Here is a 61,983-nt window from a genome sequence, read left to right as displayed (position 1 = left end):
AGGTTCAGTTGTTACCAGGTAGCATGGAACTATTCATATTGCTTTTTGCCGATGCTATTGCTTTATTATCAACAACTCCCATAGGACTTCAGAATCAACTGAATATTCTTAAATCATGCTGGCAGGTGATGAAGTTAAAAAATAATGTGCAGAAGACAAAAATAATGTTGTTCAGAAAAGGCGGGTTTTTAGGCAGGCATGAGAAGTGGTTTTTTGAAGATGAAGAAATAGAAGTAGTAAATTAATACTGTTCTTCAGGGTAAACATTCACATCAAAGATAAGTCCCAAAAGGGGGGCCGAAAATCTTGTGAAAGGCAAAAGAGCAACCATGAGCCCTGTGAAAGCTTTTCAGAAGTATGAATAAATGTCATATGCAGTATTTTTCAAAGCATTTGATGTAAAGGTACAACCTGTTCTGTTGTATGCATCTGGAATTTGGGGTATGAATAGACTAGAGAATGTAGAAAGAATTATTTTATTAGCATGTAAGTGATTCTTGGGAGTGCCAGTAAAAAACGCCAAAGTGGTTTATGGTGATCTTGATAGATATACGTTATTTGTAAACTCGTTCTTAAATGTTATACAGTATTGATTTAGAATACTACAGATGGATCAAAATAGACTGCCATACATGGTTTATCAGATGTTCCTTTGATTAGATTTAAATGGAAAACAGTGTTGGGCTTCCCAAGTTAGAGAAATATTATGTACAACAGATTTTTATTTTGTGTGGTTGCAACAAGGGGGAGTGGTTGCACGTGTTTTTTTTGTTTTGTTTTTTTTTGCTGTTGTTGGGTTGATGTTGTTTATTGCGTGGGGAGGGGGGTGGGAGGTGTTAATGTAGGTGTGTGTGCGCGCCTGCCTGCGTGTGTGTGCATAAATGTGAGGAAGGTACAACGAGAGAGAGAGAGAGAGAGAGAGAGAGAGAGAGAGAGAGAGAGAGAGAGAGAGAGAGAGAGAGATTTATTCATTCAGAAAGTTTAGTTGTTTACACGTTTACACCATAAAAAAAAAACGTTAACAATATTGTTGAATTTCTCTTACTGGGATAATGATTAAGTCGTTCTGGTTCAAACATGTGTGTGTGTGTGTGTGTGTGTGTGTGTGTGTGTGTGTGTGTGTGTGTGTGTGTGTGTGTGTGTGTGTGAAAGTCATTCTGAATCCGATTAGTTGCACCGGCTCCCGTCTGAGGCCCCTCAGAACATTTTGCTCTCTGACCTCAAGGTGCCTGATAACCCTGTTTCCCGGGGTGGACTTTCATCCTGTGGCTGCAAGGTGGGTCCTTCTGAAAAGCCGGGGCTATAAAAGGGTGGGTGGCAACACGGGTAGATCATACCCAGCTTCAACCCTTTCCTCCTGTGACCAGCACCATGAGGGGACTCCCCGCCTTGGTCACTGTTCTGGCCCTCCTGGCACCCGCCAGGGGAGGTAAGTGCTGCTCTCTTTGCTCTCACTGGTATCCTTGAAAAAAGGTGTAGTGGTTTGTACTTGAGTTCGATCGAGGAATGCCTTTTAATCGCCTGGTTCGGTGGTTCAGTGGTTCGTTGGAATAGACTTTCTGATATTGGATATATACAAAGGGTGAACGTAACTCAGTATTTAAAACCCCTCGAAATATCTAGGTACGAGGTTCAGAATTTCATTCTGGGTTGTGAAATTGCATCTGTGGTTCAAAGTTCTCTATTTTTATAAGTTTATTTTGGTTTATATTTGCATTATTCCTTGATCTATTTCTTTCTTTTCTTTGCATGTTTATGCATTTAGTTCCTTCTTATTCATTTACTTTTGCCTTTTTGCTATGTGGTGCTTCTCATCTTGGGAGAGCTTTATTCCGCTCGATTCTGTCCTCCTACAAATTGAAGCGTTAGTGTTCGTTTAATGTCATGCTATTTTATTTTGGTTTGTTGCATTTCACTTGTAAATGACATTTTGATACTGTTCCGTTAAAGCCGTCTCGGAATCGTTAGGAAGAAAAAACAAAACAAAACAAAACAAAACAAAAAAACAAACAAACAAACAAAACAAAAAACAACAACAAAAAACCAACAACAAAAAACACCAAAAAACAGACAGTCGCATCAGAAGTCAAGATCTAATGTCTTGTACTGTTGTACTATTCTGCAAGCCATTGTTCTCTTGGTTTGTTTATTAAAGAAAAAGATACTAGTGCAATAAAAAATATCACGTATATCCAAATATCAGCGAGTGTATGTTCATAAATTCGAAAAGCTGAGAGTGGGACGGAAAGGCCTTTAATTTCAGAAGAATAAAAATCGAACTGTAGATCGAGAAATCGGAGCAATCAATGCTTTGCGACGCATAGGTATGAAAAGATTCAATTGCTGTTTTAAATGAAGTATTGAATAAACATTTGTCTGTTGCTTTTTCATTTTTCATGTGGCATTAATCTTGTGGATTCTTTTTCTTTCACTGATCCGTTTTTGCATTGTTTTCTTTCTCCGTCTTTACATCCGTCTCTCTCTCTCTCTCTCTCTCTCTCTCTCTCTGTCTTTCTCTCTCTCTCTGTCTCTGTCTCTCTCTCTCTCTCTCTCTCTCTCTCTGTCTGTCTGTCTATCTGTGTGTGTGTGTGTGTGTGTGTGTGTGTGTGTGTGTGTGTGTGTGTGAGAGAGAGAGAGAGAGAGAGAGAGAGAGAGAGAGAGAGAGAGAGTGTATTTGTGTATCTATCTATCTATCTGTCTGTCTGTCTCCTTTTCGTTTTGCTTTTCTTTCATTTCTTTTCTTTTCGAACCGAGAACTGGATGGGGGAAAACACCTACGTAATTATATCATCTTACTGCCGTCTTGAAAAAGTCTTATTCGTTCTGTTCGTTTGTTCGTTCGTCAGTTAGCTGTGTGATCTGTGTTGCAGCAGGTGATGATGCTTTTTTCTGTCTCCCCCAGGTCCAATCAGCTCTTCACGGGATGATGATGGTTCACAATGCGCAAAGAAATGTGTTGGTGAGTTTGGTGTTGTTATGTCTACATACGTAAGTCTGGGTTTGTACAGAAAGACATTTTATTAAAACTCGTTCTTGATGTTACCCTTGACAACGGGAACGCTAACGGCAACAACGGAGCGATTCAGATTAGAGGAAAATGCCTCATAGTTTCTCTGTGTTTGTTCCAATTGATAAATGTTTTGAAAGCACAAATTCTCTTCGTAGATGTTGTTTTGATGCAAACACACAACACTACAGGTGTGTGTGTGTGTGTGTGTGTGTGTGTGTGTGTGTGTGTGTGTGTGTGTGTGTGTGTGTGTGTGTGTGAAACACAGCACATTGAAATGTCCAAACTATGCCTACGTTCTACAAACTCCCTTTCCTGTTGCTCTGTGCACACAGCTTCCAACAAGTTCCAGTATGCCCGAGACACGACCTACGAATTCGATTACCTGGCAGAAACCGCCACCTCTATGGAGGATGCCAGTGAGGACACTGCACGCCTGTCTGTTGCCGCCACCGCCCTTGTACACGTCATCGGGGACTGTGACATGGTCCTTCAGGTCAGATGACGTCACTGCATACACATTAAACAAAAGTTGTTTTGTAGAATTGTAGAATTTTAGGTCTAGTTAGAACGTTCCAGTCATGTTTAGATCATAGACCAGTTTGACTGTGATTCTAATGTGGTCACTGAAGGTGTGTTGAATGTGAATGTGAATACTGCCCAACTGGCAGAGAGAGAACAGAAGAGAACAAAGTACTAATACGACATTCTGCAGCATAGTTAGATATAACTTGCCCTGCTCTCTCTCTCTCTCTCTCTCTCTCTCTCTCTCTCTCTCTCTCTCTCATTCTCTACCCCACACCCACCCCCTATCTGTGCTGTAATCAACATCAGGAGTTTACATGCTTTTTCAGAAACCATCACTATCAATCGACACATAATTCCTGTTCCTTTTGCCCGTCACCTTTCTCACCTACCACTGCTACCACATACATCAAAGTTCTTTCTTTCATTTCAGTTGCGTGACGTCACCGTCAAGGAATCTGACCCCAGCTCACAGAGCATGCGCAATGCACCTGAATCAGCACGTGCAGCCGCTCTTCTGGAAAGACAACCTCTCCGCTTCTCCTTCCAAGATGGCGTCGTGGACGAGTTGTGTCCCTCTGAGGAGGAGGAGTTGTGGGCCCTGAACGTGAAACGTGGTGTTCTGTCTGCCTTCCAGAACGGCATGACTCGTCTGGACTCTGACCAGACTGTGACTGAGGTGTGTGTGTGTGTGTGTGTGTGTGTGTGTGTGCGTGCGTGTGTGTGCACAAACTAAATGAAATGTTCATAACGTTGTTGATAATGATAAAAAAATAAGATGTTGACAACAGCATGATTGTGTTTTAATCCTGTTTTACAGTATTGTTCAAGTTATGAAGATGGTGATGATGAAGATGATGAAAATACCGTCACATTTCTTGTTGCTATGTGTTGTGGTAAAACAACTACACAACATAAGTCCATAAAAAATATATATTCTGGGTCAATGTACTGCAGAAACGACCTTTTGAAAAATCTACATTGAGTTCGCTATTGCTCTAGTTATGAAAATGATGTTGAATACCTGTCACACCTGCTGTTACCATGGTGACACGAAGCGCGTGCTGTGCAGGTGGACGTGGCAGGCACGTGCCCTTCCCAGTACCAGGTGACGAACAAGGGCTGGTACTCCACCACAGTGACGAGAAGCAAGGACCTGCTGGCCTGCACCGGTCGTCATGACTACCAGACTGCCCTGCAAGCCTCCCCTTACCACGTGCAGTCCGTGAGTAGTAGCACCACGCTCGACAGAATTTTCTCCCACTCCACTAGACATTGAGTGGTGGTCTGAACGCTTGTCATTCGGATGAGACAATAAAGTGAGGTCTCGTTTGTATCATGCACTTTGCGCACGTAAACGAACCCCCGGCAACAAGAGAGTTGTCCTTGGTAATACCCTCTTGAAAACTCTGTTTTGGCATGAAGACAAATTTCCCATGCAGACTGAAAAAAGGAAGGAAAAAAGGAGAGCAGCCCAAATTTCACACAGATATTCGTGTTATGATAAAATTTGATACAATACAATACAGCACAGCACAGCACAATCCAGTGCAGTGCTGGTTCACTGTAGCCATTCCATGTCTTATCCTCTCTGAGGCTTTGTGTGTGTGTGTGTGTGTGTGTGTGTGTGTGTGTGTGTGTGTGTGTGCACGTACCCTAGTCAATATTCTTTCTTTCTAATCTAAAGAAACCACACCATAAATAACGGATCACAAACTTTTCAAAATATAAAAAAAAATGTTCCCACATGGTCGTTTTTGTGACTGTGAAGACAACTATAGATATGATTCCAGAGACTTAACACTTGTCGCTGTGTTGCTTTCAGTCTGTGCAGTCTCTGCCTCTGATGAAGAGCACTCACCAGTGCGAGCAGACGGTGGACCAGTATGGCATCCTGAGCAGCGCCACCTGTACTGAAAGCCACCAGTTCCGTCCCTTCTCAAGGGAGGCAAGTGGGGCCGTCACCAAGGTGTCCCAGAGTCTCAAGTACAAGAGTCAGAGTCGCTCCTCCGCCAGAATCCAGCGTAAGATCTTTTTCGGATAATTCCTCTCTCTCTCTCTCTCTCTCTCTCTCTCTCTCTCTCTCTCTCTCTCTCTCTCTCTCTCTCTCTCTCTCTCTCTCTCTCTCTCTCTCTCTCTCTCTCTAATATATATAATAATTTATTGCCTTTTCCTCCTGATAGCATTGGATCATAGATCAGTCACATCGTCTTTTGTTTCTTTCATTGAAGGACACCAGAAGAATTGTTTCATTAATTTTCAGAAAGGGTTACAAAACCAATGTTTTTCAGAAGAAAATTGGGAGCGCTGTCTTCTTTCGTCTGGTTTTGTGTTGTCTCTAACGTCAGTATGATGTCAGCCATGACAAATTAACAGACAGAGTCGCCATGTTGTCTGTACAGCTGTGTCCCAGAGAGTCAGCCTGATGTTCCAACACGCCAACAAAGAGGAGATCACTCGCAAAGCCCAGCAGGAAGCAGAGGAAGTACTACGTCAGCTGTGTCGTGACACCCAGACGGATATCCGGCCTGACACGCCCCGCCTCTTCTCCTCCCTTGTCTCTGCCATGCGCAGAGTGGACACTTCCGGTCTGAAGGCTTTGTACGCCAAGCTGGAGCAGAACACACTGTGTGTCAACAACATCCGCACCAGGTGAGATGGGTTTGCTTGGTCCTGGACTCCAGTTTGATGGTGAAATGATCAATCATGGTTCATTTATCATTTCTAATTTAAAACAAAACAGAAACGAGAATGCATCTCATTTCATTCTTTAATTTGGATCAAGTGTTTCAGGAACTGTTATGTATACGAAACGTGAAATTTTGTACCTGTCCACAATGTAGTCAGTAACACATTGACAGAATGGTGTTAATGAAAAAAGCAAACACAAATTGATTCACTTGAAAAACAGAGAAGAATGAACTGATTCACATGAATTATATACACCCAATAATGAACTGACAGTTGGAGTATTGTCCATTAGCAGTGAATTGATTGTTTTGAAACATATACAGTCTTCATTGACAGAACAGTCGTCAAGAACAATGAACTGATCCACTAACTGACCTATAGAGTACTGTCCATAAACAATGGATTGATTCACTTGAAACATATCCAGTCAACAATGCATCTACGGCATAGTGATAAAAAAACGATGACCTAATCCGCTTGAAACATACACAGTCAACAATACATTGACAGAACAGTGATCAAGAACAATGAACTGATCCACTAACAGACCTAAACTGCTGTGCTGACAGGAAGTTCTTCGTGGATGCTCTGCCCATGGTGGGCACTGAAGCCACCGTCACCATGATGACGCAGATGTTGATGAGCGATGACGTCACCGGCCTTGAAGCCGACATGTGGCTGACATCACTGGCCCTGATCCAGGAGCCCAGCGCGGCCATGCTGGAGCAGGTGAAGTCTCTGCTCAAGTCCCAGACCCTCGGGGAGAAAGCCCTGCTGCCTGTGTCCACCATGATCAACAACTTCTGTCAGCACCAGCCCCAGTGCACCCTGGAGTCTTCAGTACAGAGCATCATGACGTCCTTTGAGGACCTTGTCGGCAGCTCCTGCTACGTCAACAAGAAAAACCTGGACCAGGTCTGTTTGCAAACACCTGTGACTATGTCCTGTGCATTACTGTATTTTTCCTGGCTGTTTGAAAATGCAGAATCTTTCATGGTTATTTCTAGGGAAGTGCCAGACTTTCATGATAGTGATTAGACGCCACATGAAGGTTTTAGTAATGTCGTAATACAAAAACACGATTACAAGTTCAAATGATCAAATGTTTAACATTACATTTTTGTGTCTGGTCTGAAAATTGTGAACATTTCCATGGACATAATGTACCTGTTAATATTTGAAAGAAACCTGATTATAAAATCCACGTGACTGTGGCAGGTGCTGATGGGACTGCGAGCTATTGGCAACGCGGGTCACGTGAGCAGCAGCGTGTCTGTGGTGAACAAGTGCGTGAAGAGGACCAGGAACCCCATGGAGGTCCGTGTGGCGGCTGCCCAGGCCTTCAGACGTATGCCCTGTGACGCTGACGTGAGTTGCTGACGTGTGTGTGTGTGTGTGTGTGTGTGTGTGTGTGTGTGTGTGTGTGTGTGTGGTGTGTGCGTGCGTGTTGTGTGTGTGTGTGTGTGTGTGTGTGTGTGTGTGAATATACATCTGTGTGGATATGACAGGGACCGAGTCGTGTGTGTGTGTGTGTTTGTTGTATCAGCATGTTTGTTGTGTGAGTGTGCCATCCTACACGATCAACATGTTTGTTTTGTGAGTGTGCCATCCTACACGATCAACATGTTTGTTGTGTGAGTGTACCATCCTACATGATGAACGTGTTGGTATACATCTGTGTACCATCCTACATGGTCAACATGACCGAGTGCCGTGTGACTCCAACACTGTGCCCTGTGTTACAGCGAACTGCCGTCACCTTCCTCATGGAGGACACCCAGGAGGACTCTGAGTTACGTATTGCCGCTTACCTGGCTGTGATGACGTGTCCTGATGACGACACTCTGCAGCGCGTGCAGCTTCTCCTGGAATCTGAAACAGATGAGCAGGTGATTAGAAACAAATCAGTGAATCATGCATGAAGTCGACGATCAGACTGTCTCCTTGATCAATCAATTCATAAAACAAACGACATGAAACAGCAACCAAGCAAACAGACAAATGACTGACTGGCTGGCTGTCTTATGGACTGACTGGCCGACTAACTGACCGGAAAATTATCTTATGACTGACGGCTTCCTGGAGAAAATAAATACTCTCTTTCACCTAGATCATTAGATGCTGACCTTGCTCGTGTATGCTTTGAAAAAAAAAAAAACAAAAAGGGAAACAAAAAACAACAACCCTATAAAGCCTGCTAAATACCTGTCCGTGTAAATTTACCTCACGATGACCTCAGGCAATTAGCTTTCCTCACCTGTGACTATCATACTGTGTCCAGGTGGGATCCTTTGTGTGGAGTCACCTGACCAACCTGCAGGAGACGTCCAGTCCCCACAAACAGGCCATCAGACAACTGCTGAAGAACGTCCAGCTGCCCGCCAAGTTCAACCTGGGACGTCTCCAGTTCTCCCACAACTACGAGGGCTCTGCTTTCCTCAAACGGCTCAACAGCGGAGCTGCTGCTGAGGGCAACCTGGTGTGGTCCTCCTCCTCCTCCCTGCCCCGCTCTGCGTCTGCCAACCTCACTGTGGATCTGTTCGGCCGTTCCCTCAACCTGCTGGACGTTGGCCTGAGACTGGAAGGTCTGGAATACCTGTTGGAGACCCTGTTGGGACCTTATGGCTACTTCGCACAGGAGGGCCAAGATAAGAAGGTGAGGAATATTTCTTTTTAAAGTGACAAGGTGAAATTTACAAATAAGTTTCGTGTGATCATTGGCAAAACCTTTTAGCGTATTAATACGTTGAAAAACAATGGAGTGTTTAATCAATACCAATAAATGACAGCACATGCAGCATGATATTATCTGAAGAATTGTTTCAATTTGTAGCCGAATCAAATATGGTTCGATGGGAGAAATAGTGTGGGGATATCTGAATGTTGCTGGACGTCATCCACGAAGCTTTAATGTTTTCTTAGAAATGGTACACAAGGGACATACTCACATTTGATGGTTCACCTCACTGCCATGTGTCCTGTGTCCTGACAGAGTAACAAGCAACTGGACGAACTGAAGGGGTCTCTGTACCTGAGGATGTTCGGCAATGAGATGTCCTTCCAGCGGTTCCAGGGCCTGGACTCCTTCACCTCCTCCTCCTCCTTCAACATGCTGGACTTCCTGATCAAGCTGAGCAAGAACCACGACATCTCCATGACTCACAGCACGGTAAGGAACAGCAGTAGTCTGCTGGTGTCGCTGTGTGTGTGTGTGTGTGTGTGTGTGTGTGTGTGTGTGTGTGTGTGTGTGTGTGTGTGTGTGACTGTAGTTTGTGCAATGTATGTTAGTGTGACTGTGGTGTGTGTGCAAGGCGTGTGTTGTTGTGACTGTGGTGTCTGCAATGTGTATTTTGTTAGAAGAGGTATGTGGAAGAAATCCATTCTGAAAGGTATGCACTCAAGGCCTGACTAGCGTGTTGGTTTATGCTGCTGGTCGGGCATCTGCCTAGCATAAGTCTTGTACGTACATAGATTTGTCTGAACGCATTGACGCCTCCTCGAAAAACTTAAATTGGATCAGAATTTGATGTATATGATAAAGGGAAGGGACAGTTATTCATTCAAGCAATATCTTGAATAATCAGTTCTGACAGGTGCAGTTTTCATTGAGAAGCAGCAACGAACTGTTCCGAAGAACAAGAAGTGTAAGGGAACAGTGATGACCGTGGCTGTGTGGATTGTTTCAGGAGTTCCTGGACACCGAGATGACAGTGCCCACGTCCTGTGGTCTGCCTCTGTCACTGACAGTGAAGGGAACGGCCACTGTGGACCTCAAGGCCTCTGGCAAGGTGGACCTGCGTAAGGTGTCCTCCACACCCCGCAGTCTGCAGATTGACGGAGAAATCAGACCCAGGTTCGAGTCTTGCCCTTTACCCATTTTGTGTTATATGACGCAGCCTCGGGAGCTAGTTGCCCTTTGAGGACCATACCCAAAGCTAACTGTCCTAAACCCTCTTGGCTGAAAGAATGGGGTTGTAATTTGGGCAAGACACTCCACTATAATCAAAATCTAGCCCGTATGGTTTGACAGCAGTTGACTTCTCTCTTGTTCTGATCGTCGAGGTCGGACATAACTGACTATCATTCACTTCATGTTCAAAGGCGTTGATTATAAAACATGCTTTTTCTGCATTGTTTGCTACATTTTTACAAACGAAACTACCTTTCATGTATAGTGGGTTACAAGGTTCAAAAGAACTTTTCTGCATTGTGATTCAAATCGTCTGAAATTCTTTGCATTTGTATAAAGACACACCAACTTAATTGTATCATTGTTTAAATGAGTAATATGATGCACCTTTATTGGGACATTATATCCAGATAATTTTTTTGTTTTTTTGTTTTTATCAGATATGATATCATTGTGTTGCAGTTAAATTACTTCAAAGAAACTAAGCCTTCATGTTGCTGTGGTGTGGCATTTACTGAAATCTTAGAATAAAACCCTTCATGAGAGCACTGCACAGGATGTCAGAACTATTTCATTTGCACATCATGGCCATGGACAATACTGCACTGATAGCATCACACACACTCGCTTTCTGTCTGACAACACTCTAGGCTGTTGGAATAGTGAGTGTCGTTGATGGCTAAATGTACTTGAGAAAACCTCACAGACAACAACTCTTCACCAAATCCTGTATCCTGTTTCAGCGGTGCCATCCAGATCTCTGGCCAGATGTCAGTGGATGCCCAGGTGTCACGCGCTGCTCTACACGTGACTGGCACGCTCCACTCCAGCACTGCCCTCAAGGCACGAGTTGACCTTGACCGTGGCCGTGTCTTGAGCATGGAACTGGATGCCCCTGAGGACAAAATGGAGATCTTCGATATCAGGTCAGTGATACTGTAGATTTCAGGATGAAGATAATATCCTCCAAATTCATAATGATACCTGTTTGACTGGAACCTGTTCCTGCAATAAATGGTAAACTAAAGAGTATGAACACACTGATTCCGCTAAAAAGCATTACACACATCCTATGGCTGACTGTAAATCCAACACTTCCAACTGTGGTTTCAGCTCTGAGTTCAGCATCGTGCACAACACGGTGGAGAAGAAGCAGAAGATGATCACCGAGAACCGAAAGACCGTCAAGGTGTGCACAGGAGAGCTGGCGTCACGCATCACTGGTCTGGAGCTGTGCGGAGAACTGCAGTACCCCAACGCGTCCACCCGTGTCTCTGGCCCCTACTACCCGTTCACTGGGCCCACCTCTCTCAGCGTGGCTCTGTACAAGCGGGACACTCACACCAGCTACAAGCTTCTGGCCAAGAGGGTGGAGGTCAGTGACTGTACCTGCCACACTCATATAGTGCCTTTGGAATTCTGTTATTGTGTTTTGAGGGCCAGTGAACTGTTTGTAGAAAATATTGGAGTCTTTTGTCGGCATGTCAAATGGGTAGACGAAGCATACTTCATCTTTTGCTCGAGTGGGTCCTCAGGTAGGAATGATAATGTATCCTGGATTTACACAACCATCCGCACCCTCTACATGGAAAAAAATCTAGAAAATGTTGCTCAGGCTGACATAATCTTGTTCTCTTTCTGAAACAGTTCTTTTTATAAGATATTTAAATTCGTTCTTGTACGTTTTTTCCTAATCTGATTGCTTTCTAAACAGTATAGTCAAACTGTTTCTGTCCTATAACGTTTCAAAAACTATAGATTAAAAAAAAGACTCACTTTTGATAACAATTGTCCAACGTTTCTAACTATATGTCCAAGTTCAGGGACTATTTTACCACCTACAGGTTTTATAAAGTAACTCCATTTCTAATTTCCATAGACTCAGCAGTCAACTTTCACTTTATCAATTGTCCCTGTGGTGTGTGTCTGCAGAACAAAAAGAAGACCATGGCTCAGCTGTCCTTCAACACTCCTGGGTCCAAAGTGGATCGCTCTCTGGCCTTTGACCTCGTCCTGAACCACGAAGACAAACAGCTGGAGGTCAGCGCTGCCTCGCCCTGGAAGAAAGCTGAATTCAAAGGTACGTACGACAGTCAGTCATGTCCAATTCTGACCTTTAGAATAGCAGAGGTGGCAACTGCTGTCACAACTATCAGGGCTAGAATTTGATTATTGTGGAGAGGTTACATCGCCATTACCTCGAACAAGAGGGCTTCAAGACAGCTGGCGTTGACGTGATCCCCAAAGGCCAACTAGCCTCCAAGGCTGCAACAGAAACAGCCAATGCAATCATGTTCTCCTAGTTTGAGAGTCATAGTCCTTCACAAAAATCTAAGCTGTAAATGAATTCTCAGTGCAGTAGAGAAAACATTGATCATACAGCTATCACTCTGCTGTTGGCCGAATTGTAAGCTTATTCAAATGAATACAGGAGAGGGCTGCCCCCTGTCTTTCATATGGCTTTGCTGTTATTATTTGCTCCAACAGATTATTGGAGCAAAATAAACTAGCTAAAATACGAAAAAGAAAAAAAAAAAACAACCAAAAAAACATTAAACGAAAAGCATGAGCTATGACACACCACTGAATTCAAAATGTCTTCGACACAAAATTTTAGATTTTCAATAGTCTAATATTCACATCATTTTGCTGTTTTAACTAACGTTATCATGGAGAAAAGTATTTCAGACCATCATTTTCTCTTGGAAATGTAGAGAAGGGGTAGAAATTATGCTCTTCTAGTCTCATGGATAATATAATGAATCACACAGCAGTAAGTAATATATTTATTATAAATTCCCAAACAAAGTTTTTTTGTTGTTTTTTTTTTTCCAGGAGCCATCACGAACACCAAAAAACTCATGGGTGTCAGCGGAAGTTTCATCACAGATGACGTCAACGTCTACTCCCTCAGAACGGAAGTGAAGATCGACGAGTCCAAGAACGGTGTCACATACACCCCTATGGTGGAACTCCGTCATCCCAACAGAGACAACGTGGCTCTGACTGGCATGGTTTCCATGGAAACAAAGTCTGCAGTGGTGGACCTCACCTTGAGTGGTGTGACTGCCCAGCCCTTGACTCTCAAGTGTGAGTTGTGTTCTTCTTCATGCCTGAGACTTCGTTGAATCTTCTCTAATTTTCTTTTATCATATTTAACACACTGCGATACAAGGTCATCTTCTGGAAGAAATATCATAACGCAAACCCTTCTGTATATTGCTACTTTGGATGTATACATAATTTATCAATACTGTAGTGGTATTAGTAAGATTACCATGCACAGGACTGTCAATGTTCTATGTTGTCACCCTCTTTTCTTATGATTATGATAATCATTTAACAGTTATTAGATACAGAACGTTTTAGTCATCAATGACGAAGTAAAAATATTTGCATTATAGACATGGAAGGCACATCTGTCTCATAACACATGCAACGAAAGATGAGCGCCTTCAAGTTAAAGGCAGCTCTGAGTCAGCTCTACCAAGGTAGACAATCTATTGTGAAAACGTCACCGTATTTGTAAAGCACTTAGAGCTTGGTTACTGACAGATATATAAGTATTCGTGTCAACCAATCATTCAGTCTTACGTTTCTGCAAAAGGCACGTGCTGTACTAACCCATACTACAACAATGTGTCCTACAGCTGCTCTCACCAACACGAAGAAGGAAGTCAGCCTGACAGGCTCTGTGGCCAAGGGAGACAAACAACAGTATTCCCTGCGTGTGGGCAGCCAGATGTCCATCAGCAAATCCAAGATGCAGGTAACCATTGCAACAGCACATATACAAACAACAGCGTAAACCACAAAGAAAACAATAACGGCAGAGGCAACAACAACACAATCAGTAACAAAGAAATGCAATCAAACATCAACAGTATAACAAATAACGACAAAAGAACAAAACAGATGCAGCAATCTTAGCAGCAGTGGTACTAATACATTCATCAGTTTTTATAAGGGATGGCTTTTTGTTTCTTTCTTTCTTTTTGATTCTCACCTCTTTATGACATGGTATATTGAATTACAAAACACACCTACCACCACAAGTAATACAATCAAAAACTAGTGTAAGACTGACAGTAGAAACAACAATAATGTTATTTCTGATAACGATCATGAATATGGTGGTAGTTGTGATGATGATGATGAAGGCGATGATGATGATGATGATGACCATGATGATGGTGATGATGACGTATGTCTGTACGTGTGTGACACAGGTGACCCCCTTCCTGTCAGTCAAGTCCCCCAAACGGGAGCTGGTGTCGTTCAGTGGCTCTGCCCTGTACACCCAGGACAAGATCCTCAAGACTGACTTCATCTTCAACCTGATCAACTTCAAACCAGTCTCTGCTCAGTGTGAGTAAAACAGCACATAGAGGGAAACTGGGGTGGGAGGCAGGATTATAATAATTCAAGAGAAAGTTCGACAACAGTTGTAGCAATGTGAGCACTACATACCATGGAAGAAGTTGTTCATAACTGAACATATCGTCACTTGTATTGATGGATGTAACATTATAAGCAAATGTCGATTGAAGTAAGAAAGTTGTTCAAATGGACCTGAATATACAATAAGATATGTTTGTTGCCATCACTGCTGCATAATCAGAAAGCATGTTCAGAATGAGACAAACACCTTTTGCAGGAGAACAATACGTTAACATGTGACTAAGAGTGACTTACTTCTTCATCGTTCATTCAGTCACTGCCACAAAGTCATAACCTTTGAGAGATAAACCAGTCACCTTTTGAAAGCGAGCTACATATCAATGAAAGAGACTGTCATGACCTTGATGTCCACTCCATGTGTTACAGTCACTGCCACAAAGTCAGAACGTAAGGCGGCTGTCCGTTACGTCAGCAAAGTCAACATCAAGTCGGCTGTGGTGAGCAGCAGCATGTCTGCCACTGTCAACGTCAAGAACGGACGTCTGGCGAACGGTCGGGTCACCGTGGTGTACAACGTGCCCCGTGTCGTCAAAGACAAGATCGTGATCATGGCCAAACTGTCTGACAGATCCACCAAGGCTTACAACAAGTACACTCTCAGATCGTGAGTACACGTCCATCCCTTACATTGACGTTTGTCGGTCTTTTTTTTTTTTTTTTTTTTTTTTTTAAATACTGTTGAACATGGCTGTCCACGCTGACTGCCAGTAACATGTAAAATTAATGGCACAACTGTCTTCTAATATGCCAACATTTACGACAGGGTCATCATCAGGCTCAGACATGGAAAAGACTTTTCCAAATCCGAAATCAAAAGCGAACAGGGTTGTCGTGATTAAGCAACTCTCGCTGCAGTTACAATCACTAGGAAAAGAAAAGAAATAATCACAAACTGTTTGGTAATCAGGCTGATGACAAGCATAGTGAATGTGAGTGTCAATATCAGTTATAAACCCGGAAATCATTTATGATTCAGCCAATCATAGTTTGGGAGAAATATGCATATCCAGTATGTCCCTAATAAAAAGTCCAGCCAAGTGATCACTTAATAGATCAAAAGTTATTTGTCAGTCTGTCAGCCAAGGATCAAATTAAGATTTACTTTTTTCTTAGCTTGTTGCTCATAATCGTGTACTTGACGAGAAACAAAACCGTTCTTATCAATAGTTCCCAGAAAACTTTAACATGTGTGACTTTACAGCATTCCATACAACTGTTCACTGTTCACTTAGGAGCATGGATTCCAAGAGTTTCCCTGACTACAACACTGCCATCAAACTGAACCTGGACCACAAGAAGAAGCTGTCCTCAGGAGAACTGGAAGTGAAGTACGGCAGAAACCTCAAAGACAAGACCAAGCGTGTCAGTGTTTCCGCCACTCTGGCCAGGAAGATCAAGAACCTCAAGAACATGGACCTCAACTTCAAGATGTCAGCAGAAGCTCCTCAGCAGGTAAACTCGTGGACTGAGGGTCTTTTGATGTGTTCTTGTTCATTTGGAGTTTTCTATATGTTTATTTTTCAAGAAAATGAAAAAAGTAAAAAGAAAAGAACAGTGACGAAAAAGGAGAAAAATAACTGAAAAACGTTAAGAGGATGAAACAAGAAAATCATGCTTTAAACTGAAAAATCGGTTGTTGTGATAAACATCATCAACATAGTTTTCAATTCCATCTTCACTCTGTGTGTGTCACAGCCACTCCATGTGGATGTGCTCCCACATGTGTTCTCCGTTGGTTTCAGAACATCGACGTCAAGATCAGAGGCATGCACGAACACAATCCGAGCAGCCTGGAGTCCAATGTCATCCTGACCTATGCCAAGGGCAAAGACCTGAGTGCGGCCTTGACCCTGAAGGACAAGAGCAACAAACTGACGAAGATGAACGGTGAACTGACTCTGAGGGCCTCAGGATCTGGCTTCACTGTGAAATCCGGCCTGACTCAGGCTTCTAAGAAACAGGTGAGTCATTTCATCGTCTGAGATATATGCTGAACATCCAGACGGTTTCCGTGGTATTTTTGTTTATTCCACTTTCATGTTCTTTTGGTGCTTTAAGTGTTCAGTAGGTCAATTAAAAAACAAAACAAAAAAAAACAATGGGGTTTTGTAACGTCAGGAATTCGAAGATACAAATGTTCAGACCAGACATAATATACATCGATCTTTTCGTTTCCTGTCCATATCTTGTTGAATCTCTTATTATGATAATAGTAATGTACTGGTTTGGCACCACGAAAACGCAGTATATTTGAATAATTGAATTAGAATTAAAAGTTGTCACAGAAGTAGAATCGAACCTTTGGCAATTCTTCAAAACAATCTCCTTACATATGAAGAATCTGGTTTGTTCACAGTATCACTTTCTTTTTGGTTCTGTTTCATGTCTTCGCGCACTGTTGTGTGCAGTTTGAGCGATTGAATATCAATTGTATTCCATGTGAGGCGCTTAGAAACCATTGTATAGGGAGGTTGCTCAAAAGAAGCACTATACAGTATTATTTTTCATTACTATAATCAAGCTTTCTTCTTCTTCTTCTTCTTCTTCTTCTTCTTATTATTATTATTATTATTATTATTATCATATTATTATCATCATCATCATACTCATCACCATCATCATCATCATCATCACATCATCTTTAACCCCTTATCTGTTTATTCCCAGTGGGAGCACAGCCTGAACATCAAGACTGGAGGCAGCATGCACAGCATCAACACAGTGTACAAGAACCGCGGCGGCAGCTCCCATGAAGTGACCAGCACTGTGGGTGTGGATGGAATCAAGCCAGTCGTTCTGTCCGGGGAGGCCAACCTGGAGAGGGATGACCTGCAGCTGGCTGGCTCTGTCAAGCAGGGCAAAGTAAGCATGGGGAATGTTTTATCTGCTTTCTGTGTGTGTGTGTGTGTGTGTGTGTGTGTGTGTTGTGTGTGTGTGTGAAAATCCGTACAATTGTGAGCGGGACTTACAATCTGGTCACTGTGTGCACGTCTGTATCCTAACATGAACTGTGCCGTCTTTCCCCAGAACACCTATGGTGTGAGCGGCACTCAAAAACTGGCCAAGTCTAAGAACGGCAAGTGGAGTCTGGAGGTCACGGTGCCCTCCAGGCGTGTCCTGCTCAAGGCCAACGCTGGCAAGGTCAAGGGCAACTACGAGGGCTCCCTTGAAACTGCTTGGGATGCTGACAACGACAAGAACGCTAAGGTCAGTTGGGTCAAGGTCAATAGTTCACGCTAAAGTCAGTAAGATTCTGGTTGGTAGTTTACTCATAGATAGGTCTATCCATGGTTTATAGTTCACACACAAAAAATTGATAAAATAGTTGATGATAACAAGTCTCTGCCTTTCTCAATCCATTAACAAAGGTATGATATTAATTACGTGCATGTATGTATCTGTTTATATAATATTCCACCTGGTTCTTTGTTCTCTAATTGTAGTTAATTCCAACACCTTTTTGTCTATCTCTGTGCTGTATTCTCTATCTACCAAGAAGGCATAATCAAAAGTTTCGTATTCTGTGTGTGACATTTGTCTATCAGGCTGTCCATCTCATCCACAGCACCAAACTGATAGTCGTTCTGCTTGTCATTTTTCTCACATCTTCTTGTCCTTGTTCTTGTTTGTTCTCGAGCTTGTCCTTCTCCTTCTTCTTCTTCTCATTCTGCTTCCTCGTTTTGTCAACAATCCACCCATCTCCCATCATCTCCAAATTTGTGTGTTTCTCTGTTTGTGATGACCAGGTGGTGATTGAAGGCATGGCGGGCAGCAAGAGCAGCAAGGACTACTCCTCCCACAAGGCCCGTGTCAGCCTGAGCAGCCCTCTGCAGGGATACAGCAACCTGGCCGTCAGTCTGGGACTGGACAGCAGCAGCTCTCAGCATCAGCTCAGCACCAAACTGGTCATGGGAGACAAGAAAAACGTCATCACCACCAACCTCGTTGTGGCCCAGCCTTTCACCCCACGTGACATTGACGTGAACTTCAAGGCCGAGACCCCCTTCCGGGGTTATGGCTCCATGGGACTGACCTTCACCCACAAGCTGGACACTGGTCTTCGCACGAAGGTAAAGAACTTATACATGTTCAGACAGTGATGTTTGATACAGTGTAAGAGCTTCCTAGAATAATCCGGTGGTGGTATGAAGCATAATTCATGTGTGTACATGCTTGTGATTTTTTGAAGGGGTCTATCTTTTTACTCGTATAATTTACCACAGTCCAGTTTCATTTCCTTTGGAAAGTGTCTTTGCTTGATTTCTGTCATTTGTATTCAATACTGGAAAATCATTGAAGCATAACTTCTATTCAGATGGGTATCATGCTAACAGAAACTGTAAGCTTTTAGGGAAAGAGCCTGTGAACTAGCTTTAAGCGTGTTCTGATGAGTGTGTGCCTTGTGTGCTGCTTCCAGCTCGCCCTGTCCCTGCAGAAGGACCAGTGTGAGATCAGCCTGACCGCCAAGAACCGTGGCACAGACGGGTCACGTGACCTGCAGGCTCAGCTGGACGTCAAGTCCAGCCTGCGCAAGATCAGCCTGAAGTCTCTGAGTGTCAGTGCCATGCACAAAGATGACGGACGTCAGTTCTCCAACCAGGTGGACATGAAGGTGAACAAGCAGGCCTACTCTTACCTCATGAACATGAACGTGGACACAGGCAGCAACACTGGGGACATCGCCATCACCTGGCCCAAAGAACAGGTAGGCAGCACCTGTCTTTTTCAACGAGTGCCTGACGAGTATATGTCAGTTGTGTCTGACTTTGACCAACATGACAGCAATTGATACAAATGCTGTCCCAGCTGTCTGGGATTAAATTGTATTGTTGTGAAAAGTGTCTTGCATGAATTACATCCCCACTCTCTTGGCTAAGAGAGATTTAGGACAGACGCCGTTTGGGTTGGTCCTGAAAGGCCAGCTAGCCTCCAAGGCTGCAGCACTAAAGACCAGTGCAATTCTGCCACCATGTGTGTGTGTGTGTGTGTGTGTGTGTGTGTGTGAAAAACACACCTTTTTTATAACCCCACTGCACAGCATAATAGTTCCAAAGAACAGTACAACATTGCATAACATAACACAAAACAATAACACAGCACAACACAACATAGAGAAGATCATGCAATGCTCGTGACTTTGTTTAAAAGCATGTGATTTCAGCAGCAGCCCACATGTATCAAAGTTTACTACATGTCAGTTTGATTCTCTTACAGCTGAAGACCACCTGGTCCCATCGCCACACCTCCTCCGGCCTTACCTCCACCCTCACCACCACCTGGGGGGCCAGCAAGCGCGTGCAGATTGACGTCACAGGTGCACGTGCAGTTGGCTCTCTGAGCGGCTCTGTGGCTCTTCAGACCCCATGGAGAAACGCTCGTGACTGGCGTGCTGAGATGAACACACAGTACGGAACTGGCAGGATCGTGTCTTCTTCCTCTGTGAAGGTAAGGTACACCTTGCAGTGGAGTGGGTACTGTGTTTTGGGTAGGGTGGGGTGAGGGATGGTATGTGGGTTATGTGTCTGTGTGTGGTATGTGTGTATGTGTGTTAAGTGTGTATCTATGTGTGTATATGTGTATGCCCCTGTGTGGTATTGCTGTGACACAGTACCCAGCAGACTCTACACCAATTCTTTTTCCTGTCGTTTGTTCAGAATGAGAACCGTGAGGCCTTCGCACACAACGTGATCCTGACTGCTGACGCCAGTAAAACTGACATGGATTTCAGCATGACGTCACCATGGACTCAGCCAATCAGCAGCAAGGTCAATGCCAAGTACGAAAGCTTCCCCATGTCTGCCAATGCTGAGGTGAGATATGTGCTGTTGTATAATGTTCCCTCTTTGTGTAGATCAGTCAGCAGGTTTCTGGCCCTACTGTTCAAGAAAACGTTTCAGTTTATTCCTCCGAAACAGTACCACGATAATAGTTCTGTTTCAGTATGTTTTATCTAGAACTTTCATTACGAGTTTTGAATAGCCTAACAATGAATTTTGTCTTTTCATTTACAATACTAGCTTTATTGATGCATATGACTAAATTTCAACATGATATGTCTTTTTTTAACATTTCAGTTTTCATGGGAACCACGCAAGAAGGTGACTGCTGAGGGATCTGTTACCATCAACAACTGGGATGACCTCGACATCACCATGAGGGTCACAACCCCAGTGCGAAGCATGCGCAGTCTGGCAGCTCAGGTGAGCAGCAAGGTGGAGGGCAGCGAAGTGGTGAGCCAGCTCAACATCGATCTGGGCATGCGCAAGAACGTCATCCTGAGCACGCACGTGCAGCGTGACGCCAGTGCCATGCGCGTGAAACTGACCACACCCTGGGATGAGCTGCGTGTTGTGGACACTGGTGTGGAGATGAGCGTCCAGTCTGCAGCTGGCAAGGTGAAGGCTGACTTCAAGGCCGTGCCCTTCACTGGCCAGTATGAAGCTAGCGCCACCTGGAATGCTGAAGATGACTTGAATGCGCGACTTCGTCTGGATACACCCAGAGATGACTTCCCTTACCTCCAGGTGAGATACACATGAACGTACTGTTGAAGTCACCTGATCTTTCTCTATAGAATGGTTGATAAAGGAAGGTAGATGTGTTTGAGTCAGCGTTTTCAGTATTCTGTATGGAGGAGAATTTTTATAAGTATCCCTGTGCTGAACAAACGTTCAATTAAAGGTGAGGCAAAGTGGGAAGACTGTCACCATGACAATCCTCTGTAATATTGATTTTCTCATCTTTACCGATCAGTGTTATCATTTTGCACTCATTATTTTTTTCTGTCTGTCATTTGGGTTTAGTTATTCGTTTCTTCTAGGAATTGTCCTGACTTGGATTGTTCACATACTGTTTCAAGAAACCAAGGGTTGTTATCAATTATATAATAAGAAGCCCACAGACTATCACCATTTCTATATTGAACCGTCCACATAAAATTATTATCAGCTATATGATATCCATTCCACATCCTGTCTTCATCCTCTCATTGATCAATCCACAGGTTGTGGCATCCAGCAAGGCCAAACGCCGTGTTCGTCAGTCCCGGGTGGAGCTGGAATACTCCCCAGGCCAGACGTACTCCCTGGACAGCACGTACTCCTTTGACACTCCTCTGGTGCTGGACGTCAACGTGGCCACTCCTCTCAGTGGCTACGAGTCCCTGAGTGCTTCCTTCAGGCACAACATGCGTGACGCCGCCATGGATGCTTCTGCTCAGGTTGGTGACAGTCAGTCATACATTTCTGTGGTAAGGTGTTTTGTGTTGAAGTAGAACCAGTGCCTGATAGAAAGACCAAATAAATACGCCAGTAAGGAAAATTAAACAAATATAACTACAAACACAAATGTCACAAAATGAATCAGCATATTTTCTTCCCTACCTGCTTTCTTTTATCCACCTCAACTGCACATTGCTAGACTCTGGATGATCAAAGATCCTTATGTTTCCATGACATTGAAGTCAGACATAACACTCAAAACGCTTGAAACGAACTATTATATAGTGTCAAGAATGGGTAGGAAATTCAACTTTCTTGCCCTCTTTCTTTCTTGTTCAGATTATGCACTCAGTTTCAATGAGTTAAGCTAAACATTACTAACTAAAACTAAAAGCTACAGTTACAAAAAAAAAAAACAACCCCCCCCAAAAAACAAAAAAACAAACAACAACAACAAAAAACAAAAGCAAAACAAAAACACACAACTAAATTGAGCCTAGAATGTGGAGAAGACTGAAATATCCCCATTCTCTTTCTTTCCTGTTCAGGTGATGTACACCAATGACAAAGCAATCAAGGCAACAGCCATGATGGACTGGTCACGTGGTTTGGACAGCAGCGTCACTGTGACCACCCCCTTCAGCGGCTGGGAGAAGAGCTCTGCCATCCTACGTCACGAGGGAGAATGGAACGACTTCAACAGCCTTGCTGACGTCAGTGTGGCTGGACAAGGACTGACCAGCAGCCTGAAATTCTTCAACAAGATGAAGACTGATGGTCAGCTGTCCATCAGCACACCTTGGGCAGGATGGGAAAAGGTGAGCAGTGCTTGCACCCTGTCCATGGATTGGCAATAATCTGCGTGAATCATACTGGTCTGGGAATGGATGGAAAGTCTGCTAAATCAGAGGGAAATGTAAAGCTATTTCAGCATGTGCCATATAAGTAGGTTTATTCAGTCACTACTTTCCACAAAATAGTGTGATGATGATTGCTTTGCTTCATTAATCATTCGATAAAAAAAAACAAAAAAAAAACTATTTAGTCTGTGTGAATAATACCAGTCTGAGAATGAGTACAGTCTGCTGAATCAGAAGTATGAGAATGGGTGGAAAGTCTGCTAAACCCGAGGGGAACTTAAAGCAATTTCACCATGTGCCATTAAAGTAGTTTGCTTTGGTCACTACTTTCCACCAAATACTGTGATAATTAAATCTTTGCTTCATTAAGCATACCATAAATAAAACTGTATGTAAACATGGTCTATTTGTTGTGTACGCAGATCGAAGCCGCCGTTTCCCGTAAAGGAGACCTGACCAACCTGCGTGGAACAGCCACCTTGGTCTACAGTGGCCAGAAGATGGAAGCTAACGTGGTGAACAAGTGGAACTCCCGCAAGGCACGTCTGGTGGCTTCCCTGTCCACTCCCTACACCCAAGACATGAAGCTCAACTTTGAACAGTCAGCTGACCTGCAGACTGAGGCCTCACTCAGCTATGGCCGTGAGTACAGTGTGGACACTTCCAGCAGTGCTGTCTTCAACAGCAGAGAAGTCAGTGCCTCCACTAACATCAAGTACCGTGTGGGAGGTCCTCGTCACCTGGTCACCGCCTCTTTTGCCAAGGTGGGCTCCCTTCAGGACCTGGCCCTCACTGCCACCACTAGTCTGAACAAACAGGAGATCAGCTTGACGGCGGAACTGAACACTGTGCGGGACATCAAGGCTGTTGTGGCTCTGCGAACACCCTTCAACCAGTTTGAGAGTCTGGGCGCCGCCTTCCAACATGCTGGGGATTTGAACCAGATGACAACAGAAGCAGACGTACAGTACATGACCAACAAACACATCACTGGAAAGATGGAGCTGGCCATCCAGAGCCTGGACCAAATCAGCGTCCGTGGCACCTTCACCTCCCCCCTCAGTGGACTGGAACGTAGCGTGGTGTCCCTTTCTCACACTGCAAGCCCCAAGATGTGCACTGGTTCCTTTAACCTGGAGACGACCATTGCCGACTTTGGCTCACTGGATGCCTCCTATCAGAGGACTGGACACGTGAACAACATGAAGGCTGAATCCCACGTGACCTACAACAGCCAGTCCCTGATGGATGTCACCCTGGCCCACAGACTGTCCTCTGACAGACTGCGATCTTCACTGCACGTGTTGACCTCTGTGCTGCCAGAGCTGAACATCGATGTCAACCACCGAGGCGACATCCGCCGATTCACCACCAAGGCCTCAGCTTCCGCTGGTGAAAACAAAGTGTCTTCATACACACAGTGGTCCATGAGCGAAGACAACATGGATCTGAGCCAGACCCTCTCCTCCAACCTCCAGGGTGAAGCTAACAAAGCCGCCATCATTCTGTCCAGAGTCGGACCACTCAGTGACGTCACACTGCAGCTTTCAGGCAATGTCAATGCTAACAAGGCCAAGATCGTTGGTCAGCTGGCCACTGTCCGTGACCTCTCTGCATCCCTGGAAGTGGAGTCACCTTTTGATGGGTACCGCCAGCTTGGAGCCAGCTTCAAGCAGACAGGAGATTCCAATGATCTGTCTGTCATTGCTGCTGCTAACTTGGAGCGTAAGAAGATTGAGGTCGTCAGCAAGTATAACCATGACAACGAAGTCAGTGGCTCCATTGAAATCACCACTCCCTTCCGTGGCTACAAGCAGATGGGAGCTGCTTTCAACTATGGTGGTGAGACAGCCATGATTTCTGGAAATCTGCAGAAAGACAGAATTGAAGCTACTGGCCGATTTGTTAATGCTGGCACCATTGAAGGCAACATCGACGTCGCAACACCCTTTGATGGATTCAAACGAATGGGGGCTGCTTTCAACTTCGGTGGCGAACAAGCAATGGTTTCAGGAAACCTAGAAAATGACAAGATTGAAGCCACTGGCCGATTTGTAAATGATGATGTCAGTGAAGGCAATGTCCAAATCGTAACGCCTTTTGATGGATACAAACATATGGGAGCTGCTTTCAACTATAATGGCAAGACAGCCATGATTTCAGGAAACCTGCAAAACGACAAAATTGAAGCCAATGGCCAGATTGTTAACGCTGATAGCATTAAAGGAAACATCGACATTACAACACCTTTCAAAGGCTACAAGCAGATGGGAGCTGCTTTCAGCTACGGTGGCGAGAAGGCCATGGTATCAGGAAACCTGCAAAATGACAAAATTGAAGCCACTGGCCGATTTGTTAATGCTGGTACCGTTGAAGGCGAGGTCGACATCACCACACCCTTTGAAGGCTACAAGCAGATGGGCGCTGCTTTCAGATATGATGGCGAGAAAGCTACAGTTTCAGGAAGCCTGCAAAACGACAAAATTGAAGCCACCAGCCGATTTGTTAACAACGATAATATTGAAGGCGACGTCGACATCACCACGCCCTTTGAAGGCTACAAGCAAATGGGAGCTGCTTTTAAGTATGACGGCAAGATGGCCATGATTTCAGGAAACCTGCAACATGACAAAATTGAAGCCACTGGCCGATTTGTTAATGCTGACATTACTGAAGGTAACGTTGACATCACCACACCCCTTGATGGATACAGGCAGATGGGGGCTGCTTTCAGATATGACGGCAAGATGGCCAAGATTTCAGGAAACCTTGAAAACGACAAAATTGAAGCCACCAGCCGATTTGTTAATGCTGAGATCATTGAAGGAAACATTGACATCACCACACCCTTTGACGGATTCAAACAGATGGGGGCTGCTTTCAGATATGATGGCAAGACGGTCAAGATTTCAGGAAACCTGCAAAACGACAAGATTGAAGCCACTGGCCGATTTGTTAACGCTGAGACGACTGAAGGTAACGTCGACATCACTACACCCTTTGACGGATTCAAACAGATGGGAGCTGCTTTCAGCTATGGTGGTGAGAAGGCCATGATTTCAGGAAACCTGCAAAATGATAAAATCGAAGCCACTGGCCAATTTGTTAATAACGATAAAATCGATGGCAACGTTGATATCACCACTCCTTTTGAAGGCTACAAGCAGATGGGCGCTGCTTTCAGGTATGATGGCAAGACAGCTACGATCTCTGGAAACCTGCAAAATAACAAAATTGAAGCCACTGGCCGATTTGTTTACAACGGTATCATTGAAAGCAACGTTGAAATCATGACACCTTTTGATGGATACAAGCAGATGGGAGCCTCTTTCAATTATGGCGGCAACAGTTTCACAGCCACTGCCAACGTACAGAATGAGAAGGTGGAGGCCATTGCCAAGTATGACAATGCTGGTGACATCACTGGATCCGTGGAAGTCACAACACCTTTCGCAGGATACACCCAACTGGGAGGTCAGTTCCGCTACGCTGGAGACATGAGTGACATCACCATGGTCACCAGTGGAAACGTCGAGAACAGCAAGATGGAAATCACAGCCAAATTCAACAAGGGCCAGGACGTGTCAGGATCTGTGGAGATGATCACTCCATTCAGCGCTTACCGCACCATGGGCAGTTCTTTTGCCCTGACCGGGGACATGGAAACCATTCAGCAGGGAGGAGACCTCAGCCTGCTGCTGGCTGCTAACCTCATGCAGGACAAGGTAGAGGCTAGAGCTGCCATCAGCAACAGGGAGGGTCTCTCTGGCTCCGTCACCATGGCCACACCGTTTGAGGGATTCACCCAGGTTGGCGCCACCTTCAAACACACAGGTAGCGCCGACAACTTCAACACAGAGGGACAAGTCACCTACATGGATGGCCAGGCTATCTCTGGAAAGGTGAGGCTTGTGTCTGAATGTTTGATTCTTTGTCATAGCCCTTCTTAGATTTTCATCAGTAAAATGAGGGAATTACAATATATCACTGTCAACACTAAACACATTACTACAACATTTCGACAAAGGAGAAGGCAAAAAATGATAGATTTTCATTTTCTTACTGAATTAAAATTTTTATGCAGTTGACCTAAAGCTCGTAGTAGATTGTTTTCTGTCACTCATTTTAGGATCATGGCAGACCTTCAGTAAAACTTAAGATCGATTCAAACCCAGTACATTATCTTTTATTACAGGTGAGCCTTTACAACTACCGCCTGAGACGCATTGAGACCAGTGCCGAGCTGAGAACTCCCTTCACCAACTGGGAGATGACCAGGCTGAGCTACAAACATGCTGGGAACTCCAACAAGTTTGAATGTAACGCTAAGCTGGTGTGTGGCCGTGGGTATCAACACAGTGCTGACCTGAAGGTGAGTTACATGTGGGAATTTCCATGAATACACAAAGATCTGTACTTTATTCCATTAGGTTTGGCATTGTTTGGCATGATTAGTTGCATTTATGCCTTATTCAGCTTGATCCTTCAATTTCATCAGCATATATGTCATATGACAGAAAAAACACAGTCTATACTAGACATCATTATGATTGTAAACAAAAAGGTCTTTCCAGCTTTTTTTTTTCGAACTAAAAATTACGATTATCAATACGGTTAGGCAGTTGTTTTTCTTCTGAAATTATGCTTCGTTTCTTTGGTTCCAAGACTGTTGCGGTTTCATTTGGCCGTTTGTAATGGTGGATTTTACATATTAGATAATTAACATTGCTGGCTAATGATTAAGATCATGAGTATCCATTTATGCCCTAACAAAACAACAACAACAACAGCAACAACAAACTAACAAAAAAAACAACCATTCAACTATTTAAAAAAAACAAAAAACAAAGGTGATGCATGACACTGCCATCAGACACAGTCACGACAGTCACAGCACTTATTTCACCATGACCCCGACCTTTTCCAGGTGAACCTGCGCAGAGACCAGAACGTGCAGCTGACCGTGAAGACACCATATGAAGGGTTCCGCATGACTGAACTGATCCACAGCCTCTCCCTCAGTGACAGCAGTGTGCAGTGGAGTGGAGCCATGACCTATGGAGAGGCACAGCGTGCCACCAGTCAGCTGACTGTCTCCTATCCCGATGATCGCTTCAGCTCTCGTTTTGACCTCCAGACGCCCTTCACCTCTGACCTCACTGCCACTTTCGACCTTCAGGGTGGGCTGACCTCTTTCACCAAGAAACAGGTGGGTGGTGTGTTGTCTACAGTATCATTTCGAGTCATGGATTGAACATATCTGTGTAATTGATGTTTTGCTTTTCAGTGATGGTAACACTAGATTGGTTTTACTGTTATTCCTGGAAATGGTAAAAGCAAAATGGTCACATTCGTTATCCTGTCATGATCACAAAAAGACATGGCCTTACTGATTAACTGGTATGTTTTCCTGTTGCAAAAAAAAAGAGAGAGAAGAAAGAACAAACATACATACCTACACATGTAAAAGAATAAGTACTACCAAATGAGATATAAAACCATCTATAGCCTTTTTTTCCTTTGTGGCTGTGTGCAGACGTACAAGTACGGTGAGCAGTTCCAGTTTTCTGATGAGCTGGAATTCCAGATCAACGACAGTCCCCTGCTGTTGGTGAGCGAGGTGGTGACCTACTCCTATGGTGACGTCAACAAACACCACAGTCTCTTCTTGCGTCGTCAGGGACCCTGGAACGACGTCAGTCTGGAAGCCAAAGGGGAAACGGCAGGTCAGACTGCCGCTGTGAGTGCCTCTTTCAAGAACGAGTTTGGCAGAGTCGAGGGCAATGTCAACGTCAACACTCCTTTCGATGGGTTCAGGTAAGAAATTATTTGCTGCCTTATCTCTTACTGCAGTCACCTGATACATCATGACTTTTAGTGTAAACATTACCTGGAAATGACTTAAATGGAGAACACGTGAATTTTCATCAGCAATAGCAGTTTGAAAGATAGAGCAGAGGAAAAAAAGTGGAAAGAAGGAACAAAGAGAAGGAAAACAAGATGAAGGGGAAGAGAAAAAAGACAAACAAAGAGAGATACTAGCATCACGAATGACAGTCAATACAATTCCCCTCTCGCTATTTCCAAAGCCACACACACACCATGATTTCAGTGTGCAGACCTTTTTCCCTGACTCATGCCTATCTGCATGTGATACTGGCAATACAAATGGTTGTCAATACAATTTCACTCTCACTATTTCCAAAGTGACACACATCATGGTTTCAGCACCCAGACCTTTTTCTCCCAGACTAGTGCTTATCTCACACTATGATTTCAGCTCAACTCTTTCCACCCAGACAAATGCTTATCTCACACAATTACCTCAACACCAAGTCCTTTCTCCCAGACTAACGCCTATCTGCACGTGATGTTCACAGAGACGTGGGCGCCAGCTTCCAACACATCGGAGAGCTGAGCAGCACGTTCAACACGGAAGCCAAAGTGGAGTACACAGACGGACAGGAAGTGGCAGGCAAGCTGGACTTCACGCGCGCTACCTGGCAACGTCTGGAGGTGACTGCTGAGCTGACCACGCCCTTTGAGGACTGGACACAGACACGTGCTGAGTACAGGCACACTGCTGACAATGGTGAGGCTGAACAGGAGTCACAGGGTGTCTTTAAACAGTTGGTGACACCTCTAAGACAGGCATCCGTATTAGCAGCAGCTAAAGCAGCAGCAGCAGCAACAACATTAATGTTATCATCATCATCAACAGCAGCACTTCTGTCTTATTGAAGTTGATGTTATTGGCAGCATCAGCATTAGTAGTAGTAGTAGTAGTAATGGTGGTGGTGTTCTTGTTATTGTTATCTATTACACACATTAATATGGGAAGAAGAAGAAGAAGAAGAATGAAAATAGTAGCAACAGGAACAGCAGCAGCAGCAGCAGCAGCAGTAGTAGTAGTAGTAGTAGTGGCAATAGCAGGAGCTGCTGCAGCAGGAGGAGCAGCAGCAGTAGTAGTAGTAGAAGTGGCAATAGCAGGAGCTGCAGCAGCAGTAGGAGGAGGAGGAGGAATAGTAGGTGTAGGAGTAGTAGGTGTGTTTCTTATTGTTGATGTTGTAGAGGCAGTAATAGTAATTCTTCTTCTTCTTAGTTCCTTGTTACACTCCATTACCATTACCATTACCATTATTATCATCATTATCCAGATGGATTCGCGTGCTACGCTGGTGCTGAGTATCTCGGTGACCAACGCCTGACTGGTGACCTGCGTGTGACGTCATCCCCTAACCCGGAAGTGACCTTGACTATGAAGACCCCATGGAGCAACTGGGAACAAATGTCCGCCACTGGCACCTATCAGAATGATGGCTGGGGAAAGAAGGAGGTCAGTGATTAGTTCTCTGCTCTTTAACTTGTTGACTAGTTTAACCAGCTTTCTGCAGAAAGGAAGGAAGGAAGGTGGCAAGGATTGAAAGAAGAATTGGAGGGACGAAGGAATAAAAAAATAAAAAAAGCAACCAAAAAAAAAAATCTTCAAACGCAGGTATGGAGGAAGAAAATGAAAAAACCGAATAAGTAAGGATTTTTTTTTTCCAATTAACAAACATTTCCAACAATAAAAAATGGACCAACAAGCATTGCGTGTGCAAGCAAAATAGCCATTATATCTATTATGTTTTTGTTGTCATTATTGCTGTTGATTTTTCCTTTTTCTTTTCAATACTATTGAACAAATACAAAATGGATGAATCAACAAAACAAATGTTTCTTCTTCTTCCATTATTCCTGTTGTCATTATTATTGTTCTAACTGTTACCAATGTCCCACTCATGTTCCTGGTTATGTTTTGTGTTGTGTTTTGGTCATTGTTGATGTTATTGTCTCTCTCTCTCCCCTCCAGGTGTCCAGCAAGATGGACCTTGGCCAGGGCCATGTCTACACCCTCCAGTCCTCCCTCTCTGGCTCCAACTCCATCACTGCTCGTCTGACCACGCCCCACGCTGACTGGCACACCCTGGAGGCACGCGCCAGCCACGAGGGCAGCGTGGAAGACTTCAAGAGCTCCGCCTACCTCAGCACCCCTCTCCTGGATGCTGTCAGTGCCTCAGCCAGTCTCAGCTACCGTTCGCCTTTCGATCTGACTGCTGCTGGCTCTTTGGACACGCCCTTTGAAGGCGTGAAGGACTGGAAGATGGAGGTGATGTGAAACCGTCTGTATGTGCTGAAGGGTCTGAGACTGAGAGTGAAAAAGAGGGAGGCAGAGAGAGAGAGAGAGAATTTATGCCTCAATCCAAACACTGTGATAGTACAGTATTACTTTCAGAATAGTATCCCAATGTAAACACAATCAATACTTATGATTTTGCATTTAGAATCAATGTCAGACTATACACCCAAATCCAGAGTATGCGTCCTAGCAATAGTGTGGTATTACATTCCTGAAAAGTTGCTTTGAATTTGGTCACAGGTACCAAATAGGTCAGAATATGCACTCGAGTTATACAACCGCCATACGAGAACTTGTACGTGCATCCTGATAGTGAGAACTATCGTTTTAAGTCTTTGCTAATGTTCCTCCTCCAGATGGTCAACGGAGAACGCGGCTCCCAGAAAACAAGCCACGTGATCTTGGGCTGGTCAGGTGACCAGGAGATCGTCATGGACGGCACGTGGCGCCATGACAACAGCTGGAACGAGCGCCACCTGCACACAGATGTCAGTCTCAGCACCCCTTTCCAGGCAGCGCGCAGAACCAACTGGGTGCTTGAGCATCATGCCACCCAGGGCAAATATGAACACAAGGTGAGAGGAATGGCAGAAGTTGTGAGCTGACCCCAGCAACACGCATAGTGTATGTCTTACTTTACCTCCAGATTGCAAACAGAAAAATGTCTCTGCTGAAAAGTGCAAAGCATAGGCACATTGGAAGACTAACAAAACCAGCATTAAGTATAGTGTCTAACTCCACATCCATGTAGCAAAGAGAGAAACAGCGTCTGTACTGACAAGTGCAGTGCACTGGCAAATTGGAAGACAAATATAAGTGATAATTTGATTATAAGTGAATAAGTCAGTTAATACATCAGCCAGTAGGGTAATTAGTTGATGAATGAAATGGAGTCTTTAAACACAGAATGGTTCAGCCAATGATTCTACACACGAGCAAATCGTTGAAACGCATTTTTCTTCTACAGATGACGGGCAGTCTGAACGGTGACAAGCTGGTGGACCTTGACCTCTCCACCCTGACCGCTGACCTTCCCCAGGTCACCGTGACCCTGACTGAACCCTACTCCATGCAGTACTCCCTGGCACGCACTGACGAGGGCGCTGAGCTCAGCCTGGACTGGGACCGTAACGACCCCAACAGCAACCTGCGTGTCACCTCACGCTTCACTGACTCCACTGACTCCAACGGCCTTCAGCATGACCTCGACCTCAAGGTCAGTGCGACAGACATCACTGTTAACAGGTCCCGTAGCATTTTACGGCCATCGGGGCAGTTTATACACATTCACTGTGTCTAGGGCTCAGCATGTGAAAGTGGGTGGGGCCCAATCCTCTCTTTCAGCTGTTGTAACCTTCCCCAACCGAGGTCAGGTGCCCGTTCACACCTTGGCTAGAGCAAGGAAAATCTGAGTAAAATGTCATCACTGCTATCAATGTTACAAATTTAGATGAGGCTCTTGGTTAAATATTGAACACATCAATGCATCTAATCCATTTTTGTCATGATTTACATCATAAATATTCCGTGTAAGACTACCTGCAATTGAAATGCGTTCCTTTAAGGAACTGTGGTCAACTATATTCCTTTAACGGAAATGGTTAATGTTGCTGTATCCTATGAGAGGCTTCATCGATTTGCAACTGCAACACATCTTATAACGCTGAAATACTTGTTCTTTTCCTCCTCACGCCTCATGTGAACCAGACACAACACACATTTCATCCCACACCCTCGTTGACACTGTGCAGGTGATCCACCCTTCACGCACAGTGGGAGCCAAGTACAACCTTCAGGTCAGCCCACAAAACGCCGCCAGCCAGGGCGAGCTCTACTGGGGCAGGGGAAGCAACCGCAGAGTGTTCTACACCCTGGACTTCAGTGACCTCAGCCGTCGCTCCAGCACGAGCTACGAGGGCAAGGTGAAGGTCGGAGTGTTCTCGCGTGCAGTGCAGATGAGCGGGTCCGTGTCCCAGAGCCCTGTGTCACGTGCGATGGACGCCACGCTCCACTGGGACGCTGACCGTGACCAGAACAAACAGGTGTCCCTCAAGACCAGGTGGACCTCTGGCGAGAAGAACAAGGCCGACCTCACTCTCAGTCTCCCTGCCATCAACCAGGTCTGGATTTTCTTTTTTTCTTTTTTTTCTTTTATATTGAAGTCAGTAACATTCTATTTCCTCTTTCTCAGCGTAAACTCACACTAATTTGTTGATATTTATGGGCTGTATTTCTAATACTCCCAATTTATGAAAATGGAAATTAACTGGGTTTTTTTCTTTTGATTTTGTGAAAACATGGTATCATCTTCATTTTCTTGAAATGTTGCTGGCACGAATGAAGGAAAAGAACAAGGAAAGAGTTATTTGCAGTAAGTAATTTCTATGAACACAAGATACGTATCATGACCTTTAGCTATTGCTATAAATAGACTGTAAACGTATTGTGATGAAAAAATATATTTGATGGCCTCAGTCCAGTGCTACAAATAGACTGTATACGTGGTGTGATAAAATGATATAAATAGACTGTATATGTGCTGTGATAAAAAAAAACAAAAAAAACATATAAGATGGTCTCAATCCCATGCTATAAATAGGCTGTTCACGTGGTGTGACAGGAGGTGCACGTGAAAAGCGAGGTGGCCGTGAACCAAGGGAAGACACTCCTGGACGCCACCACCGCCCTCTCCTACTCCCAGGACTCCAGCAAGGTGCTGACCTTCACCTCCAAACTGCAGGACACCACAGGGGCCTGGGACAACGGCAGCAACTACACCCTTCACCTCACCTTGACCCACCCTCACACTGACCTCGACGTGTCCATGACCTCTCACCTTGGAGCCACTGAGGACCGGTACTCGGCGGCTGTTGACACCTGGTACCTGACCTCTCGCCGTCAGCGCAAGAACATGGCTTTGAGAGGAGAGATCGACCAGCTGCGTCGGCAACTCACAATGGAGGTGGGTGGTATGGTAACTGTTGTCATGTAACTGCAGCGAATTTGTCAGCCAGTATGGGTATACTTGAATTAACACACTATTCGTTCTTACAAATCAGTACCGTGCAGTTAATGAGAAAGGCTCATCTTTGAAACGTGTGTGGTTAAATACCCATTGCATGTGGTAAACTACAATGTTAGTGGATTCTATTTGCATGATACATTTTTACTTTTGGTAATCATATGAAAAAAATGTTTGTGAAATATCTAACATGATGTGCTACCGATATTAAATAATGATTGCATCCTTAAGGATTTTTTTTTTCTGGGAGTGATAAGCTTGATCTTTTTTTATTCCCTGTCGTATTGTTTTAACAAAGTAATCTTCTAGAATATGCGTCTTGAATGATTTGTCATCGAAATCATTTCTTCAAACTTATCATACATCTTCCAAAAATATCAAATGTATCATTTAATGATCCAAATGGAAAAGGATGGAAGGCATTCTCCAAGTCCCTGCTGTCGGAAGGTAGCAGCAAGGTGTGACAGAGCTGTTGACTTTGCTGACAGATGGCGAGCCCCGTGAAGAAGATGATGATGCAGGGACAGGTGAAGAGCGTGGAACCTTACTCCCTCAGTCTGACCAACAGCTATGACGATGACCGCACCATCCAGACTGACGTCACCCTGGACACCAACAAACGGTCCTTCAGCCTCAAGACCAACTACGATCTCGGTCAGTCACTGTGATTGATGTTCACACTCGGCACACAGTTATTTGTTACATATGATTATTGCAACATGCAATGTGTAATTCTGTTCTGAAATTAACACAAGGAAAACGATCATTTATTTATCAGTGTAAATGTTTTCGAGTACTGAAATCATTTGTGTCAAGTGCAGTTTCGAAAAGGAAAACACAGCACGATCTGAAAACCGAAACAATGGCATCAAGTGCTTGCGCTGTGGCAATTATTCTTCCATTTTTCAAGGCGTTGAATGCTGGTGTGCTATGAAGCAATTACAGAAACAGACAGTCAGAGACAAAGAGACAGGGAGAGAGAGACAAACAGACAGACAGAGACAGAGATGTGTCAGATAATGGGCCAGTGTCCACACACTCTTCAGTCCCTCTCCTGTCCATGGTTACAGAACACCCAGAACGCAGCCTGGTCCTCAAGGCTTTCTACGTCAACGACACTGCCATCAAGGCGGAAGTCTACCGGGATCACGTGACTGACGTCATCACTGACGCTCTCCTGGCTCTCCGTCTGAACACCTCCACCCTCCTCCACTCCCGTCTGCACTGGCGTTCTGCTTCCCTGAGTGAGCTGCAGGTAAAGTGAAACTCTCCCATGTTGGGATGTTTGAAACGTGTTTAGTCCTGAAGTATGGAGGATGACAACAAGGAAAACACGACACAAACATGACATGTGTATCTCTAGTTAACGTGCCTGGAGCAAGAACACACATTGCATCACCGATACACAGCATGACGCAAACACCAGGTGACCTGAAGTTCCTTCTTCTGGTGAAGTTTGTTGATCTTGTTTTGTAAAGGATGTAGTTTCACTTTCACGAAATTATCATTACCTGAGCATTTATTCCCATGATCAAAGAACTCAAAGATTATGTGAGGAAACAAACCTAGCATAAAAAGCCCAGTAAGAGAGATCCATTGAGTTTTCAATTGTCTGTAACAGAGTGACCAAGGTGGAAATGGGTAGCAGATTTCGGTTTGGAAAGGTTAAAACGGTGGCAAGATTGGATTTGGGCCCCGCCTACCTATGCCGAGCCACAGACACGATGATTTCACACCCCCGATGCCCGCAAAAGGCTATGGGACCTTTAACCTTGTACCCTAACCTGTCCAAACGTCACCAGCACGTGCCCCCCTCTGTCCTTCAGGAATACAGCGTGGCCAAGCTCAACAACTACGCCTCCCGCAGCAAGCAGACCGTGAAGAGCGTCAGTGACGCCGTGCGAGAGGAGCTGGCGGCCAGGTATTCCCGCAGTGCAGCAGCTCTGGCCGAGGACCTAACTCCTCTGGTGGACCTTCTCCACAGCGAGATGAACGAGGTCGCTTCCCAGCTGCAGACCCTGAGACGTCAGCTGAACCGTTTCTACCGCCGTCACCCTTTCCTGCAGAACATGGGCAGTGCAGTGTCTGACCGCTACCTGGCCTTGCAGTGAGTGTTGTGTTGTGTTGTGTTGTCCCATGGCGTCCCTTGCTGTGCTGTGCTCTGCTGTGCCGTGCTGTGTCGTGTCGTGTCGTGTCGTACTGATACATCGTCCACTGAAAAGTAGGCAATATTAGTAAAACATAAACAAAAATCGTTTTATTTTTACCCATGTGTTGTCGCACCACTTGATCCATATTGATCTCACGAACAGAGCTTTGTCATCTGGCAAGAACCTACATGGTGAAACATCAAAACAGTTTTCAGTAGAAAACAAGAACAGACAGAGGCTAGAGATGGAAATATGATCGCAATGATATATCAGAATGTACCATCAGAAAAAAAGAAGTATTTGTTCAGGCCATGAGTGTTTGCAGGAAATACTAAAAACATTCAGTCAATAATCAGTTCGTGTGTGTTTGCAGCCAGTCAGACATATCTTAAAACATACAGTCACTACTCAGATGACGTGACTTTGCAGGCAATGAATAATAATGACATGTCAAACATGTATCACTTAAAACACTCAGTCAACACTCAGACCCTGTGTTTTTGCAGGCAATTCATCGGCGAGATGTCAGACAGCTACCAGCAGAAAGCAGACGCCATCAGCCAACAGATGAAGGAAGCTGTGCAGACCATGACACAGTACCCTGTAGGGCAGTACTACCATCAGTCCGTCAACTCTCTGCTGCAGGAGTTTGAGGTAACTCTCTTACTGGTTGATTCGAATCCCGGCTGTCTTGAAAATATTATTGTTCAATGCCTTGTTCATTAGTTCCAACATGAATTAAAGCATGGTAATCTTATTTCGATTTGAGGAACATACTGAAGTGATCGTTCATGATCTTACTCTGACATACCATCTGACATAACTGATGATCTCAACAATAATATGACGAAATACTGACATCACTAGTCACGTGGCTGATGTTAATGGCAAGGCGTGTGTTTCAGGAGCTGATTGACAGTGGAGTGACACACCTTACAGAGACAGTGGTCTCCCTGGACTGGTACCTTCTGGCAGCCAGAGAGAACAGCATCCATATCTCTGACGCCGTGTCAGGTAGGACAACATTTCTGTTTAAATAGCTAAACACGGCACACAAAGCGTGTAACCTCCACGGATGTGGTGTAAATGTATTGTATTGTACTACTCTTTTGTCACAACAGATTTCTCTGTGTGAGATTCGATCTGCATGTCTCACAATGACAGAGCCACCCTTCTTTTTCTGCATGCTAGTGTATTAGTTTTCAAAGTGAATTTTTCTGCATAACTTTGCCAGAGATGACATTTTGTTGTCGTTCGTTGGTCCTTTTAAGTGTATGGTGCACACAGGACCTCTGTCTACCGTCTCATTTTAATGATTAATACATTAGGATTTTTGACACATATTCCTTTACATAGATGTGCAAGTATATGTGTACGCTTACAAACACGCACACACCCCTCACCCCCCAGCACATACACACTCAGAACATAATAAATTATCAACGCATGTCATCACTTAAATGTACGCCACACATTACACATACATTCGGACGGGGCTGATGACTAGGTCTGCAGTTAAATGGTTGCTGATTATGCAGCTCTCTCTTTTATATACCTTGGGATGGTCTGAGAAACAGATCATTGGCTGCTTTCGGGGAACAGCTATTAGCGAAATGACTGTTTAGGTCTCGATTATTCCGTACCGACGTCCCGATAGGCAGCATCTAAAAAAATCCTAAAAGCTGGATATGATTCATTGTGACTGACTGACTGACTGTACTTTTTTGAGTAGCCGCTTGTGGTGTATGTAATCCATGATGACGTGTTCTGTGCAGGGGCAGTCCACAACCTCACTCAGCACCCCTACATCCAGTCCCTGGACGTCACTCCATACATTGAGGCTGCCAGCAACAAACTGAGCGCGCTGCGCGTGCCTGAGCGATACACTGCTGCCATCTACAACGCCTCCGCTCGTGTGAATGAGGTCATGTCTGACGTCATGAACATGGAGTCGATGAAACGCTTCAAGGGGATGTCCAACGAGGTTTACCAACAGGTCAGTCAAGTTGCATTAAACGAAATAAAATCAATTCAATTCAATCAAGTCGCGTCACTCAGCTGTAAAATAAAATCCAATTGCCTTGCTGACAATCAGCCGTGCACAAAGAATACCTTACAATACCTTGTTTATCAGCTTTACGCAGCATTTACACCACTTATAATGTGATGAACAAAATGGCATTGTCTTTTTCCTGAATAACAAAAATCTTAAGCTTCTTGGTAAGATTAGATCTGGATGAAAAATGTTTTAAACAGCTCATTAGTGTGTCATTCCAACAAATGTTTAAAGTTAGAGCAAAAATAGCATTGCTTTACATAGTATGACAGCATGTATTCTCCAAATAATATCCAGTGTTTGATGTGATTAAATGAACACACACACACACACACACACACACACACACACACACACACACACGCACACACACACACACACACACACACACACACACACATTCTTGTCTAATGAATATATCACTGAATGGTGAAAAGACGTTATATTAAAGAACGAAAAAAAAAATCAGAAGCCCGAGTCTGAACGATCATGTACACACTTTGTGCAGGGAGTGTGGGCCTACAACTACTGGCAAGTGGAGGACAACCTGAAGAAACACCTGCACAGCATCGCCACACTGCTGAAGGAAATCGTCGAGGAAGAACTGCACGTGTACACACATCACTTCCGCTTCCTGCAGAAGAGTCACGTGACTGTGTGGGATCCCGAACACGGGGAGATCCAGGCCGAGACCTACCTGCCCCTTGCCATGGAAACGTTGGACTCCCTGCCGGATATGACGCCGTTGGTGACGCAGTACAATGAGGTCATGAGCTCTGTTCCTGACATGGACACTGTGCAGTATTTCTACGATCACGTGAGTGGGACCCGAACTTTTTCTTCATCCTTTTCTTTCTGAAGTTATTGTATTGATGCTTCTGTTGTGCTGTAGATTGTTGTGTATTGTATCATAATCACTGTGTTGTACGTTGAACTTAATGCAGCATTTTTCTTTTTTTTTCTGTTTATTTCATTCATTTGCACAACTTGCGTGTGTGTGTGTGTGTGTGTGTGTGTGTGTGTGTTTTCTTTCATCCATGCAATTGTGGTTGCATATTTCGCATAGTGCCAGGTACCTGAAAGTAAGCAGCATGATAAAATGAATAAACATGTTTCAGTCTGTCAGTCATGACAGCAGTGTTAAGATGACATATCTGATTTCTGTATGAACATAGATCAGTGTCTGAGTGTTTCGTTAGATGCCTTTGCATGGTGGTGAATGTCCGTTTTTCATGTTAGTGTTTAAATGCATGTTTCTAAATGTCGGTTTTTACATTGAACAGTGCAGCTGAGAATGCTATTCATGGGGAGGATCTTTGAAAATGAAAGCAGTTGCAGCGGCAGCAGCAGCAGCAGTAGTAGCAGTATTAGTAGTAGTAGTAATGTTATTTGTATTATCATTGTTGTTGTTGTTGTTATTATTATTATTATTATTATTATTATTTCTGTTGGACACAGTACGTTCCAAAGACCACGTGGTGGGCTGACAACAACTCCACACAACAGGGACCGCTGTTGGCGGAACTCAATGTAAGTCTGACTTTTTTATATTGTATTTGTGTTGCCTTTTGATATAGTATTATGCACAGAATGTCATTATATGTTCATCAGAAACGTCAACCGATAGTGGGCAAGAACTGAATGTTTGTACAGCTTGGATGACTAGCGAATAAAAGTGACAGTGTATCCTGAAAGAGGCTCAACACTTGGCTTCTATCAGAGACTGGCATAAACTTACAGTTGGGCCAGCAGCAAAGTGAGAGCTGTATGATCAATGGTTTCTCCACTGCAATCGGAATTCACTTACTGGCTCAGTCATTTGTGAAGGACTTTGAATCTCGAATTAGGAGGCACGATTGTAAGGGCTCTTAGTGCTGCAGTCTTGGGAGCTAAATGGCCATTGGGAACACCCCAATGTGGACTTTCTTAAAGATACATAAATAACACGCGCGCGTGCGCGCGCACACACACACAGACACACGCACACACACACACACACACACACACACACACAGTGTGTGCATCACAGAAAATGAAAGTGAATAAAATATGGCGTGTTTTGTTGTTGTTGATCGTTTTTACAATGATTGAACTGAATAAAAGCAGTGATGGAACTGACTAAATAAAACGCTATGAATTGTGTGCTTCAGGAATACACCCCCAGCCCCACCACTGACAGAACTCTGAGGAAAAGGAAGTTCAGAGGCAACAGAAGAGTGGCGGCCATCTAATGACGTCATGTTGTTTCCTTTCTTCCCGGAACTGACCGACCTTGGCTTTGTTTTGTGAAAACACGAGAACTCTGATGATTAGACTCATAGGTCATTGTAGAAACTGAAACTCCCCTCCACCCCCACCCCCATCAGCTTCCAACCCCCTCCCTTTCTCTCCCTCCCTCCCCCCCAACCCCCCGCCCCCCCGTTCTCCCCCCGACCCCCCCCACCCCCGCCGCCCCCACCACCCCCCCACCCCACCCCCGACACCCCCAACTTCCTTTTTAAAAGAATGAATTGATTTGATCTCCACAGACCATGATGAATAAAGATATTGCAGCATAAAAATGGTGTTTGTGTCTGATGTTGCTCTCTCTCTCTCTCTCTCTCTCTCTCTCTCTCTCTCTCTTCTTTCAGAGCAGAACGGCATGTCTGATGGATGGGTATGGGGTGAGGTGTGGGTGTTTAGAAGACGGGATGTCAGTCACACGTCCTGTGAGAATGAAAGTGAATCAGTTTCTCACTCTGCCTGTCTGATTGGTTCGTCGGTTCACTACTCTCTCTCTCTCTCTCTAAGTGTTTATGTCTCCCCATTCTGTCTGCGTCATGTCGCTCTCTCTGTCTCTATCTTTGTGTCTCTGTCTCAGTTTGCCTACCTGCCTGCATATTTGTCTGTCTGCCGCTCTCTCTCTCTCTCTTTTTCTCCCCCCCCCCCCCCCCCCCCCCCCTCCTTCCCTCTCTCTTTCTGTCTCTCTCCAGCCTCTCTCAGTCTGTTATTTTTGTTGTTGTTGTTGTTGTTTATTTGTCTGTGTCTGTCTGCCTCTGTCTCTCGCTCTCGCTCTCTCTCCTTCTCTCTGTCTCTCTCTCTGTTTCTTTTCCCCAGTATGAGTATCCGCTTTTCTCTCCCCTTTCCGTTTCTGCTCTCTGTCTCTGTCTCTCTCTCTCTCTCTCTCTCTCTCCCTTGCCGCCATGGTTTTCCGGAGTCCGGATATCCCCTGGTGTCTGTGACTGGAAAGAATTGTTTGGCATCGCCCTGAGAGCTGGGGAAAGGAAGGGTGGATGTGGAAGGAGGGGTCTCAATGTCACCACTACACCTCAATGAATTTGTCCCAAAGCATCCGAGTGTTACGATTCAGATCATTATATTATGTCGCATGTACGTATTGACGTATACACATGTTGTTTTTTTCTCGGTTTTTTTTTTTTTTTTTATTTTTTACTATTTGTTATTTGTTTGTTTGTTGTTGTTGCTGCTGCTGCTGCTGTTATTGGCATAGAGGCAGATTCGAAAACTAGGCGATGTCTAAAAGCTTTATCCTTGAGTAATACAGTTTTTCATTCTTGAGTCTTGAATCACGTACACACCACACACACACACACACACACCACACACACCACACCCCCCCCCCCCCCCCCCCCAAAAAAAAAAAAAAAAAAAAAAAATCATTGCCAACAAAATTGTCATGCCATGTTACAGACAGACCCGAATCAGTTGATCATCTTTCCATCTTTACCCCCCACCCCACACCACCCCGCACCCCTCCACACCACCCTACTCCACACCACCTCTCCTCCCCAGACACCCACACCCACCCCCTACCTCAACTCTTCCCTTCCCTCCCACCAACCCTCACCCCCTTCCCTCACCACGCACCACCACACCCCCTCACACCCCTCCCCTCCTTCCCACCTCCTGGGAATAAGCCAGACGTTCTCTTTACAGTCACGGCCATTAGGGATCTCCAGACGCCGCAAAAACCTTGGCGGCGAGGCGGTAATTTGCCCGGGGGGATGAAGACACAGTGGGGGTGGCATTGCTGTATGTTGGAGGGATGGTGTCGGGTCACCAGTACACCCACCAGGACGCGTTGGGCGTTCGGTTGTCAGGCAACATGAGTCTGTTACTTGGTTGGTGTGGCGTGGGGAGCTGTGTGTGTGTGTGTGTGTGTGAGTGTGTGTGTGTGTGTTGTATAGTAGAAAGATGATGGGTTATTCGGGGTGATTTTTTTTTTTTTTTTTTTCGGGCTTACTTTGCTATGACTGTTTTGTGTGCGATTCTGTTCTTCGTGCTGTATATCAAATTTTCCATTTCAGCTTGTAATATGTATGTCTCACACACTTCATCACACTGAATTTCTCTTAGTGCGCGCGCGTGTGGTGTATGTATGTGTATCCTTGCATGTGTCTGAGCGCGCGCGTGCGTGTGTTGACGTGGTGTGTGTGTGTGTGTGTGTGTGTGTGTGTGTGTATGTGTGTGTGTGTGTGTGTGTGTGTGTGCGTGCATATGTCCGTGTCTTTGTCTGTGCCAGGGATCTCAGTGGACCCCCTTCGAGTATTTGTTTTATTTTATTTTCATAAATGATGATTTTTTTTTTTTCTGATCCTCATTCGGCCATTTCTCCTCCATTCATTCGAAGTTTCGAAACTTCCTCAAGGGGGTCTTGGGGAAAAAAACAAAAAAACAAAAAAAAAAAGAAAAAAAGATGATTATGCTATTGTCCTTTTAGAGCTGTCATCGTTCTGCACGTATAATGAAATATCGAATGTTTTTTTCACAGTGATTCTGTTTTTCCTTTCTTTCTTTCTATCTTTTTCACACTGGCCTCTGATTGTGTGTGTGTGTGTGTGTGTGTGTGTGTGTGTGTGTGTGTGTGTGTGTGTGTGTGTGTGTGTGTGTGTGTGTGTTTCCGCACGAGTGTAACACAAAGTGTTTGTGCATTTGTAGACATCTCTCTGCCATGAACATGATGACTTCACTCAGCTGTCATACATGTCATGACATCTCTCTGCAACCAACACACTGACTTCAGTCTGCCATAAAAGTAATGATTTATCTCTGCCACGAACGAGGTTTTTTGGTATGGTTTGTTGTTGTTTAGTTGGTTTTTGTTGTTGCTGTTGTTGTTTCTTTAGCATCAACTGTACATAGAAAATCATTCAGTGGTTTGTAGAATGCGTGAAGTACGTTGTAAACACCCACGCATCTTTTGCAGCAAATTGTTCTGGGCGTATGTCACCGTATGCAAGTCGTTTTGCGCCAACATGGGTCACTAGTGGCCGTTGTACTAAGAGAGGCCGAACATAGGCCTATGTTTTGCTTCCTACTTCATAGGCCTGTGATTTGCTTCCTACTTCATAGGCCTGTGATTTGCTTCCTACTTCATAGGCCTGTGTTTTGCTTCCTACTTCATAGGCCTATGTTTTGCTTCCTACTTCCATGTTTCCCCTGGCATATTGCTTGATTCATTTCAAAGACGCACTCTCTCTCTTGTGCTTTTGCTTGTCTGTATAAAAGAATGGATATTTGCAATGCAGTCTTTCAAAAACAAACCTTTGATCAAACTTTGTGATGCAACACTGAACGAAAAAACTTGAATATGACGAACTCCTTTGAACAATGTATAATCTGAGAAGGACTGCTCTCAGGAAACAAGATGGAGAGGGATAGAGAAAGATAGAGAGAGCGGGGGTGGGGGAGGGGGTGTGGGGGGGTACACAAACAGACAGAGAGGTAGATAGACAAGCGTACATTGGTAGAGAGAATGAGCTGGTGTGAAAATTGACCAAACGATACTCGCAGTAAGCTTTGGAAGCGCCATGAGAACATTGTCTTTTTCAGTTGATAACAGTACACAGAGTTGTCAAAAAATCATTTCCACGTGGAGTGACTCTTCATACAAATGGAGACGGTATCATCGAGTTAACGTGAAGGAGGAAGACAAGTCATTACCACCCCCCCCACCCACCCCCCCCCCCCAAAAAAAAAAAAATATATATATATAAGATAAAAAGTATCTCATTTCAGTGTGAATGCAGGAAGGGGGATGGGGGTGGTGGAAGAGGGGTGGGGGGGTGGGCAGTGTGAAACGCCCACACGCCCACCTGAACGTCAAGTGACGCGTACCAAACGGAATGAATCAATCAACAATGTCATGTCCTCAACGAATGAAGCTACTGGTGCCTCTAGCAAGTCTCCTCTTCCAGGGAGCAACCGTGGGACGGCGTAAAAGGGGTTAATGAGGAAACGAACGCAGCAATGGAGGAAGTCATCTATCCCGAAGAGTAACTGAGGGATGCTGTGGATTCACGAGAGAATTGAACTGTCACCCTCGGCAGGTGGTCACAGTCACACAAGTCCGCGTCTGCTGAATTGGAAGTGACGCTAACTGGTTGAACGTCTGCACAGGCAGTGGTACTGCAGGGACATCCGTTGTGGGTGACTTCCGGTTGACCTGGTGTTAACTGCTCCTTTTGTTACGTATAGTGTTGGTCTGAACTCCACCAGAAGAGAGAGAGAGAGAGAGAGCAAACAACCCGAATCACTTGCAGAGAAACATGCTGTGGCTTAAGTACGTAGAGTAGAATACAATGCAATACAATACAATTCAAGACCATACAATACAATGAATTACAAGTTTGAAAAGAGTTACCTCCCATAAAAGTCTCCTACTCTCTCCATATATATATATATATATATATATTGTGTGTGTGTGTGTGTGTGTGTGTGTGTGTGTGTGTGTGTTTTGCCATGAAAGTTTCTTCACATTAAATGTGTCTGTTTCAGAGTTAACTTGGCATGCACGATCAATGTGGAGACAACCAAGATTGTAAGAAGAAAAAAACAAGAGGCAAAGGCTTCAAGACTCACTTGTGCTTTGCGCTTCATCCAGTAAAGGAATCATGAGGAGATTAAAATAAACAATTTTTTTTTTAAAGAGAGAGAGAGAGAGAGATAAGAAATTGTTGAAAAGTGTTCTGTATTAAATATGATATATAAAATAAATTTGGGAGAGAAAGAAAGAAAAGAAAAAGAAAGCATATAAGCGGGATCGAACCATGCATGTTCGTTCTGAAGCAAGCAGACTTATCCCCACTGCTTCGACGCATCTGACGTCATTTCGCAGAATTTAATATTCAATATTAATATGTTTTCTGTTCAGAATTTATATTTCTTTCCTTTTAACTGTGAACAATAAAAACGAGATCATGTCGTCTTCTTGAAAACGCAACCTACCTTCTTGCAACTCACTTGGAAACGGTTTTTAGAATTTTCGGATTTCGGAACGAATCTCAACGAAATAAACTGTTAATGATCCGGAAATACGACCTATTTTTGGTATGACTGTGAAGTTGTTGTGTGTGTGTGTTTTGTTTTTGTTTTGTTTTGTTTTGTTTGTTTTTTGTTTTTGTTTTTTTGTGTGTTTTTTTTTCTTTTGTTTTTTTCATACTATGTTTAAGGCAAATTTAGTATTGGCTAAAGATTTCCAGAGAAAATGGCAATGTTAAAATTTACCACAGACATACACATAGACACGGAGAGAGTTAACCAAACACTGGGTTATAACATAAACTCCCTTTGTTTACACAAGTGAGTCAAAAAAACAAAACAAAAAAAAAACTCGTGAGCGAGACAAAACTGTGAAAATAAGCTGCCATGGTGAACATGACTAACCTTGATGTGCACAGTGGCCTGGTAGTTAGAGCGCATTTTGAAATATAAACCACCTTACAACACGGCACACAGCACAGCCGAGCATGGAACGGCACAGCACTGCAGCGCGCGGCAAGGCACGGCACGGCACAGCACAGAACAGCACAACCTGGCATAGAACTGCACGGCACGGCACGGCACGGCACGGCACGTCATAGCACAGAACAGCACAGCCTGGCATAGAACTGCACGGCACGGCACAGCACGACATGGTACAGCATGGAACGACACAACACAACACAGCACGGCACAATACAGCACAGCACAGAAAAGCACGGCACAGCACAGCACGACATGGTACAGCATGGAACGACACGACACAACACAACACAGCATGGCACATTACAGCACAGCACAGCAAGGCACAGCACAGCACGGCACGGCACAGAACAATACAGCCAAATACAACACAGCACAACGCAACACAGCACGGCAGAGCGCACACAGCACAGCACAGCACAACAGAAATACAACATCACTCTTTTTATCCCTCACCGGGGAATTCTCAAATCTGTCATAATGGAGTGTTGACCTGGTGGTAACGCTTCTGCCTTGGAAGAGAGAGAATCTGAGCGCACTGGTTCGAATCCCATAGTCGGTAGCGTTTTCATCCCCTCCACTTGAGCTTATATGGTAGTCTGTCTGGACGCTAGTCATTCGGATGAAACGATAAAATGAGTTCCTAGTGCAGCAGTCCGCACACGATTTTTTTTTTTTTTTTGGGGGGGGGGGGGGGGGGGTACCGGGGGGGGGGGGGAGGGAGTAGGAGAGGGGGGAGGGCTAGGGGGGTTAAGATGGGGGCTTTACCCACCTATTTTTCCTCACTTCGTTTTATTGTTGGGCCTCAATCCTCCTTACCCCCCCCCCCCCCCCGCCCCTTCCTCCTCCACCCGCCCACCCACACACACACCCCACTCTTTAGACTTTACTTTATCTTTTTTATGGCCTTCCGTTCTTTGCTACATGTCTTCTTTTTTTTCTTTCAGCATTATTCTTTTTTTTTAATGAGCACTCACACATTTACTCATGCCTTTTCCTCGATAATGACCTATCGTCTGGTGAAGCCATTTCCCCTGTGTGTCTGGCGCCACAGTTTGCAGTGATATAAAAATAAAAATAAAATAAAAACCTCGATGTGTCGCTGACCACTCTTCCCCCACCCCACTCCGAAAAATGCACACACACACACACACACACACACACACATTCAAGTAGCGTTCCCGTCTGCCTGAAACGTGATCCGTGTTGCCAGACGTACCAATTTCCGTTGTTGTTAGAGCGTTATTAGAGTGGGAGTGGGAGGAGGGATGGCAGGTGGGGGGGGAGGATGTGGGGAGGAGGAGCGGGGGACGGGGGTGGGGGGGGGGTATGTGGGGAGGAATTCCCTGCAGATCTCTGACGTCTAGTCAAGAGGTCTGTGTCCGTAGACCCACAACTGACCAGCTAATGATCCGATAAATCTCCGTCAGACCAGGGGTGTGGTCCATCAGACTGCTACCGAAGCCCTGATCCCAAAGGCTTGGTACCAGCATCACCCCATTTCACCCGACCATCACAGAGGACTAGTGGACACTGATTCATTTTTTCAATCGACACTCTCTTGAAGAACTGCAATTAACGTGGCTAAAAGTAAGGCAAACGTTTTTACAAAAGAGTAGATATAGATCAATGGTATATGATTCCCGCGGAAACAGAGCGGGTATTAAAAAATGTCATACGAGTAAACATAGGAGTCGCAGCCTGCGAACGAAGAAGAAAAAGAAGAAGAAGACTATAATAACATATAATTGATGCATGGCTTTGTTTAAATATTTGAATTCTAATTTCTTTGCTTTTGAAACAAAAAGCTAAAAGAATTAGCCTCGTGCAGTAATTTCCGGTATGGTCAACAAATGACTTCGAAAACGAAAAGTAAGAAAAACAGAAGAATGGTTAATTGAGTTCGAATATTAAAACTGCTGCTTTGTGTGTGTGTGTGTGTGTGTGTGTGTGTGTGTGTGTGTGTGTGTGTGTGTGTGTGTGTGTGTGTGTGTTATTGTTGTTGTTTTTTTTGTTTTCAATCTTTTCGAAGAAATATTCTCTCTCTGAATCTAGATGAATTGACGGGCGCAAAAGCCGAGTGGTTAAAGCGTTGGGCTTTCAATCTAAGGGACCCGAGTTCGAATCTCGGTAACGGCGCCTGGTGGGTAAAGAGTGGAGATTTCTCCGATCTCCCAGGTCAACATATGTGCAGACCTGCTAGTGCCTGAACCCCCTTCGTTTGTATACGCAACAAGAAGATCAAAATACGCACGTTTAAAGATCCTGTAATCCATGTCAGCGTTCGGTGAGTCATGGAAACAAATACATACTCAGCATGCACATCCCTGAAAGCGGAGTATGGCTGCCTACATGACGGGGTAATAACGGTCATACACGTAAAAGCCCACTCGTGTACATACGAGTGAACGCGGGAGTTCACGAACGAAGAAGGAGAAGAAGAAGTAGAAGCAGATGAACTGACGATCTCTGTGCAAACAAGAATGATGCCGGTTGTGTTTCTTTCAAAGCAAAAATGACTTATGTAATGAGATTACACGGTATTGAAAAAACAGAAACAAAACTGTGCACTTTATGCATGTATATGTGTACTGTTAGCCTACTAATCAAACCTACCTTCAATACGTTTTGAGGTTTTTTAACACACACACACACACACACACACACACACACACACACAATTATATATATATATGTCTTTTTTTCTATTGTTATATATATATATATATATATATATATATATATATATATATATGTATGTATATATGTGTGTGTGTGTGTGTGTGTGTGTGTACATATACATAAATATATGTATGCATACATGTATGTATGTTGAGATACACACACACACACACACACACACACGCGCGCGCGCGCGCAGAGAGAGAGAGAGAGGAGGAGGGGGGCGCGTGGGGGGCCTGGGGCCAAATGAAACTGATACCGCCAATCAAAGAACAACATACACACCCTCGTAACTCAATGTTACATAACTGGAGCACTGGGTCACAGGGAGTCCGATTTCTCTTTATCACCCTAGTGGTGCTATGGGGGTTGCTGTGTAACTTACAGAGAGAGAGAGAGACGGGGCACAGAGAGTGAGAGAGAGAGGGTGGGGGGGGTGTAGGCTGGCTCCCTCTCTCTGCCTCTCCGTCCCTCTTTCTTCTCTCTTTTTGTCACTGTCGCTTGATGAAATATCTTGTTGCACTCCCCTTCATATGAGGGGCATTGTCTTATCATGATTACACCATCAATTCATCCATTCATTCTCTCTCACTCTCTCGCTTTTGGTCTCATTATCCTCGAGTAATAACGGTTTTGAACCACCACCACCTCTCCCTCCCTCTCTCTCTCTCTCTTGATTTTGTACCCGAGGGCTGGGCGAAAAAAACATTATTGATATTGTGCTGTGGTTATCTCAATACCCAGGAAAGATAGAATTTCCTTCGGTCGTACGTACGTTCGTTCGTTCTCTCTGTGTCTCTGTGACTTTCCGTCTCTGTCTCTGTCTGTCTGTCCCCCCGCCCCCCGCCTCCCCTTCCCCACTTGTAGTGAAGCAATACCTTTAGTTTGATTTGAACAGACACCTCAGTATCTACTTTGACCAGACTTAGATTTGGAATTTATGAAGTAAACACACACATATCGTTAGAAAGCAACATGTCATTTTGAGCTATTGTGCCCATTGCGCAAGGAATCGGGAGAGGATGAAGTTCACTTTGTTTTAAAATGTCCCGTGTTGACTGACTTACGAATCCAATTTATTCCCCCAGAATACCATATGTATCCATGCTTATTTCGGTTATGTTTATTAATGGCATCAAACGATGAAAACATACGTAGTTTTGCTATGTATCTTTATAAAGCACTGCAATTAAGATAGACTTAATTCTTAGATTCACCGTTAGTTTGTTGTGAAAGATGTTGCGCTGTTTATATTACCAGTTGCAATGACACATGTAAAACTCTGTTATTACCCCTTATTCATAAGGCGCTATGGTCTTAATTGAATAAACCATCTTGAATCTTGAATCTCCACTTCTCCTTCTCCTCCTCCTCTCTGTGACTCTCCCTCTCTCTCTGTCTCCCCCTTCTCTCTCTGTGCTACACACACACTCTCTCTCTCTTTCTCTCTCTCTCTCTCTCTCTCTCGCTACTCCCTCTCTCTTTCTTTCTCGCTCTTTCCTTCTCTCCCCTCCCACCCATTCTCTCCCCCCCCCCCCCCCCGCCCCCCGCGTCCCCCCCCCACTTCCCCACCCCCAACCCCCGTAATTCCTATTTTTTCTCGTTGTCTCTCAGTCGATCGTAAATGCCTGTGTCTGATTCTACCTTCCTTCCTTCCCTCCCTTCTCTCTCTCTCTCTCTCTGCCCCAAAAGTCCCGTTGATACTGGCAGGAAATAGTCCTTGTCAACGAACCATTTCTATATCTGACACCCATTGCCTTTCGTCCACCCCCTCCTCTGTGTGTGTGTGTGTGTGTGTGTGTGTGTGTGTGTGTGTGTGTGTGTGTGTGTCTCCGTTTCTGTCTGTCTGTCTCTGTCTCCCACTGTCTTTGCTTCTCTCTCTGTCCGTCTGTCTCTGTCTTTCTTTCTCTCTCTCTCTCTCTCTCTCTCTCTTTCTCTCTCTCTCTCTCTGTCTGTCTCTGACTGTGTCTGTGTGTCTGTCTGTCTCTCTCTGTCTCTGTCTCTCTCTCTCTCTCTGTTCTCTCGAATGCTTTTGATAGATGACGAAATGAGAATATGATCACTAACCAGATTTATCGCCCTTGCTTAGGATTGTCGGGGAGGGGGAGTGGGGGGGGGGGAAGCAATTAACATTGGATGCCTTATAGTTATTAGATATGATAACTGCGACCCTGGTGTCAGTCTCATAACTGTTTATGAATATGTCTTCTCTCTGCTCTTTCGGATAAAGTTGGATGATCGAGTTATGTTATATGATATCTATTTGCCTTGTGTGAGGCATCAATTAGTGCTAAATAACCAATTCACGTGTTTGCGCGCGTGTGAATGTGAACTGAGTGTATCAATACTGCGCACGCGAAAGTGTGTGTGTGTGTGTGTGTGTGTGTGTGTGTGTGTGTGTGTGTGTGTGTGTGTGTGTGTGCGTCTGCAAGAGTATTTGTTTTATAATCAAAGTGGGTTTTTCTGTTTTAAAAAAAGATATATTTGAAAAATAAAAGAATTGTCATGTATAGCACTTTTCTCGCCGTGGGTCATCCCACGTGCGCAAAGTGCATGCCGCACCCGGGACGTCGTTTCATTCGAAACACTAGCACCCGGACCATCACTCGAGGATGGGTTAAAAAGCCGGATCTGTATAATATGGGAGTCGAACCCATGGACACTGGCAGGAGCATGACCACTAGGTCACCGCTCCACACAGAACTGCGGGAAACTTTTCTTCTTTTTTTTTTTCTTTTTTTCTTTTTTTTTTTTTTGAGCCTCCTCCTGCATGCTGACAGTAATTGCTCAGTGGCTGAGCCAGACTGGAGTCAGCACTTCCTCTGAATACAAGACCACCATCACCACGTTCGCCCCTCCCCCCGCCCCCCACGACCCCCCCACACACCCCACCCCACCCCCCTTCCAGCATCCCCTTCCCCTTCCATCTACCACATCCCTGTCCCCCCCGCGTACATTCAATCTACACAAACTTTGACAGGGAATATACCTACACTCCAGTGCTTTGCTTAACCAGCTGTCTGTCTGTTAATGTTTCTTCATGTCTATCCATCAGTCTGTCTCTACTTTCGACGGTTAATATGTTTATCTATCTGTTTTTGTATCTGTGTATCTATCTACATGTCTGTCTGTCTGTATGTCCGTACGTCTGACAATTCATCTGTCTGTTCCCAATCTTCTTCTTCTTCTTCTCCATCACCAACTATTTCTTCTTGTTCTTGTTCTTCTTTTTCTCCTCCTCCTCCTCCTCCTACAGTTTATTTTTTAAGCACTTACGATGAGAACAAGATTCATTGTGCGAAAAAATACCATGGGACAAACTTGGTTATGGGATGGCAATTTCATCACACCCAGCTCACCGCACGTGGGGGCAGTGAGAGAGCTACACACACACACACACACACACACATTAGGTCATACACACACACACACACACACACACACACACTCACACACCAACACACAGACACACACATTAAGTCACACACGCGCACGCACACACACACACACACACACACACACACACACAGAGCTCGATTGACTGTCAATTTGCATGCACATCAGGGCGCTCAGATCGACGTCATATCCCTGAAGTGACGTGCTTGACACCATTTGATGTGTTGATCCGCCTTCCAAAGAGATTTGCACGGCTGTAGAGTACGCTATAGACTCAGTTCCGGGATTTGTGTGCCAGCGTGAATACAGATCTGCAGCTTTTATATTGCCCCGAGGAATAACACAATCCCCAAAATTCCATAGTATTTTTCTACCCCGGTCTCTCTCTCTCTCTCTCTCTCTCTCTCTCTCTCCCTGTGTGTGTGTCTGTGTCTGTGTGTCTGTCTTTCTGTCTGTGGAAACACACACACACACTCATAACAAAAACATGCACACACCCATAACACACACACACACACACACACAATCGGCAGAGATAGCGCGCGCGCGTGCACACACACACACACACACACACACACACACACACACACACAATCTGCAGAGATCGCTTGACTGTCAATGTGCATGCACATCAGGAACGCTCAAAGTGACGTCAAATTCCTAAAGTGACTCCAAACCTTGCATAATAGGGTATGCCAATATCTGTCGATTTGTCAGTCATTATAACACGAATATAAAATCTAATTCAAAATTCTGGATAAACCACATGTGTCCAAAAACAGACAAACAAACAAATTTTCCCCAAAAATACGTGTATGCAGTTAAAATTTCAAAGTCCATAAAAAAAAGATGCAACATAGAAACGTGTGGTTTCTGAAGACTGTCCCAACAAACACTTTGCGTCGTGATGGTGGATTCTCCACACAGATTTCATTTCCTTTGTCTTTCAAGCCGCATAACACACATTCAGGATTCATCGTCGTTCTCTAGAGACGTGGGGGTGAGGGAGGCGAGGCTAGGGGGGGGGGGGGGGGCGTGGTGGGGGATGGGGGGACTGGACTGGGGAATTAGGACATACGTGAGGGGAATGGGCCATGTGAGTCTGGGATTTAGACAGGACTCCAAGGAATTATACTTTATCATCAGTCTCCCGAAACAGGTTCTGCAAAACGAGAACTAGATCTCGCCGACATACTAAAGTGAGACAAACATTGGTGACGTTGCCCTCTCTGGTCTGACAGAGAGGAAAAGGTCAGTAGGATGAGGAAGGATTATTTATTTGCCGCGGTGTGTAAATGGCTTTGGGTCAGTGCAAACAGCGATATATAAACATTATGTGGCAGACACAGAAATGTTTTCCCTTTCGTGAATGAAGACAGCATAACTTGTTACCAGTTGCCCTTGGTGATGGTGTTAGCACGGTATAGAGTAATGCTCTCCCTTTGAAGGACGAAGACAGAATCACTTGCTATCAGTTGTCGTCGGTGGAGTTTACACGGTATAGAACAATGCTCTCCTTTCAAAAATAAAAATGCTCTCCCTTCAAAAACAGACAGAATCACTTGTTATCATTTGTCGTTGGTCGAGTTTACACGGTATAGAATAATGCTCTCCCTTCAAAAACAAAGACAAAATCATTTGTTATCAGTTGTCGTCGATAGAGTTTACACGATAAAGAGAATATTCTCCCTTCAAAAACAAAGAATCACTTGTTATCATTTGGCGTTGGTGGAGTTTACACAGTACAGAGCAATGCTCTCCCTTCAAAAACAAAGACAGAAGCACTTGTTACCAGTTGTCGTCTGTGGAGTTTACACGATAAAGAGTAATGCTTTCCCTTCAAAAACAAAGACAGAATCACTTGTCATCAGTTGTCGGTTGAGTTTACACGGTACAGAGCAATGCTATCCCTTCAAAAACAAAGACAGAATCATTTGTTATCAGTTGTCATCAGTGGAATTCTCACAGTGTAGAACAATGCTCTCCCTTCAAAATCAAAAACACTCTCCCTTCAAAAACAAAGACAAACTCACTTGTTATCAGTTGTCATCAGTGGAATTCTCACAGTGTAGAACAATGCTCTCCCTTCAAAATCAAAAACACTCTCCCTTCAAAAACAAAGACAAACTCACTTGTTATCAGTTGTCGTCGGTGGAGTTTACACTGTATAGAGTAATGCTCTCCCTTCAAAAACAAAGACAGAATCACTTGTTATCAGCTGTCGGTTGAGTTTACATGGTATAGAGCAATGCTCTCCCTTCAAAAACAAAGACAGAATCACTTGTTATCAGTTGTCATCAGTGGAATTCTCACGGTGTAGAGCAATGCTCTCCCTTCAAGGACGAAGACGGAATGACTTATCATCAGTGGGCGTTGGTGGAGTGTTCACGGCATATAGCAATGCACTCCCTTCAAGAACGATGGACAGCGTGGCTAACAAGGAGCAATTTGCTCAAGTAAAAGACCCAGTAGATGGGAACCATCAAACAATGCCTCAGCCTAGCTAGACAGGAATGTGCCCAAAGAATGGTAGTTTTGCTCTCTTGTGCAAAAAGAAAAAAAATCTTGATTCGTGTGTGTGTGTGTGTGTGTGTGTGTGTGTGTCAGCGAGAACTTCGGATAGGTGTTTCGGGTGTATGAAATTTTACCTTTAACTCTGATACCCCAGGTCTGCGTGAAGTAAAAAAAAAACAACAACAACAAACAAACAATAAAACCTTTTATTTGCTTATCTCATTACCTGGTAAAATGAAATTTCGTTTCACTTGGTTTGGTTTCCTCTCTGTCTGTCTGTCTGTCTCTGTCTGTCTGTCTGTCTCTCACACACACTACACACATGCACACACACACGCACGCACGCACGCACGCACGCACACAGTGCAACTTAGTTACCACTGAACAGAGACATACATGACAATTTGTCACTGTCAGTATATTTCAATGACACATACAATAAAGACAGAAAGAAGAAAAAAAACAAAAACATGCAACCCCCCCCCCCCCCCCCCCCCCCCCGCGCCCCCCCCCCCCCCCCCCCCTCCGGGGTCAGCCCGATACTCCCCCGTGCGGATACTCCCCCGAGTCGATACTCCCCCTTGCCGATACTCCCCCGGCTCGTTAATCCCTCTCGAAAAGATCTAAAAATAAGCAATTGTAATTATACAGTTGTGACTGATAATATGTTTTCTGCTTGATCAAAGATGTGTTGTGGAATGATCAATGTGTTATGTGTTCTCCGCTTCTTACAACCGTCCGCCTTCAGAGTTGAGCAGCAGTGCGCGACGTGTGTTGGGGCCCGCTATGTGTGGGCTCGCTACTGCTGTCGTCATGATTCAGTGCACATATGGGTGAACGCTCTCTCTCTCTCTCTCTCTCTCTCTCTCAATAGATGGTTTGAGACAGGTGGATTAACATCTCCTTGTCCAATGTGTGGCGAGAGTAAAGAAGATGAGATACATTTCATGTTCAGTTGCAAAGGATACGAGGAGGTTCGGGAAAACTGTACACTCTTTAAAACAGCTGCAACAAAGAGGAAAGACCTGGTCAGTGTCTTAACATCAAATGACGAAAATATTATCCTCTCAAAATACGTCTCAGAGGCAGAAAATACACGGAAAAAGAAAATAAATGATCAAAATGCCCGTTAATTCAAAATATATACAAACATTAATGGTTTCAAAAATGATTTCTTTGAGGGTCAAAATAGAAGCAGATAGAATTAGTATTTGGATGGTCAATCTGATGATGATGATGTTGTTGTTATTTTTTGTGTGCAATTTGTTGGCTGTTGTTTATTGATATAACCTTTGTAACATTAGGTGCGTTAGTTTTTGTTTTTGTTTTGTTTTGTTTTACTTTTTCAAATGAATGGATAAAACGACACTGTAACTTCCCCTGCACCCCCCTGTCACATGGGCTGTTAAGCTAATGACAGTAAAGAGTCAAAGTGTCAAAGTGTCTCTCTCTCTCAACAGAAACATCCTGTAGAGTAAGAGCGGGGTACATGGGAAGTTTCACATGGCTGTGAAAAGTATCTATGATTCTGTACTTGTATGTGTTCGTGACAAAGGTACTCATTCAGACTTTTCTCAGTGTGCTAGAGGGGTTAAGCCCACAGCTGTTTTCCTTTTTCATCAATGAATTGGCAGTGGAGTTATCCGGCAAAGAAGGGTAGACATCAGTGGAATACAAATGATACCTGGCGCAACAGAATTGTTCTGAATGCTATTTGCAGATGATGTTGTTCTCTTGTCTGACACACCCATAGGGTTACAAAATCAATTAAATGCCCTTAAGCAAGAAACAGACTACAACTAACAGTAAATCTCGATAAGACCGCAATGGAAGTCATCTTTCGACTAGTAAAAATGGTGCTATGGTGATAGGGAAATAAAAGTAACCAAAACATATAAATATTTGGGAATGTTATTCACAACAAAATTGAGTTTGACGTCTGCGTGGGATGAAGCAAACAGAAAAGGGGAAAAAGGTGTAATCCAAATTATAAAATCACTCAAGAGACTGCCTTCGACTGACGCACAGCTTTTTTGGAAACTTTTCGACACACAAATTGAACCAGCCTTGAGCTATGGAGCGGAAATATGGGGACTCATGCCAAATAACCAAATGGAAAAGGTACATACATTTGCAACGAAGCGCTTTTTTGGTGTCCCATTACACTCATCAAACACTATAATGAATGGCGAAACCGGCAGGTACCCATTGCATATTAGATCAATTGTAAAATGCATAAAATATTGGCTCAAACTAACAAGACTGCCAATATCACGATTGTGTAGACAAGCATACGAGATGCTGCTACTGCAAGAGGAGAAGGGCAAACAGAACTGGGTATTCCACATTAAGAAAACACTAACGGAACATGGATTCAGTCTTGTTTGGATGAGCCAAGGAGTAGGGCACGAGAGCGGCTTTGTATCGGAATTTAAAGACAGACTTATAGCATGTTAAAAACAAAATTGGCACGGAGAAATAGACAGCAATGATAGGTATAAATGGTTTTATTCTTTTAAATCAATATTTCAAACAGAGAAGTATATTAAAATTATAACAAATAAATGGCATAAAATCTGCTTTGCGAAGCTCAGATTGAGAACACTTGGACTGAATGCCAACAGAAGATGGTTCGATTCAGACGTAGCAACATCTCGTTGCCCAATGTGTGGCGAAAGCCCAGAAGATGAAAATCATTTCATACTTAACTGCAAAACATACGATGAATTACGAAAAAACTGCACCATTTTCAATACAGCTCCAGCGCAGAGAAAAGATTTGTTCGGCATACTAATGACAGAAAATGAAGATATGATACTTTCACTGGCAAAATATGTATCTGAGGCAATAAATATACGGAAAACGTCCATCATCCGTCCAAATACTCATTAGTCAATTAACAATTAGTATAGATTCTATGAGAAAAAAGCATAGGCAAAAAAAGGAAGGACTACATTTGGATGGTCAATGTCGACATTGTAATTATTTGATGTGTTCGTATTGATATGATGTGTATCGATGTTACATGCTTTTTATATGATTTATCTGTACTTTGTTTTATGTGTACTGTCCAAACCTTGGAGACGAACGACTGAAAAAAAAGCAAATTACTTCCTGTCACATTTACGTTTAAGCTGATGACAATAAGCCAAAGTGTCGCAAATCTCTTATTAGTTTATGTTGTTTCTATTCTGGTTTTGTTTTTGGGGGTGTTTTTTCCTGTTCCATTTCATCTGTTTGCACTATTTTGTTCTTATTTGTACCTACTATGTCACCAGAGCTTTTCAGCTAATGACATTATACATTTCAGCGTTCAGTGTTCAGTGTTCTTTCTCTCTCACACACACACACACACACACACACACACACACACACACACACACACACACACACACACACACACACATTTACTCATTTGTTGGGGTCTTCTTCATACCTTTTCTTTAGACATGTTTCCCTTTCGAGGGCTGGAGAAAGCAATTGTTTGCTTACTCTAATGCTATCGGAAATAAAATTCCTTCCTTTCTTCATTCATTCATTTATTCCATCCTTCCTTCCTTCCTTCCTTCCTTCTCTCTCTCTCTCTCTCTCTCTCTCTCTCTCTCTCTCTCTCTCTCTCTCTCATAGTCTCTCTCGTTTTCCATTGTTTTGTTTTTTCCCCTATCCAGTTTTGTGTTTCATCTTTTCACCATTATTGCTCTGATTTGTACCCCCATGTCATCTAGTACAGCCAATGATATTAGATATTTCAATATTCACCGACGGGCGCAATAGCCGAGTGGTTAAAGCGTTGGACTGTCAATCTGAGGGTCCCTGGTTCGAATCACGGTGACGGCGCCTGGTGGGTGAAGGGCGGAGATTTTTACGATTTCCCAGGTCAACATATGTGCAGACCTGCTAGTGCCTGAACCCCCTTCGTGTGTATATGCAAGCAGAAGATCAAATACGCACGTTAAAGATCCCGTAATCCATGTCAGCGTTCGGTGGGTTATGGTTATGTGTTATGCATGCACACCCCCGAAAACGGAGTATGGCTGCCTACATGGCGGGGTAAAAACGGTCATACACGTAAAAGCCCACTCGTGTGCATACGAGTGAACGTGGGAGTTGCAGCCCACGAACGCAGAAGAAGAAGTATTCACCTCTGTCTGTCTGTCTGTCTGTCTCTCTCGTATATTAGTGTGTGTGTTAGTGTGTGTGACCAGGGACAGGAACCGGCTGTTGGACAGCTGGGTGTTATTCTGTTATTAGCGTTATTAGCTAGGACTTCGCCTCGAGTCGTGCTGTTCACTTTGATTTTCTTGTGATGTCTGTGTTGATGTCCACCTACCACTCTGAGCGTTTTCAATGCCGCTGAATCAGTGAACAAAAGATTTTTTCCCCTTCCTGAAAAAATAGATACCATCATTCAAATAATTTTCATTAAATTCATCCGTTCAGTCTATCTCTCATCCACTCCTTTCGAGTCTCTCTTAATACAATATTCAACAAGCCATCTCTCTGTGTCTCTTTCTATGTCTTTCCGCATGTGCGTGTTTGTGTTCGATCGGTCCATATTTATTAATTCCGTGCATACACACGCAGACACACACATACGCACACACACACACACACGCACACACAGTCTCTCTCTCTCTCCCTCTCTCTCTCACTCTTTCCAATGCACGTGCACGAGCACACACAGAGACAGATATGCACACACTCACTCACTAACTCTCTCTCTTTTTCTCTATCTATCTCACACACGCACACACAAGCGTACACCCACCTACTCTCAAACACACACGAACTCATACACGAGGCCACAACCACACACACACACACACACACACACACACACACACACACACACACACACACACACACACACCTGGTTTTAGTGACTCCAAACATTAGCAACACCTGTGATCGATACGCAGCACTACACAGGTGCCAGACTGTTGGACGTAAGGCCTGATGCACCAAATGGCCAGCTGTTTGGGATGGGAAGCACGTGCTACCTGTCGTCAGTGCATCTCTCCAATCCTGCTTTCTCTCTGTCACTCCACTCTCTGTATCTCTCTCTCTAAGTATCTATGTGTGTGTGTGTGTGTGTGTGTGTGTGTGTGTGTGTGTGTGTGTGTGTGTGCACATGCGCGTGTGATGGTATGTGTGTGTATACGTGTGAGTGTGTGTGTGTACACGTGCATGTGCGTGAGAGGTTTTTGACAGCGAGTGCATGTTTTTACCTCAGTTAATTAAAAAAAATTTTTTTTAAAGTCACGGAGTGATCTGTAAAAATCTAAATCTGCATCTGTCAAATTTGTATCAAAATGTCGGGAAACTGACAAGGGGGTGTGGGGGTGGGGTGGGGAAGAGGGAGTGTGTGTGTGTGTACAGAGAGAGAGAGAGGATGAGGGAAGAATGGAGAGAGATATCTATGTACTTTTTTGTCTCTCTCTCTGTCTATATATATGTGTGTGTGTGTATTTTTAAGTCACTGATTATATACTCAATCCAGCTTCACTTCTGTAGTGCCACTGAGTTATTTCCGTCCCTCCCCTGTCTCTCTGTCTAATTCTTCATGAAGATCAAAATCTCTGTTCAGTCTTCAGGATATCGTGCACGAAATATGATATCTCTAATAAATAGTGGGTTAAAAAGACACACACATGAGCAAATAAACATAAATCTATCTACATCACTCCCTCAGCATTCTCTAGGACCACCATCCCCCACCCCTGTCCTCCTCTCCCTACCACCATCTCCCCACTGTCCTACCCTCCCTATGTCCCCCCTTTTTCTACTCTCTCCCCCCACTGCCCTGCATCTCCACCACCCCAACAGTTGTTCCCCTACTCTCCCTTCCCCCATCCCTCCACCATCCCCCCCCTTCCACCATCCCTCCAGGGAGGGAGGGAGAGTAGGGCACACCTAGAGAGTGATGTAGATATAGATATATGTTTATTATTTATCCCTCCACCGTCCCCCCCCCCTTCCACAATCCCTCCACTGTCCCCCCCCACTCCCCCCCCCTCAACCATCCCCCCCATCACCCCCCCTTCACCTTCACCCCCCTACTCTCTCTTCCACCATCTCTACCCCCACCCTACTCTCCCTTCCACCATCTTCCCACTGCCCTACTCTTACCCTTTGTTCCCCCCCTTCCACCCCCTACTCTCCCTTCCCCCATCCCTCCACCACCATCCCCCCAACTACTCTCCCTTCTACCATCCCCTCCTACACCCCACCCCTACACTCCCTTCACCATCTTCCCACTGTCCTACTCTTACCCTTTGTCCCCCCCCCCCTTGTCCTATTTGACCTTCCCCTGTTTCCCACCCTCCCCCCACTGCCCTGCATCTCCACCCCTAGGTGCTACTCCACCCCACGCCCTCCTTCTACTCTCCTGTCTGATCTAGCAGACACTTTTTGACACCAAAAAAAACAAACCAAAAAAAAACGGAAGAAAGACCACACATTTTCCTCTAAAGAACAGAGGAGTAGAGTTATTGGGTGTGATCCCCGCAGAGATCGCCTAACTCAAAGCTAGTTTTTGCAGACATTTTCCTGCTACAATGCCACCCAACCAAACTAAAATGCCCATAATGTCCTGGTGTATCCACTTTAGCAATTTTTAGCGTATTTCATATTTCAATTCTTTTCATTTCCCGAGATTTTACTGCCTTACCAATGATACTAAAGCCCTATATTCATTTCATACAATCTTCTTGCAAAATTTGATACGGCATGATTACCATATTTTCTTGGTTTCTTGGTTTTTTTACCCTTTTACAAAAGCAAATCTTACATGATTATCTTACAAACACAAGACGTTGCATGACAAAAAGATAAGGTGTGATACATCACTAAAATTACTCCGCTGCTCTCAGCGTGTATACTCATTAGCAAACAATGCTTTACCATCGTGTCAAACTGCATGTGAAGCGGAGAAATCAAATGATTGTTGTTTGGGTACAAAAGCCAATGGGTTTAGTTGGAAATTACTGCCCTTTGATTAACAGAGGGAACGTCCACCTTCATCAAGAATTTATAAAATTATATGAGACGTTACATGACAAAAAGATAAGGTGTGATGCATCAGTAAAGTTACTCAATTGCTCTCAGCATGTATACTGATTAGCAAACAATGCTTTTGATTTGTGTTAAACTGCATGTAAAGCGGAGAAATCAAAGGATTATGTCGTAATGGGGAAAAACAAACAAACCTCAACTAATTATTTGGTCGGAAATTACTGCCCTTTGCCTAACAGAGGGAACATTCACCTTCACTCCCCTTACTGCCAATATTCGACAACTGAGTTATTTCTGTCCCTCTCCCCGCCACCTTCCTGTCTCTGTCTAATTCTTCATCATGATCAAAGTGTAATCTGTTCAGTCTTAAGGATAAAGTCCTGTCATGCACTGGATTGAATAATAAGTGACTTCCACACACATACACACACACACACACACACACGTGCGCGCACCTGCGTGCACCAAATAAATACCTCCCTCTCCCTCCACACACACACACACGTACACACACACACCAAGAGAGGGGTGAGGGAGGCATGGAGATGTATTT

General features: G+C 44.3%; 1 protein-coding gene across 1 annotated transcript; it reads left to right on the top strand.

The window, feature by feature from the left end:
- The first annotated feature begins 1,308 nt into the window (after nt 1-1,308).
- LOC143275928 (uncharacterized) lies at nt 1,309-40,601 on the top strand. Its single transcript, XM_076580270.1, has 51 exons — nt 1,309-1,429; nt 2,903-2,959; nt 3,343-3,503; nt 3,966-4,211; nt 4,605-4,757; nt 5,358-5,556; nt 5,935-6,184; nt 6,793-7,138; nt 7,442-7,591; nt 7,969-8,112; nt 8,505-8,879; nt 9,216-9,392; nt 9,910-10,076; nt 10,877-11,059; nt 11,247-11,508; nt 12,066-12,213; nt 12,969-13,223; nt 13,784-13,902; nt 14,363-14,501; nt 14,961-15,198; nt 15,827-16,046; nt 16,337-16,555; nt 17,262-17,456; nt 17,622-17,801; nt 18,341-18,664; nt 19,012-19,299; nt 19,809-20,039; nt 20,249-20,404; nt 20,669-21,118; nt 21,598-21,813; nt 22,363-22,632; nt 23,097-26,576; nt 26,870-27,046; nt 27,602-27,883; nt 28,211-28,491; nt 29,055-29,266; nt 29,832-30,010; nt 30,527-30,823; nt 31,210-31,428; nt 31,821-32,069; nt 32,605-32,973; nt 33,474-33,815; nt 34,364-34,529; nt 34,946-35,130; nt 35,702-35,982; nt 36,532-36,679; nt 36,931-37,039; nt 37,801-38,021; nt 38,590-38,898; nt 39,540-39,611; nt 40,232-40,601. The coding sequence occupies exons 1-51, from the start codon at nt 1,372-1,374 to the stop codon at nt 40,310-40,312; spliced, it is 14,235 nt and encodes a 4,744-aa protein (XP_076436385.1). The 5' UTR covers nt 1,309-1,371; the 3' UTR covers nt 40,313-40,601.
- Nucleotides 40,602-61,983: the final 21,382 nt, after the last annotated feature.

Source organism: Babylonia areolata, chromosome 31 (genome assembly GCF_041734735.1).
Source record: "Babylonia areolata isolate BAREFJ2019XMU chromosome 31, ASM4173473v1, whole genome shotgun sequence".
Classification (NCBI taxonomy): Eukaryota; Metazoa; Mollusca; class Gastropoda; order Neogastropoda; family Buccinidae; genus Babylonia; species Babylonia areolata.
This window is presented reverse-complemented; position numbering and strand designations above follow the sequence as displayed.

Excerpts from the sequence above, each read along its gene's own strand:
- LOC143275928 (XM_076580270.1), top strand. The coding sequence starts at position 1,372 with ATGAGGGGACTCCCCGCCTTGGTCACTGTTCTGGCCCTCCTGGCACCC. Across the intron at positions 21,814-22,362 it reads CCATGGATGCTTCTGCTCAG|GTGATGTACACCAATGACAA; the intron begins GTTGGTGACAGT and ends TTTCCTGTTCAG. Across the intron at positions 31,429-31,820 it reads AGGGCAAATATGAACACAAG|ATGACGGGCAGTCTGAACGG; the intron begins GTGAGAGGAATG and ends TTTCTTCTACAG.